Below are 72,089 nucleotides of genomic sequence, written 5' to 3'. Positions count from 1 at the left end.
GCACTTGCAAGTGTGTCCTGACCCTGTAGCATGTGGGGATGTGACGCGTCTGCCGCTTATGATGTCATAACTGGGACCGGAGGCAGCACTCAAGCTGTTAATCATCCACTGATTAAAGCTGCTGCTAATGTTTTAATTGAAGGAAAAGGCAGGGCATCAGGCCTTAGATGGTCATAATTGAATCACGTGTCCAGAAGCTCAGTTCTAGAGCAGGGATGGCGAACCTTTGTTAGGCTGGAGTGCCCATAGTCTGGTTTGTTCAATTCACTAAGTGCCAAGGGTGCCAATGATTAATTCAGGATTAAACAGCAATTTCTTTAAACAATATTTATATTTATTTTTTGTGGTAATTAAGCAAACATGCCAACAAAACAAATCACAATCTACAATACAGAATAATCCAAAACACTATGGACAGATGGAACCCCTGCATCCACCCTCCTGCCACCTGCATGCACTGCTAACCTCCCCCCACTTTGAACCCCCCATGTCCCTCTGTGGTTTGCAGGCCTAATGTAGCCCAAAGTACATCCACTTCCACCCCCCAAAAAATAAATTAAGAATAAAGTAGTATATGTATGACAACTGTTTATTTTGTATCAGTGTTACTTCTTTAATAGATTGTTGATATGAATTTATTGCATGATATTGCTATTTTATTTTTTAAATGTAGCATTTGTGGCTTGTAATTGTGGTAAAGGGGTCTTGTTGCACAGGCAGTTATTTGACACCTGGACTTGCGGCCCATTGCTTAATTTAGGTTACCCACCACTGCCATGATCAAATCAATGATAAGTGTTTTTTTTCTTTCATATATGACTTCATTGTGTATTGGATTAATTCTTGAACAAAACATGTTTACAATAAAGCTTTGCCTGATTTGCAAACATACCATCTAACATGAGACCAATTGGCTGTAAAACATCAGGTAGCAGAATTTCACACAAATTACCCTTGGATTTGCAACCCATTTCCAACATTGTCTGTAGAATTGTAGATAATGGTATAATTCTTCCTTGGATTACTAGTCTCCTGTATTTTGAAAAAAGATGGGAATATTTTCTCCCCTTTTATTTTTTCATATGAGTCAACCAACCCCTCCTGTTACTCAATCCATATGAAACATCATCACAGTCACAGCTGTACCAGTGGTTAGAACTGCTATGTCCAGGCCTGGAGCTTGATGGGACTGTGCTCTTATTGATGGCGAATGTAGATGTCACTCACTCACTGAGGTAAACAATTCCAGGACTGAGCAAACCAGAGACTCTCATACAGTATTATCATTGCTATTATTATTTATTTCTTTGCAGACATCCTTAATTCAGTTTCAGTGAAAACCAAGTGGAGAAAGATTCATTTCCATATTTGTGTGTGTGTCGCAAACCCATCCAATAAAAAATAAGATTATGATACAGTAATAATGAAAATAACAAGAAAATGTACTAAAAACGTATAGATGTATATTGTGGCAACACCAAGCCATTGACAATTTAAAATTAATTTAGATTTGAATAACTTAAAATTGCATGGAGGCACCAGTACACCAACCTTTAAATAACTTAGGCTACATTTAAATAACTTATACATCATACGAATAACATGCTGAATCACTCAAGGCAGAAGAGTAACATTATTTAGTAAGAAGCTATAGTTAATATAACAGTACTGATGTCTAAGTTTGCTAACCTTAGCTAACTAAAACTAGATTTCTCTTACTGTTTAATAAGATTGATTAATTAATCTGGTACATTTTTATACAATGTACATTATTAACTTTGACCCATCCGCTAATAGAAAACTACTGCTGTACTCAGTTGTGGCTTCATTTTCAATTAGATGCCACTTTCTTCTAATCACAAATGTAACCACTATGATGTACAGGTTTGTAGTTTGTTATTAGCGGGTGGGTCAGAGTTTTGATTTTAATTCGGCCCTTAGTCTTCTGATCTGCCAGTTAACCAGATACCTTTCAGGATAACTTGACAGAAGTCTGGCTTTTTCTGTATCTCAAAGCAAGCTTAAAGTCCAGCTGGGTAAATTAGCAACACATAGCACCTATCCAAGTAAGAGCTCCATCCCTGCGCCAACCATTACACTGCATTAACCCCTTTAAGACCCAAGAACTCGATATTTTCATTTTTATTGAATAATAATAATACATTCCTATTCAGCCATGTTATACTTTGGATTGTTAGTCTTTAAATTGCTTTTTCAAACTCTTTGCCGAGTGAAATGCAAATCTCAGTTGATCCTCAGAACAGTTAAACTAATTACAGCTTGGTTGAAACAAACCTTTTATATTCATATACACTTGTTAGCAGAAATCACAGTTTTTAAATATACATATATATGCAGGGCATGTATATAAATATATATATAAACCTCAGTGCTCACTTTAAAATTAAAAAGTATTATAATGCTTGAAAAATGACATTTAAAAAATCGCTCAATTAATTTCAATGCAGCTTCTTTTTACTGTCATATCGAAACACAAGTGGTTGTAGCAGCTGGATAATTATTCACCAAACAAACTTCTTATAATTCTCTCTTGTCTTTGCCCCAGAAGTAATGTGTTTTTTTTTTCTATTTCGGGAAGAATACAAGTAAATTAAAGAAATGTATAAGGATTGTTTAATGAACAAGATGTGGATTTTTTCTATTTACTTCAGTATCATACACTTTGGATCAATGTAGTGGTGATTAGTGTCTGGCTGTTTGTATCTATTTATTTATTTGAGGGGCAGTATAAAATCTCGATATAAATGTATATAGGAATGCACAGAATGTGTAAGCGAGTTATATTGATTGCACTCTTTTTCTTTACTTTTTAAAAAGGTTTGATTCACCTGAGCAGTTATTGGTTTAACTAGAAATGAAAATGGCAATGAACAACAATTGCGCATGTGGAGGCCTTTATTGAAAAAGTGTGCAGAAAAGATGCCTTTATAGAGAACATGATAAGTTATAGATAAAATCTAGCCTGAGGGTTATTTAATGTATTCAAACACTCACATTCTACTCTTTTAACAGTAATGTTTTTATTGTACTTACTCCAGATATCACTTTGCTATGCAACACAACATGCAGGTTAAAAGCATCTTCTGTAAAACAAAACAAACAGCATCTAACATGACACAAATTCAACAAGAATGTATTATTATCAATATTATCCAATAATAAAGAGTAGGCTTAAATAAAGTAGCTGGGTCTATAATACGTTGTGACAGGGATGCTCTTTGTAGGACTGGTGCTGTTACTGTTGGCATGCACTTTTATTATCATCACTGTAATAGGATTCACAGTGATGTCGGTGTGGTCTTTGTTTCGCAGTAATGTCATGTGACCAGGTTGACACGGGTTGAGGATGCTAGTGTGAAATGGACTCTAGATGCTAAACACTGATTGTGCGTATTTGCAGTTCTTGAATGAGCAGAACAGGCTTAGATTTTGCCCGTTATCACAGACAACTAAAGGAGAATAAATTAGGGCTGCCAAACAAGACTTGACAAGAATCCTAATTTACTTGGAGTGAGACATAGATTAATTCCCTAAGTTGAGAGATTTCCTATGGAGAAGTGTTAATTACTGTTGCTTCTTCTATCAGAGGTTCAACAGCTCTAGGAGTGGCTATTGTGGCAGTTCTCCAGCTTTCTTCAGACACACTCCAGCAGTCTGGAGGAGTACCTTACATAAAGCTTGATGTTTTCTCTTCTTGGGCCATTTCATTAGCAGTTCTTCAGATAGAGGGACTGCTACTTTCTTCTGCAGAGTAGCACAGCAAGGAAGCACTTCTTTGGGTACTATAATTGTCCTTTTTCATGAAATTCCCAGTTCACTTCTAGCTGGCTGTGGTGTCGTTGAAGATGAAGAAGGCTATTAAAGCCCTAAAGTTCTCGACTGAAATAAATGTTTGCATGAGAAAGACTTTAAATGGAATCCATGCTCTCATGAAAAACGCAGCCCTACTGAAGTATAGGCATCTCCTGTTAACATTCAGCTTGACAGGAATGTGCAGATCCTTTTCTAACTATGGCAGACTTGGGATAATTGTGAATCTGAATACTTACTTTTCTACCATTCTAATATAAAACCTGCCACCAGCACCTTAGATGAAAATATAATATACATTAACAAAATATCAAAGAACCGACTCCTAATTGGCTGATGTCTGGTCCTGGAAGGCTGCAGTCCAGCAGGTTTTATAGGTTTCCTTCAATCACCCATAATTTAATAATAAGGAAAGTGGTCAAATTTGTCCAATTAAGCCAATGATCAGTTGAACTAGGCAGTTAGGAGTTGACGTACAATGAATACCTTAAGCCAATACAGCCCTAGAGGACCAGGATCCAGCACCCTGGCTTATGCGGCTAAAATCCACACAAGGAAAGCAGGGTGAATCATATAGCCTGTAACATGTAGTCCTGAGGTCTGAGACCAATTCAATGCTCCCAGTGGGTTTTAACAATTGGTCGGTGTGCCTTTAAAGATGGCATGATAATATGGCATGATAAACTACCGCTAATCTGCCCCAAGTTCATTTTACTCTTATTGGGAGTGAAGTAATATATTACTAGTGGAGTAGTGGTCAGGGCTCCCTCCTGGGTGGAAAGTTGTGGGATCATTCCTAGGTTCGGGACACTGCCATTGTTCCCTTCAGCAAGGTACCTCACCTAGATTGTTCCAGTAAAAAAAGAACATGTTTAAATGGGAAATTGTATGTAAAACATAATGTGATATATTGTCACATTTTTTAAATTGCCCTGCCTAAGAAATAAATTGTAATTTAATAGCTCTTGCTCTATTTTTAAAGCTGTATATTTGGTGACTGTAATTCACCTTGGGAAATGGTGTCAACTAATAAATAATAACAATAATATTCACCAGGCAACTTTGAGACCGGACAGGATTGCAAAGTTCCCCTTAACCGGAAACAAACGTACAAACCGGTACTCATGATTCCTGTCACTGATCAGACAAAGTGTACATCCTTTTTTAGATTCTGGGCATTTCTTTCTAATGAATAGAAGTAGCTGCAGAAGCTTATTTTTTGGGTTGCTTTTATGTACATTTTTCTGTGTCTGAGAATCTGAAATGATTTTGTTGGCTATGTTGAGCAGATTGTATCTGTATCTGCTAGAAAGAACAATGTTGTGTTTGCTGTTTGAAAGACTGACCTTCTATTTAAATATTTAAAATAACTTTTGTGCTACATGCAATACTTACCTTTTATTTTGTCCTCTCTATATAAAACATTGTTTTTTAGAAATTCAGACTTCACCTGAATCTCCTGAATTTTTGAATCAGGATTATATTATAGTTATTGAGGTATGTTTTTGGAGGACCTCATATGTGAAGTGTTATAAATTGTGCATGGTCAGTCAACAAGGTAAGCAGCTGCACAAAGCAATTCTAATAAAATGGTTTCAGCCTCACAGCCACAATAATGTTACAGTCTGCCCTGTTTGATTATAGCAGTTTTAAATGGAGAATCATTGAAGTCCAGGATTAACTTAAACTATTTATATAGACATTTGTGTAAGAATACCTACTGGGAAGGGAGTGGGAGATGAGCATGCGTGGATATAGTTTATTTATTCATATTTCTAGTTACCTTTGCAGCAATGTTATCCTTCTGCAGTAATCAGTCATCCATTAATCTAGTCCCTGCCACACTTTAAAGAATCTGAACTGTAGAGGGGAGACGAGGATAGCTATTAGATGTCAAATACACAGGAAGATGATAAGGAACTAGTAGTCGCACTGCAATTATGCACCCTCTTCTTAGTGTCCTTGCCCTCCTCTGAAAGAAGGAGCGTTTTAATCTAGCTGACATTCTGCCCATCTTAACTTCCCTGCCCTTGAAGAAACAGTACAGGAAATGGCATTGTTATGGTTCAAGTACAATAGTCCTTTAATCTTCACTGGTAGGAATCAATAAATAACTAAAAGGAACATGTCTGACCAGTAAAGCAGTTTTTACTTTGTGTTTGTTATAATATTTATTAAGCAGTACATACAAGCTAACCTAAAAGACAGGACCAAAGCTTACCAAAGCTGTTTTTAGGATTTTAATTGCATTTTCCATCTGACCGTAACAGTTAAGTTCTACAAACAAGAGAAACCAAAACTAATCATATTTGCATTCCGATTTAAAATAAAATACCATTGAAAAGACATATGAAGATAAAGTAACTAAATAATAATGACTGCTAAAACTTTACAATGCTTTCGCAATAAATTGTTAAATAAAGAATACAAAGGTTGCAAGTCAAGTTTCCAAATGTGAAAACCTGATGCATTAATTCCAAAGAAAATAATTGACAACTGCACCAATCAGCCAGTTGAGCCTTCCAGATCTCATGGGACATCTTAGAAAAACAGCAAAGATCCCCTTGTGGCTGTAAAATGTCATTTTTGCTCCATAGTTAAGAAACTGGGGGGAATAAAATGTAGAAAATAAATAAATAAATGAGACAGGCTAATGAGTCTCCAGGGAAGCTTCCGTTGTGCATGGTAAATCAGAAAATACTTATCTAATGAGTTTGAGAGGGGATATTATTATTGTGCAATGCAATCCCACCTCACATAAGAATGAGCTACTAAGAGATTATGCAATTCGAGAACTCGGTCTTGCGTTGTTCCAAACCAAAAATGCAAAGAAGTCCCAAGAGCAAAATTATTATTGCAAGATTGTTTGGCCCATTTAATGCATTAATCACTGTCATGCACAATCAATTAAACCCTGCCACACTGTTGAGCCCGACAAGTCCATGTGCTTAAGATACACTTCAGTTTGCAAGGCTGTCCCCTCTCAGGAACTGTTAACAAGAGGCCTCATAATGGGGTGTTAAAACTGCTTGAAATGCTATTTGCAGCTTAAAGCAGGCATGTGGTGCTCATCCTGTCAGAGTAAAGACTAGCACAGGGTCTGTGTACGACAATGAAGGGAATCCCAAAGATGAATGGGCCACAGTCAGTAAGTTAAGAATCCAAAAGAATTATCCAAAAGGCCAGGCTCCTGGTTCGAGGTTGACTGCTCTTTCAAGTCTAAGGTAATACAAGCTCAGTAACAGGTTTCTGTAGCCTACATAATGAGCACTGTTCCACTACCTAAAGTGTTGTCTTTTACCTTCTGCTTGACTTGAATTGTCAGCATCTCTTGCTCAATTTATCTTTTTCTCTCTCGGCACTAGACTGAGAAGAGCCATCAGAATATATCCATGAATGAGGGAACATCTTACAAGATGCCAGAATTCTTCTTCTTTAAATGAGATCAACGGGGATAGGTCTGAAATCTTAAGGAGACAGAAAAAGGCAAGGTCCTTGCTGGCCCACCTGGAAATGGAGCGGGAGCAGGCTGAGGGTAAAAGGTAAATGCACACATGCTGGGTAAAATTGTTGTAGTAGTAGTGGTAGTAGTAGTAGTAGTATAGTAATTATTGAGCACTACAGGCAGTAGTCTGTATAGATAATACTTCAGAAGCTGGATCAAATCACAGCCCAATTGTCTGGGTAGCACAAGTCTGTCCTGTCTCATCACTGGACACACATTCCACTGTGAGCTGTCCACTACCAATCCCTGGAAAGGGATGGGATTCCAGTAAAAGGTATTTTGTGTCAAGAACACATTACAATCTTGAAGTCCAGCATTGCTGATCTCATTTACCCGATGAATAGCTGTTCTGCTGGCGTTTACTAATGGCACTGTAAAATTCTGATTTGATTTTCATCTCAAATACTGTTTATTCGAAAGAGCTGAAAATGGAATGCATTTCATGTATCTTTATAAATGTACTTTGATCTTCAAGGTGTTGTAATGCATGTTCCTTTTTCTGCCTCTGCCGCATGTTTACACAGCTGACACTTTCTCTGCATCTATTAATTGAGGATTGTATTCCATTAGGTAAAACTATTAGTTTTCTTGCAATTTCCCTCACAGAATTCATATCTGAATACCGTGATCTAAGCAGAGTTTGTGCTAGCCTTTTTTTTTTTATGGGCAACATGGCCAATAACATTCCTGAATTCCGGTCATATAGAACAATTATCGGACATATGTTTTAAATAGCCATATAATAGCTTACATTTAAACAGCAATAAAACACAAACACTATGATCCAACAAATGTATTTTATTTAGTCAGCAGAATGAACTCTTCACAAGCATATAGGCTACAACAATAAAATAAAACCAATAGCCTTGCTATTGTTAATAAAATAAAGACAATAGCCTACATTAAATGTACGTCTCTTTGCATTCCAAGCCCGTCAAATTAAATAACTTGAAAATAAGCTAAATGAAGACAAAATTAGGTCTAAAAAATAATAGGCTGGTCGGTCCGAATTCTGCGTTTGTCAAGTTCCCGTTTATTTGCGGCGCGACTTCATTGAATAGAAGTGCTCCGCTGCTTGTGCAAAGTTGAAGCCATGCAACCCCTTGTCACAACTTGCAATTCTCATCAACCTTGTCACCTTGTCACGCTCTGCAGGCACACTGGACGCAGGAATTGTGCAGGCAATCTTTCCCAGCATTGCCAGGACAGGATACATTTCCCTGAATTCCCCGATGACCGTTTCACAGGCCGTGTGGTATTTCAACCTGCTGTACCCACGCAGTGCTGTCCTCATCGGCACTGCATCTCGCTCAGTCACATGACCAAACTCTCAGTGATGTCTTACTGTGACAGCGAGCGTAGGCTTGCTGTTGTCTTGGCGCCATGTCTTATAGGTCACACAATATTAGGCTATTTAATATGCTATTAATCTATCTATCTATCGACTATCGTCTGTTGCTGTCTGTCTACCGTGGTGTCTGTCGGGAGTGTGCATGTGTGGCGGGAGTGTGGAGGAGTGCGCAGAGCTTGAGTGAGTGAGTGAGTGAGTGAGTGAGTGGGGTTTTTCCCCGTTTTTTCTTCTCTCCTTCTTGCCTTTTCTTTCTTTGTGTTGGTTTGGGTGGTACAAAAGTGTATTACTGTTTGGGTTTGTGCAGGGAAGCAGACTTTTGTCAGCGATCGCCATGGCTACACCCGAGTTGGGGAGACTGGGGTTTAGTAACCTGACTCGCCGTCACGGCATTAAACTTATTGTGGATGCGATCGTCCCAGTAGAAAGATGCGTCATTGAATTGGGGAAAGTGGTGGGGTGTGGGAATATTAAATCCGCATCTCGGATGAATAAATCTGTTGTTTTTCTTGCTAATGAAGCGTTAGTGCGGAGAGTGGTTCTGGAGGGTTTAGTTGTCGATGCAGTCCTGGTGTCTGTCTTGCCGCTTGCAGTCCCGGCTCGGAAAGTTACTATTTCCAATGTGCCGCCATATATTTCCAATGTCGTTTTGATCACGGAGCTGAGCCGACACGGGCAGATTATGTCGGATATCACTATGATACCGCTGGGTGTAAAAGTCCCGAGCTGAAACATGGTGTATCTTTTCATAGGCCGCTGTATATGTTGTTTCCTGATACCTACGGGGAGTTGAATGTTGCCTTTCGTTTTCGATTGGATGTCTGTGACCATGTTGTGTTCGCTACGTCTGATCTCATGAAGTGTTTTGTCTGCGGCCGTGAAGGTCATATTGCGAAGAACTGCAGGAGATCGAGGGAAGAAGGGGGTGGCAGTGCTGCGGTGGAGGAGGGCACGTAGAGTCTGGGTCAGGGACCGGGGACGGGCAGCGGGCCGGACCGGCGGGTGTGCAGGACGGGCAGCGGGCCGGACCGGCGGGTGTGCAGGACGGGGAGCGGGCTGGACCGTCGGGTGTCGGTGCGAAGGTTGGGATTTGTGGTGTTGGGGTGCTTTGTGGGAACGGGGTGCCGGTACAGGTAGTACATGCTGTACTGGGGTGTGTGGGACATGAGAGTGGGGAGACTGTGGCTCTGGCTGTGGTTGCTACTGTGATGCCTGAGAGTGAGATTGCTCTGCAGGAGGCAGGTTTTTCCCACGACGCTGCTCGTGAGGGGTCTATGGCAGATCCGGCGCTTGAGATTCGGCCAGCAGAGGTGGCAATGGAGGGGGAGGTGACGGCTGAGAAAGGGGAGTTTAAACTTCCTAAACGGAAACGTGAGAAGAAGGGTAGACCCATTGACAGTGATGCGAAACGCAGTTTTGTCGCAGAAAAGCAGGACGTGGAGCGCGGTGTCTGCACTGCGAGCAGGTGGGAGTTGCTGGCTGAGGCCGGGACTGCGGAGGGCAGCGGGGCCGGCGAGAGCGATGAGGAGGGGAGTGACTCTGATCTGTCTGTCTGCCAGTCCGCTGCTCAAAGGGGGCTACAGCACACAGAGTATAAGGGAGTTTTTGGAGTCGGTTAAGGGGAGACGTGGGATCAGCATTGTTGATCACTTTCCCGATTTTAAACTTTTTAAGTTCAGCGGCGTTGGTGCTGCGGGAGTCTAAAGGGCTGGGAATGGAAAAAAAAGTGTGATCGCCTGAAAAACCGGATGGCTAAAGTCCGTATGTCCCTTAAAACAGGCACCAATGTATGAGCTCATTCGTTTGTTTTCCCCTGGCGCTGTGTTGTGGTTTGTCATAGTCTGTGTTTCCACTTTGTTTTCATTTCCTCCCTCAGTGCGTGCGCCGATATTTTGCACACTGAATATAAATGGGGGGCGAGATGTCGTGAAGAGAGCTACAGTGTTTGATTATTTGGTGCAGAAACTTGTCTCTAGCATTTCTGCAAGAGACGGCACACTGATGCTTTGAATCAATCGGACTGGTCTACAGAGTGGGAGGGGGAGGCCGGAGTTGCGATTTTATTTGCTCTGGACTTTAAGCCTGAGAGAGTTACAGTGACTGAAATTGTGCCGGGGCGCGTCTTAATGGTTAAAGTGGTGATTGGTAATACGACTTTTAATTTAATTAACATTTATGCACCTAATGACGGCAACGAGAGGATTGCTCTTTTTAAACGTCTTCCTGGTGTTTTAGATCAGTGTGAGCCCGCTGACTCTTTTATTGGGTGGTGATTTTAACTGCACTGAAAACTGTAGGCTTGATAATACTGTGGAGCCCAACCCCGGGTCGGTTAGAGAGCTGAAATCAGTGTTGACAGCTTATGATGTGGTGGACGTTTGGCGAATGACACATACAACTGACAGGCAGTATATGTGGGCTAAATGCATTGTAGGAAGGGTCTCCTTGGTCAGGCTGGATAGATTGTATATTTTTAGACACCAACTAAATGGCTTCATTTAACCGAAACTCTCTCCTACTGGGTTTTCTGATCATAGTTTAGTGGCAGTAGAAGTGGTTTTTCCTTCTGCACGGGCTCAGTCCTCTCATTGGCATCTAAACATTCAGTTGTTACATGATACTAAGCTTTTGAAATGCTTTGCCTTTTTTTGGGAAAGGTGGCAGAGGCAAAAACATACCTTTCCTTCCCTGAGGGAGTGGTGGGACATGGGCAAAATTCAGATAAAACTGCTCTGTCAGCAGTACACTGAAAATATTACACGGAGGATAAGCACAGCGATGAGAGAACTGGAGGCTGATATTTCCGAGCTCCACAGAGCCTTGGAGTCTGATTTCAGCACTAGGCTGTTTGAAGACCTGACTTTGAAGAAGCAAGGGTTAGCGGATCTGTTGGGCACGCAGGTACAGGGGGCGCTGGTTCACTCCCGGTTTCTGAGTTTGTCGCAGATGGATGCACCTACGCAGTATTTCTTTGCCTTGGAGAAGAAGACGGCACAGCGTAAGATGATGCACTGTTTACAGACTGCAACTGGCCAGCTGCTGCAGGAGCCTGGGGAGATTCGTGGGCTGGCGGTCCAGTTCTAGAAAGAGCTGTTCACAGCTGAGGCTGTGGACAAGTCGGTGGAGGCTCGCCGTTTTCTCATGGACCTGCCTGTAGTTCCTGAGGTGGAGAGGCAGAAGCTTGAGGGGGAGCTGACACTGCTGGAACTTTCCGAGGCCCTCAGTGGACTGCACACTGGGAAATCACCAGGCATTGACGGCCTACCAGTGGAGTTTTATCGCACTGTATGGCCACAGATAGGAGGAGATCTGTGTGCCGTCTTTTCTGAGTGTGTGCAGGACTGTGAACTGCCTCTGAGCTGTCGGCGTGCGGTGCTGACTTTACTCCCCAAGAAAGGGGAGCTCTCTGACATCAAAAACTGGCGCCCAATCAGTCTCCTATGCTCAGACTAAGATTCTGTCCAAAGCCTTGGCCAATCGCTTGCGTACAATGCTGGTTTCTGTGGTGCAGCCGGATCAGATGTACTGTGTGCCCAATAGGTCCATTTTTTATAGCATTTTTTTAGTATGGGATATATTGGCCGCTTCCAGTCTCTTCGGTTTTAATGCTGGTCTTATATCCTTAGATCAGGAGAAGGCCTTTGATAGAGTTGATCATTCCTACCTTTTTAGTGTTTTTAGGGCTTTAGGCTTTGGTCCCAGGTTTGTGGGGAAAATTGAAGTCCTCTATCGTAATGTTTTCAGTGTGTGGTGTGCTTAGCTCTCACTTTCCGATCCAGAGGGGAATCCGTCAAGGCTGTCCCCTGTCTGGAATGCTGTACTCAATGTCTGTAGAGCCCCTCATTCACAGACTCCGCTCTTACTGACTGGCCTCTCTATTCCTGATGTGCCCATGAATCCTGTGAGAGTGGTGGCCTATGCTGATGACATCTCGGTGCTTATCACTAATGATGCTGATGTCAGGGTGCTAGGTGACTGCCAGGAGTGTTTTGAGAGAGTGACCTCTGCCAAAATTAACTGGCTTAAGTGCAATGCCTTTCTGATGGGGGACTGGGGAGGTGGAAGCCCCCCAGCTTTACCGGCAGGGCTGCAGTGAAACAGGCGGGCTTTCAGTTTTTTAGGGGTGTGGCTGGGGGAGGGCGGAGGGGCTACAGAAAATTGGGATGGGGTGCTGGAACGTGTACAGGGCAGGCTGCAGAGCTGGCGCTGGCTGGTGACTAAATTGTCCTTAAGGGTAGAGTGCTGGTAATTAATAATTTGGTCACATCTTCGGCACAGACTTCGGTGTGTGGATCCCCCAGGTTTACTTCTGAAGGCCATTCAGAAGATTTTGCTGCAGTTTTTTTGGGATGGCATGCACTGGATCAAGCAGAGTGTGCTGTTTTTGCCTGTGCAGGAAGGGGGGCAAGGGTTGATGGATGTCTGTAGTAAGGTGGTGGCTTTCAGACTCCAGTCTCTCCAGAGGCTACTTTTTTGCTCTGAGCCTCACCCTTGGAGGGATCTGGCATTTGCGTTTTTGCACAGAGTAGGGGGTTTGCACTGCGATAGGCAACTGTTTTTATTGGAGACTGAAAAGCTTAATCTCTCGGTTTTACCTGTGTTTTACCAGCGACTTGTTACTGCATTACAGATGTTTCAGGTACGCTCTGATTTTGGGTCTTTGGGGTTGAGGGGTCTTTTGGAACAGCCCCTGGTTTGTAATCGGTCCCTGAAGTGTTCACTTTTAAAGTCCGAGAGTTTTACTTCTCTGTTGGTGGCTAAGGGGTGTTTTAAAGTCGCTCACTTTATTGATATGGACCAGCGCAGGTGGAAGACCCCTGATGTCCTAGCTGCTGTGTTAGGGGTGTGGTCTCAACGAGTTATTGGTGTGTTTTTAGAACAGTTGCACTCAGCTTTTTCCAGAGAGGCTTTGTTGCTGCTGAGGGATTTTTTCTCGGGGCAGTGGACCTGCAGCCTGAGCCCCCAGTGGTGTCTTTTCTGATCACACCAGCAGTGGTGCAGTGTCTGGATACACCATGGAAGCTGCTGCAGTTTAAGGAAAACTATGACATCCAATTTCAGGGATTAGACAAAAAAGCACTTTATTTTTTATGCATCAAAATTCGGCACTACCCTGACCTTCGGAACCTGCCTGACACTCACTGGCGTGCACAGTTAGGTGTAGTGCCTTCTATCACTCCTGCTTGGTGTGGTCTCTATAGACCACCGATGCAGAAGAGAGTGGGGGACCTGCAGTGGAGAGTTCTGCACAGCATTGTTGTTACTAACGCTTTTTTATGTGTCATTTTGCCAGGCGTGTCTGACCTGTGTGTATACTGCCAGCATAGGGAAACAGTGTTCAACTGCTTTTTACATTGCTCTTGGCTGCGGCCTCTGTTTGTCGTCCTGAAGGGGTAGTTTGCTGGGCTGGGTGTCCTGTTCTCTGACAGTGTTTATTTTCAGGGTACAGCATTGCAAGAACAGGACTCGCACAGTACAACTGGCGAACTTCCTTTTGGGCCAGGCCAAGCTGGCCATCCTCAAAAGTAGGAAGAATAGGGAGAGAGGGGTTCTCACTGGGGATGCAGGGCTGCTGTTTAGAGTGCAGGTGACATCCAGGGTGAGACTGGAGTTCACCTATTATAATCTGGTCCACCGACTGGACATGTTCCTGTTGGTGTGGGGGGTGGGGGGAGTGTTGTGTGAGGTTGTGAACGGTGTCCTGCAGATGACTTTGTAAGTTGGAGGAATGTGGGGGGAGTGGGGGATGGGAGGGTTTGTTTTCTTTTTTGCTAGGTTTTGTGAATGGTGATTCGGGAGTATACTGTTATTTATTTATTTATTTATTTCCTGGATTCCTGGCATGTTGTTTTTCATTTTTATGCAACAACCAAATGAGTGCCAAATTTGACATGGAATGAACTGCTTGTTAGTTTTGTTTCTTTTGTTGAATTGTCTATAGCATAGGGGGGAGTATGTTATTTACTGTTATTGGGTTTCAATGTTTTTCATAATTTCTTGTGTGTTTCCTTTAGAACCTTTTTGTTTCTATCTATTTGTAACTATCCTTGTTTGTCGGTACCAATCTGTTGTTTTCTGTCTGTCAGTTTCTTGTCCGTTTGTGTTAGTTTTTGTATCTTTCTATCTGTCTTTTGTGGGTTGGGGAGCTTGCAGGTTTTGTGGTTTGGTGGACAGGAGTATACTGTGTATTTGTATCCTGTATTTTATGGAATAAAGTTCACTTTAAAACCCATCTATCCATCCATCCATCCATCCATCCCTCCCTCCCTCCGGACATATTGGCCGTTGATATTTTCATCTGCCGGACAACTACATGTGATGCCGAAAAGTCGGCATTTGCCGTGTTATCTAGAGCCATAAATTAATGGTTTAAGTAATATTTCTACTTAAAAGGATTTAAATTCGATTTTCAGGAGCCTCAATATTTTGACCATCTTATATACTGACAAATACATATGAGATGTACTCAATATTCTACCATAGACAGAGAAAATACACTGTTAATGCATAGCACTACAACAGCTAAGCCCCCGGGTTTGAGTGGTAACAGACTGTAAAGTATGTTCTCTGTTTCTCTTGTTTTTTCTCTCGAAGCAGTGTGGGACTTTGTATTTCTTTGTAGCCTAGGGGAAATACAATATTCTACATTAACATTATGCTTCTATGGATATTCACCCAGTATTTAGGTGGAATATTTGGATGCAAGGACCTGCCTTCTTGGTGGCATTCAGCATTCCTTAGATTCTATTGCATTTAAAATCGTTCAGCAATGATGTTCTAGTGCTTGTTTCTCAATTTAATCATCTCTAGAATCAGGCTTTCATGATGCATGCATTGATGTCCCTATATGTGCTTTACAAGGTCATAGATTTGTTGTAATCTACAGTTTTCGTCCTTGAAATTGATGTATAACTATTATGTATTTTTTTTCTTGACCTGCTTAATAATTGATACAAATGAGAACATTATTTTATTTGACCATGTAAGGGGTTTTCTCTGTATACTTCTTGCGTGCTTGATCTTCAAACCCCACTTATCTTTCAAATCGAGGATTCTGCCCAATGGGGAAGGGGCCTATGTCATTACCATGGTACCACTGTGAATGTACACGACCATTCAAAAGTTTGGGGTCACTTAGAAATGTCATTGTTTTCCATGAAAACTTTGCTTTCATCAAATAATCCTCCATTTGCAGCAATTACAGCCTTGCAGACCTTTGTCATTCTACTTGTCAATTTGTTGAGGTAATCTGAAGAGATTTCACCCCATGCTTCCTGAAGCACCTCCCACAAGTTGGATTGACGTACCATACGGTCAAGCTGCTCCCACAACCGCTCAGTAGGGTTGCGATCCAGTGACTGTGCTGGCCACTCCATTATAGACAGAATACCAGCTGACTGCTTCTTCCCTAAATAGTTCTTGCATAGTTTGGAGCTGTACTTTTGGGTCATTGTCCTGTTGCAGGAGGAAACTGGAACAGGGTATGGCATTGCGTTGCAAAATAGAGTGATGGCCTTCCTTCTTCAAGATACCTTTACCCTAGGGATGCACCAATTAATCGGCCAGCAATCGGTATTGACAGGTTACAGGCCAAAAATGTAATAATCGGTATCGGCAGACTACTTCAAAATGGCGATTACTTGTACCACCAATGCTTGTACCCCATTCATACAAATCCGAGGTAAAATAGACTACCTCTGATGCAGGAAAGAAATGTATCGGCTTTGAAGACGGGTCTCCCTTTGCGTACCTTTCATTTCTAAAAAATACACCATATGTCAAATTGGTGGCCTTTTATCCTATGTCTGAATGGGGTATAAGTCTTTTCTTATTCAAATATATGGAAGAATAACTTGTATAATTAAAATGAGCTGAAATTAGAAGCCTTATCAGAAACAACATTTTTATTTAATTTATGACAGGGTAGAAAGTTACAGAAATGTCATAACATCGGTATCGGCATCGGCCGATTATGTTATATGAACATCGGCTATCGTTATCGGCCAATAATTTTCTTATCGGTGCATCCCTACTTTACCCTGTGAAAATCTCCCACTTTACCACCACCAAAGCACCCCCAGAGCATCACATTGCCTCCACCATGCTTGACAGATGGCATCAAGCACTCCTCCAGCATCTTTTCATTTGCTCTGCATCTCACGAGTGTTCTTCTTTGTGATCCGAACACCTCAAACTTAGATTCATCTGTCCATAACACTTTTTTCCAATCTGCCTCTGTCCAGTGTCTGTGTTCTTAAATTTTTATTTTTATTCTCCAGTCTAAGACCAGCACCCCAGAGTCACCTCTTCACTGTTGACGGTGAGACTGGTGTTTTGCGGGTACTATTTAATGAAGCTGCCAGTTGGGGAACTGTGAGGCGTCCATTTAGCAAACTAGACACTCTAATGTATTTGTCCTATTGCTCAGTTGTGCACCAGGGCCTCCCACTCCTCTTTCTATTCTGGTTAGAGCCAGTTTGCACTGTTCTGTGAAGGGAGTAGTACACAGCATTGTACGAAGTTGTACTTCAGTATCTTGGCAATTTCTCTGATGGAATAGCCTTCATTTCTCAGAACAAGAATAGACTGACGAGTTTCAGAAGAAAGTTCTCTGTTTCTGGCCATTTTGAGCCTGTAATTGAACCCACAATTGCTTATGCTCCAGATACTCAACTAGTCTAAAGAAGGCCAGTTTAATTGCTTATTTAATCAGCACAACAGTTTTCAGCCGTGCTAACAATTGCAAAAGGGTTTTCTAATGATCAGTTAGCCTTTTAAAATGATAAACTTGATTAGCAAACACAACGTGCCATTGGAACACAGGACTGATTAGGGGATAAAATAAACCTTTTTTTGTCCACTAACCACGGTGTCTGGTAGAAGGAAAAAACTTACCAGCCACTTGGTATTTTTACCAGCCAAAGGCAAACATCACCAGAAATACATGAGGGTGCGTAAATGTGTGGTGAACATGTTAAAACGTGGCATTTATTCGGGTAATTAATCAATCACCATAACAAAAGCTAATTGCACACCTGTATAGACTAGACAGGTGTGTATGAGGGAAAAGGATCTGGATAGAAAAAACATGCTCCCACACAGTTTCTACTTGCAAGTGTTATAAGATCTTTGATCAAAACATTGCAGTCTATTGAATTATAACACTTCCTAGTAGAGACAGTGTGCGGGAGCATCTTCTTCAAATTAATCAATCACATATGCAATAACATGGCAGCTGATGGGGATCTGTATAAACACTAACACATGAGAAGGGGTGTTATAAGGTGACGCATTGCTCTTCATACTCGTCTTCCTCTTCACTGCTACTCCCTTCTCTGGGTTTCTGCACATCATTAAAAGTATTTAATTGGATTGGCTAGATATTCATAGAGCCATGGTCTGTGGTTGGGTAAAAAAATATCTCTAGGGATGATGACAGACAGTAACGTCCTTTCCATTGGCTATAGGCTACTATACTGTCACTCAGGCCAGCCCTCCCCTGCTTGCTTTATCTACTGTGGAAGGAAAGTTAGAAATTATTTCTCTAATACCTGTTAATCTCTCTTGTATACTTAAGAAAGATATGGTCAAGCTAGAAGGTCAGGCCAGAAGGTAGCTTGATTTCTGTTTGTTATTTATGATGAGAATCTTGCAGACAATGTCGAACAGTATGATTTAAGTTCCTGCTCCCTAATCCATGTGTTGATCTATGAACTCTGTCCTATAATGATATATGTTCTGCTTAGCTAACTTTTAAGATAACATAGTAATGACTTTCTGATTATAACCAGCTCTTTGATTTTTGTGTATAAAAGCTCTGACTGTTAAAATGAAGGCAGAGCAACTTTGGGATCTTCTTGATTCACTGTTCCTCTCCACGCTGCGTGTATTAAAGGCATTGCAACTAACGTTCCAACCTGATTTGAAGATGATTGTTCTTCCACATTATCTGGCGACGAGGATCGGGATCGTTAACCCTGACGGAGAGGACCGGAGTTGCCAGACCAGTGACCAGCAAAGCCGCACCAGCAGAATAATAAGGTAAGGGAGCCTTTTAAAATCCCTACTGCGGTGCTTTGTTTTCACTTGTCTGCTCGCCTGGCCCCCTGACGATCAGGTAACGCGATCTATATTTTAATTAAACAATGTTGCTTGCCTTACATCAAGTACTTGAGGCAGGAAATGTTTTCTTGCTTGTAAAGAAACAAAGGTTTCTTAGGGTTACCATAGACTTGACTGTGTCTTCTTGTTTATGAAGAAACAGGACTGTTTTTTCCTGCTTGGGTTCCCGCAGACTGGGGGTGCCCCAGAAAATTGACCCCCACCGCAGATTCATAGGCATAAATATGTGGTGAGGTCTCCGTCTTGATGCATCATCCGCACCTCCCGAGTGAAGTGAAGTGAAGACCTCTGCTACTGAAGAACTACAATGGCCGGAAACGGCATCACAGACTTCGGCTTGAACGAATTTTTCGGTAAGTCTTCAGATTCCATTCATTGTTACGGGATGTGTTATACACATGTTTTGTAATTAAGGCTATAACCTCTGTTTTAAGAACTGTAACTTTATTTTACAGACAGTCAACAATCTTTAATACCCAACGCGGAGGCCATAATTTGGAACGCCTCTGTGATTAACGAAGGTAAGCTTTAATTGTTTATATAGGAACTATGTTGTGTGTGTGTGTGTGTGTGTACGTTGCTGTGTTTGTGCTTTAAGTTAGCTGTTATATAATGTTTGTTAATGTTTTGAATTAATTACACAGAGGTTGCCGAAAGGATCAATGTTATCGAGATACTGAGAGAAGCTACCGTACCTATACGAGAGATCTACAGACTACGTAAGAACTAAATTATCTTTCATCACATTATCGGTACGGTAGGGTTAGACCTCGAGATGTTGTCCTGTTAGAACTGAGGGGTGATGATTTGTTTAGCAACCTGTCTGTAATGCCTTGTTACAGAGTAACGCATCCATCTTAGCCGATGAAAGTTTGACCCTGGTTCTAAATGTGGTGCGTGACCGTGAGGGAGGGGCTTGTAGAAGACAGTTGTCAAAATGTTTGAAGAATGACATAATCCGGATTAAGATCAGACAGTTAGTGGTGAGCTCCGATGGGGACAACAAAATCTGTTGCCTTTTCAGACATCTTCAAGTTTGAGGAGAAATTGTCTTTAAAAATTGTGGTGTGTGTGATAAATGACGTGTTTGTGAAATTTCAGATGCATTCTGACCCCCACGAACAGACGCTGTTTCTCTTCCTTAATGATAGTCATTACATTGGAATAAAGAGTTTGACGGCTTTTTTGGGTTGTTCGTACATTTGCCCCTTCTGTTATGCGGCATTCAACGATAAGCTTAAACACCGATGCGCCGGTTACTGCAATGTTTGTTTCAGCCCCCAGTGTCGTAAGGGGTTGTCCCCCACCATCCGCTGTAAAGATTGTTTATGGATCTGTCTCTCAGCGTTCTGTTTTTCTGAGCATAAGGTGCCGAGGGTTAACAGCGAGGGTGTTGAACTGAGCGCCTGTGATCAAACAAAATATTGCCCCAAATGTCGTTTCCAATACCGGTTTCATAAGGGCAAGACCCACAAATGTTCGAAACAGCGGTGTCGGCTGTGTAAGGCCGACCTGACCCTAGAGGCCGAACACCAATGTTTTATTCAGTCTGTTAAAAAGGAGCCACTGCATAAACTGTATGTCTTTTTTGATTTTGAATGTTGCCAGGAAAAAGGGATCCATGTGGCTAATTATATACACTGTATAGACATGATGGATCGCGAGTGGTCGGCCAGCGGTGAGGATTGTGTCAGTGCTTTCTTTATAAAATACCGTAGTCTGAAATACCTCAATTACACGTTTATTGCACACAATGCTAAGGGTTATGATTCTTACCTTTTGATGAAGTATCTGGTGGAGAACGTGGTGACCCCTAAAATTATTGCTCAGGGGAGCAAGATAATGTGTTTCACCGATGAAACTTTCAACCAAAGGTACATAGATTCGCTGAATTTCCTACCCATGAAATTGAGTGCTTTGCCTAAAGCTCTGGGTTTCGCGTCTCAGAAGAAAGGTTGGTTCTGTCACAGTGGTTGGAATACCTGACTACCCGGGATGACATCATGATCAGTCACGCTTTAAACCGCGGGGAAGTCAAAATGGGTCCCTACCACTACCCCAGGTGGCTGGGGTGCGTACCGCTTACGAGTTTGCCGGTTGTATTTTCCACGGGTGTCCGCAATGTTTTGATCCAAACACCTTTAATCCTGTAACTCAAAAACTCTGTGGTGATGTGCACTATAATTTTCAGCAACGAATTGAAACATTAAAAAAACACCTATGGTTTGAACGTGGTGGTGATTTGGGAACACTAGTGGACCACCCTGAAGCAGCAGGATGAGGGGGTGCGGGTCTTCATGGAAACCTTTGACTTTCCAGAACGTCTCCAACCCCGGGAGGCATTATTTGGGGGTTGGACCAACGCCATCTGTTTACATTATGAGGTAAAGTCAGGGGAGAGAGTAGATTACTATGACTTCACTAGCTTGTACCCATTTGTCAACAAAACCAAAAAGTATCCCTTGGGACATCCAAACATTATTTATCGCGACTTTCTCGACATCAGTCATTACTTTGGCTTGATCAAATTCACCGTATACCCGCCCCGAGGTCTATTCTTGCCCGTGTTGCCTTACAGGTGCTCGGGAAAATTGATGTTACCTCTGTGTAGAACATGTGTGGAAACAATCGTCTAAATACAACCTTGATTAAAAACCCCGAACAGTTTATAGAATTCATGTTTTCCAAAGAACACGATGTATCCCACTTTCTAATTCATAAATGACCGAGTGGCCCAGGTGCAATGGCGGACCCCAAAAGATTTCCCCACCCGCCAGGGTAACGTTAATGTGTTTATTGCAATTTTTTCCACGGCTTACGCCCAGCTTGAACTGTACAACTTAATGGACCAACTACAGGAGCGCACGCTCTATCACGATACTGACTCTGTGATCTTTGTCACCAGGCCGGGGGATTGGGTCCCGCCCCTCGGGGACTACTTTGGGGAGTTAACGAGCGAGCTAGATCCTCAGGACCACATAGTGGAGTTTGTTTCAGGGTTCCAAAGACTTACGCATACAGAACAGCTGCTGGTAAGACATGTATGAAAGTTAAGGGGATCACTCTGAACCATTGTAACAACAAAATCATTATGATGACCCTGGTCCACAGTTTTGTAACTGAAAAAGACGCGCCTTCTCGTGAGATTATTACTTCCAGAAACTGAATCTATCTGAATTAAAAGGGTTACATGTTGGAAAATAGATCACTAAACAAACGGTTCAGGGTGGTGTACAATAAAAGAGTGTTGATGCCCGACTATAACACTCTACCTTATGAATATTAGCGGTGGTTTTGATAACAGACTTCAACATCCTTTTTCATGTATTATAGCCGGTCCCTCCAACTCGGGTCAGAGCTATCTTATAAAGAATTTCATAGAAAATGTGGAAGCGACCGTGTCCCAAAATCTCGACAACATAGTGTGGTGCTACTCTTGCTGGCAGCCGCTCTACGATGCTTTGGCGGCGAAAATAAAAAATCTGAAATTTGTACAGGGAGTCCCCGACTCGCTGTGTGATGATGAGTTGTCAAAAAGTCTAACTAATCTAGTGGTCCTTGATGACCTGATGGAACTGGCCAGTGACAATAGCGAGGTGGAAAATGCCTTCACAAAGTACACTCATCATCGGAATTTAAGCATTATTTATTTAGTTCAAAATGTATTTTTGCAAGGTAAAAAAAGTCGCACTATTAATTTAAACACTAATTATATAATTATTTTTTTAAATCCCAGAGATAAACTACAGGTTACCGTCTTGGCTCGTCAAATGTACCCCAAACAGACAAAGTTCTTTTTGAAAGCTTTTGAGGACGCTACCAAAAAACCCTACGGGTACTTGCTCGCCGATTTTAAAGCACAAACCCCGGAAGACTTTCGTCTCGGAACAGGTTTGTGCCCTCCAGATTGGCCAGCCGTGTATGTGCTAAAGAAAAGGAAATAAATAAGCATGTCTGTTCGGATTAAAAGAAATCTACCACTTTTGCAGATGTTATTTGAGGGGAACCCGTGCCAGAGGAAAGCTGTGCTGGCCGCGGCCCCTTCGGATTTGATAGAGTCCCTGTGCGAAATAGCTTTAAACATCTTGCGTGGAAACATCCCCCTAACCCCTTCTCAACATTCTAAACTCAAAAAACAAAAAGCTGTTATCAAGATCATCGCTAATAAGAAGTATTCTATTAAAAGAAAAAGAAAGAAGATTAATCAAACCGGGGGTTTTATTGAACCACTCTTGAGCATAGCTGTGCCTTTCCTTGCCAGTCTTCTGGCTTCGAGCTCGGTTTAGTAATGGAACATGCTCGGAAAATGTTTTTGGTCCCTCAGGATCAGCTTGAAAAACTGAAAAAAAATGTTGCCGGTCCAGAAACCCTCCAACAAACTGTCGAAAATAACTTGGACTCTGAAATGAAAGCTATATTAGCCAGGGTTGATTTAAATCAGCATTCCAAACCCCAATTGTATAGTGCCACAATACAACAATATACAGTATCTGGTTCGGCAGGGGGAAAAAGATTACAACACTTTAACTTTAAACATGGCCTCTCGAGAAAACGGGATTGCGGATGAGGGGACTGTGGCTGATAAGGGTTTTGATGCTCAGCCCTCTGTGATAGCGGATACCGAGCCTGTTGAGGGTTTTTCCTCCTCGCCAGAGGTCGATGTTGTAACTGATGTTTTGAGAAACATGCCTTCCAGAAGCAAAACAAATGCTGAATATATCCTGCACAAAATGGTTCAGAAACCACGTGTAACGGCTTGGAATGAACAGGGTGAATTTGTTTTTAAAGGACAATTGATCAAAGGATCACATATGTTTGATCTGTTGAAGAGTGTCACTAGCACTAATAAGATCCCTGCTAGCTGCAGACCTGTAGGCTGGAATTCTTTCCTACATGCGATGGCCTGTCTGAACATCCCACAATCAACAGTGCCTAACCAGGAGACACGCCAAAAAATACACATGTGTAAAGAGGGGGGAGGCTGAATGGGAAGCTAAAACCCCAACTGCTCATTACTTACCCAGTGTTAAGCGAAGGATCTCAGGATCTAGTACACGTTGGTTTGCTTATTAATAGCCTGTTATTATTGTTTGTAAAACAGTGAATGAAGACCGACAACCGATTGTAATTATTTATTTTATGTTTTATTTTTCGAATGTTGTACAGATGTGTTCTTTATAACATGCCCCGTGTCTTCTATAATAAGTGTGTTAAATAAATGATTTGCTTCAAAGACTGATTCCTGTTTTTCTCCTTAACATACGTGACATCTTTTAAAATCCTCACAAGAGCAGCCAGTCTGTATACAAGGGTTGTTAGCACCATACGTTACAGGTATATAAGGGTCCGTATACATTGTCCTGACATACTGTCACTTTTTCATCATTCTGTTCTAAATCATCGCTGTACAGAGTCATAATGTCTGGATATGTTCGACCTTTAGCTCTATGATATAAGAAAAATGCACAATGTTGGCACAAGTGGTGGTCTGTAGACTCTGTACTTGACGCCCGTTTTAAAGGGTTTCTTGACAGTTGTTGAGCAAAAAGTTATGGATACTCCGGGGGAAAGGTCTGAAATCTGGGGGGTGACCGTAGGAATCAAAAAAATTCACCACGTTGATCCTCCCTTAGATAAATAGTGAACCAGTGTTCTCCAGGCATATTTTTAGGGTGAGTATTGATTATGTACATCGCTGGTAAATTCTTGATCTTAAATTTAGGCAGCTGGTCACAGGCATAGACCCCTTGAAACCGTTTGCGGGTACATGAGGTAGCCGTCATGATGGTGTTGAGCTCTATGGTATTCATTTTAATAATAATCATACAGAATGTTTCTTCTCTGATTCACCTCAATAATGTTGTGAAACACAGCGTACACGATCATATTTACAGTGAGGGGTAGAGGCTATTTAAAACGCATCTCCAGACGCATGTTACCCGTTTTCACCAGTGAAAAATGTTGTCCACACTCTTCGTCGGGGGTCAGGTTGAATCTGTACAGCGTGTAGCCGCTGCAGTATTCCTGGCGATTGATCATCAGCGGTTGATCCTTGAGATGACGACCCGTAGCCAATACTAGACTGTAATATTCCCGAACAGCATTGCTGTTTTCAAAGTCCGGTTGAAAAGGCTTGGACGGCACCTGCACTCCGTCAACGTACAATGCTATAAATTCTGCGTTTAATGTTTAAAGTTAAAGGGGTTCTTGTTGTATACCCTGGTAAAGGCATCATTATCCACTAGACCTATAATAACCTGTTTTGGGAGCTGCCCTAGAAAAATATTTTCTTGGTTCATCACACGTGTCCCCGTGGGGATACTGTGGACTTTCATATAGACTCTTTCTTTCGGGTACTTGGCGTTTGCCGTCATTAATGCCTGGGCGTGTCCTAGTTTAACCGCTGGGGATACGGACACTTTTCACAAACAATGAGGTCGATAATATATTCAGTTTATATTTTTCAGTATCGGGAGTCATCAGACAGAAAGCATTTTTGCTCGGGATCATTTTAATTTTAATGTCTACCCTGTTGAGCATGAGTTTTTATTGAAAAAATATGTCCACATGAATATGCCCTATTAGCTCAAAGGTCCGGCCTTCGTCTGAAAAGGCTGCTCTTTTTTGCAAGCCCTCATTGAGTCCATCTGTATCCCTGTCGTCCATAGCTTCTGGGGTGTCTTTGAAGAACAGGCCAGGACTGAACTGCTTGCTTAGAGTCTCCTCACTATAATTAAGGATACACTCCATCATGGCTCTATAGGGGTAGGTATTGCTGCTTTGACTAATGAGTCGATCACCCAGGGTCACGTCCACTTGCGAAAACATGGTGGCCATAGGGTAATTGATGACACCAACGTTGGCTGCCTTCACTGTTGCATCCCCATCCTCCTCATCCACTCTGCAGTTGATTAAAATGACAGTGTTGTTCAAATCAATATAATCTTCCCCATTTCCCGCTATGAAAAACTCCAGAGGGGCCGTTTCTGAAATTGCGAAAAGAGGTAGTATCTCTACATAGATGCTTTTATCTATACTCGTTTGGGTGTACGGGACTGTAAACAGGTCCAGTTCTGATTTAATGCATTCTTCCGATAGGCTATGGAAAAAAGACATGTTTAAAAGATGTAACCTGAAGATCTATTGGGCTTTCTTTGAGACTTTCTTTTTGCAGGTTTTCTCTTCTGTTGCTTCCTTCTCCGAGGGATTCTGTGGTGTGTTGGAGAATGAGCGAGTCTTCGTTTTTTTGTTAGCTGGGGGTCTTCGCTGCCCTGGTGGGTGTCTGCTGCTTCTTCTTTTACCCCCGCCCCTCGACATCACCATGAGTCCCGAACCCTCCTGATGCTCATGGCTAGCTGAGCGGTTCATAACATTGGCGAACACATCACTAACAATGTTTTTAGCCGCTGATTTCAAGTCGGGTCTGGCTATAGCAAAGCCTCTCTTGAGCAGGGGTACGGCCATTCTAAAAAGACCACGAAAGAGTCCACCTAGCCCGGCCCCATACATAGTGGAGGATCCTACAAACCCGGGCAAGCCATTCCCGGCTTGCATTTTGTAATAATCAACATAGGCCAGAGGATCGACAAAACCCCTCGAAAATGTAGTTTAACTATAATTTTACCGAAACGGAATGGTACGTTGATATTCTGATCTGATTTTACTTCGATCATGATGTTGTCAAAGTGTGTCTTTGAGACTGGTATGTAGTGCGACTTGTCATAAGTAATTGTGATCATGTCATTGCTTTTACCTTTAATAAGTACATTTCTCAAAAGAGGCACATAACTATCACCAACCCTCTGGTGGGCAATGATGTCCGTATAGATGTAAAGAGTGTAAAAACCACCTCTGATATCGGCCGGGAAGGGGGCCACCACGTCTGAGAATGAGTTCTCCGTGTCAGTATAGAAGCCTATTATACGTCCCAGGGCCCCGCTGGTTTGAATACTAAGGCCAGGTTTTGACACAATGTACACTCGGTTTTTAATAGGATTGTAATATAACTTGAGGCAGGGGTTCCCGTCTGAGAACTGCTTATTCATCTCATCTAATATTTTATCCACGCTGTCGTAATAGCCCCCTTCGATCGTGAATGACCATTGACTCTTTTTAACATGATCAAAAACTGAGAAGTTGGCATCTTTATCTTGTAAAATAGACCAAGTGTAAGGATACTGTATTTCCGCCAAACCCACTTCCCACGAACCCCTTAGATCTATAGATTTTCCAAATTGCACTGTGTAACTGGATATTTCATTTTTAGGATATATATCGAGAGAGGAGTTACTGGGTAGAGTCACGTAGAAGCCACCTAATTCCATCTTGAGAAACTAAAGTAATGCCCCCCACCACACCCGCGGACATCTTGTTATAAGCCTTGAATAACACAAACCTGTTGCTCCGGGACTCAACTATTGAACTTTTCAGGCCAACCTCTCCATTGCACTAACACATATTTTTTCCGGTTTTGGTTTTTTTCCGCTATAATCTTTTCAACTCTGAATACTCTATCTTTACCCACAGTAATTTTTTGTAACTTGGCAGCTTAAAACGTCCCTTCTATTTCCTCCCCGTCATAGTCTTTTAACCGGTACACGGGGGGGTCTCTAGCCAACTGTTCGGTAACTGTAAAATATTCATCAGTAAATGTTTGTTTATAACCTTTGGCAAAAGGGTTGCGCAGCTTTGAAACTCTCACCACATCCCCGACATTGAACTTATAAGTAGTTTTTTCTGTCTTAAAAAAGGGACCGTATACATTTGTATATACCTTAAAAGAATTACTCTTGTTAACATCTATAGGCTTCATTTTAATACTGGTGTGATATCCTCGGTTGTAAACTTCGATAAAATCCTGAACTTTATCAACATACTTGAACGTGTTGACAGCTGTAAAATATCTCCACATTATTGTCTTTATGGTGCGGTTAAACCTCTCCACAACCGATGCCTTAAGCTCATTACCGGTGGTGAAATGATGTATATTGTGTCTGTTCAACAGATTCTGAAATTCTCTTTTGAGAAACTCTTTTCCTTTATCAGTCTGCAGTTTTTTAGGACACCGACCCTGGGACAATATATCCTCAAAGGCCCTTGTCACCACACTACCTGTTTTATTGTGCAGAATTCGGATCCATGCGTATTTCGATAACACATCGATGCACATCAACATAAATTTGTGACCATTGTTATCTTTTGATAAATTTGACATATCGACTAGATCCATCTGCCATTGTGAGTCTATGTCAGTCACATAGACGCGATTTCTTTTAAAGTTAATTCTGAGCGGTTTATGTAGGGTATAGGCGTCTTGTGCCCTTAGCCATTCTGAAACAACCTCATCCTTAGCCTTAACCCCGGCTTCAGTTAGTCCTCTTTGAAAACCTTTCTTACCAGCCAAACCACCGGCCTTGGCCGGGTTGTAGTACAGATCCTTCATCTGGGGAGCTTGCAGAGTCATTCTGTCAGATCACACGACACAATGAGCAAAGTTTTTTATACATGTTTTTTTTATTCCATTTCAGGCGAACAAACACCTCTTTTTAGACAATTGAGAAAAGTATAACATACACAACAATTTTTTCTACGGTCCAAACAAAAAGAAATCAGATGATTGGTTACTTGTTCTATATCGACAACGACATGTTTTTTTATCACACACATCGATTACATACACAAATAAAACAACAATATGGGCTATTTTAAAAGTAAACAAAGGTTTGTTAAACATGATCAGTAAAAATTCATACAGATGATGATGAAAAGGACTAACATCCTTCTGGGCGCCCTCGACCATCTCACTCCAGTTTTCGTATCCCCCAGTCTCTGTTACGGCGGCCATGAAATTTTCCAGGTTTGAAAGTTGGTCATTATCTACGGTTAAATCTGTAGAGAAAAGGCTCGCATTGGCTACTTTTTTGTCAAGCACATGGTGTAATAGAGCTCTCAGGCTATCCACCGAGCGTTGATGGCAGATCCAGTTGCAGAAGCAGTCCAGAACATTTCCCATCTTCCAGGTCCCTCAGTTCTTTATGGAAGAAATACTCTTTTAGCTTCCTGGCGGTTTTTCACTCGGCTCATCCAGGTCATTGAACAGCTCAGTTTCTCATTTATATACTTCTCATTTTTCAACTCCAGCAAAATCTCATCTATGATTTTCTGGACTTGCCCGGAAGAGGCCCGCAGGTGGGAGTAAGATATCGCCTTGATTAGCGCCAGCTTCAGCCATGGTTTGTTCAGTCTTCTGTAAATCACATCGAAATAGTATCGGAAATAATAGGCATCTGGGTCAAACAGACAGCTGTGCCTCAACTGGCTGGGGTGATTCACTTCACAACCCTGACAGACTGATTTCAGGGTTTGGTCGATGAGAACCGGCAGAATATGTACCAGGGTGCTTTTTACAATTCTGCTTACATCGACCCGCACACCGGGCATAAAGCCATCGTCTTCATCATGCCCCTGAGGCGGTTCGCTGCTCATTGGGTCGCTTGGTTGGCTGTGGGTTGTTTCTACAGCCGCTGGAATGCCCCCTTCCTGAGACGAGTCCGCGATAGACAGTGCAGCAAACGCAGAACCGTTCAGGACCTCCTGAGCCTGTACATCCCAGAGACTAGCTTCGATGTCTATCGCAAAGCGTCCTGTTTTGTCTTGCGGAATCGGGTGTTGAGGTCCCGGAGGTTGGCCGCAGTCAGAGGTTTCAGGCATGTATACAAAATCGGGTGAATAGAACCAAGGTAGATCCCGGGATTGGAGAGGGGTGTAGAGCCTGTCGACATCCATAGCTTTCGGGTAAGACATTGTCTTTAAACATTGATCGGGGGGTGATGTATACCGTCTCTTCACTACGTCACGATAACCCGCCCTCTTAGAAGAGAGTGGCCCCTGCGGCTCCGTACCCACCACCAAAACCCTGAGCATTCATTTTAATCTCAGACTTCACGTTATGCGTTTCGTGAGAGAGAGAGAGAGAGAGAGAGAGAGAGAGAGAGGGAGAGCGAGAGAGAGCTAAAATACATTTTAAAAACTTTCCCCCTAAGCACTTTACTTAGAAGGCTAGAGTAATTTAAGGCGTTCTAAAGATTAAGAATGTAAGAAAATAATGTGGTATATCGTAACATTTGTAAGCCAGGATAAGGGACTGTTAAGAAATTGAACAATATCTTAAGTTTAAATCTTATGAACTTTTAAGACAGTTAGAAGGCCTTTACTAGAAGGTGTTTAACTAAAAAAAGAATGAATTCACTACAAGATAAAGAGAGAGAGATAGATAGATAGATAACTATTACTGAAACAATGGAGCTATTCTAACTTAATAGGGGGGGGGGGTCACAAACCCCCAAGACCTGAAACATTCACACTCTGAACATTCACACTCTCCGGCAAGAACAAAGGCCAGCAGAACTAAGCAGTGTGGGTGGAGGGAGGGGGGCTAGGGGCGAGAGAAGGACAGTTGGATAAGGGAGGTCATCGGGGTCATCAGGGTCATCGTGGGTGGTTAGGGCGCTATGGGTGTACACTTCCGTCCGGATATGACGTAGGTATAATAAACAAGTGACGTAACATGCCATAAAATATCTGGAAATGCCTATGGCGCCCCCCATTCTACTGATGTGGAATGATTAATGTACATTAAGAAATGAGAAACCAAAGCTAGCTATCTTAAAACATTTGTTAGAGAAAAGAAAGAAAAGACAAAAGCCATAATTCAATCTAACCTAAGCCGAATGCCCCGAAGAGAATTAAAAACAACAAAACATATTTTTTTCAGTATAAATGACAGTCCTCAAGATACTGAAGGAAAATTACTAGATAAGTAATAAATAAGGGTAGTTTGAGACACTGCAGGTCAATATAACATGCCAACCAAAACCATGGTATCTGAATTTACTTTGGATATAAATTAATATATATCTCTTTGTATGATTGTACGTTTACAGTTTGCGCAAGGTAAATGTCCGTATGTCATGTCATTTTCATTTACTGTATAGTCCAGAATATGACTGAGAGTCATAAGTCACAAATAGTTACAGAATGATAGCTAAAAAACACCAGTTAAATATGTTGTAATAACAGACCTACAAGAAAAGTAAGCATTTAACTGTACACAGAATGCTATTGCAAACAGAAATAATAATACAAAATTAATTTATTTAAATAGGTCTTATGAATACAGAAGTTTAAACTAACATGTTAGAAATGGAATTAGAGCCAAATTTAGAAAAGGGAATCCGAGGCAACCGCAAACATTCGGTGAAGGTTTCTTAGATATTGATAAATAGATAACCAGATACTCCAGGAAATTAAAGACGTGGTAATTTGGTAGCTATGAGTTCCACAATGAAGAGTTTTTAAATCCCTAGAAATAGATCCCAAATACAATGTGTAGGTAAGAAATTAACTATTGATCAGTTCAATCTGGTTCGGGAACAGTTCTTCTGAACCTGTACCGGTGTAGACTGGACTTCAATAGGAGAAAGCTGACACAATAAAGACATGAGCCGCGCAGGCGGACAGTCTTAGTGCCCACGCAGGTTCTTAGTTGGGGAAATAATTGACTGGACACATTTTTTGAAAATGTGTTTTCCTGAAGTACCTGGACATCATTATTGAGATCAATGAAAAGGCTTATTTTCCAAAGATTAAAAGATGTAACATAACTAATTTAATGAAACATAGTCATGGCAAGTTATAAAACTGTTTGGAAATAGTCCTTTCACAAACAGAAATACCCTATCAATTAGGAAGAGGGGGGCAGGGGGCAAGTGCCATGACACTGCTCCCCCTGTTCGCCTGAGCAGACAAGCAGCCTGAGATGACTGTGAGAGAGAGAGAGAGAGAGAGAGAGAGAGAGAGAGAGAGAGAGAGAGAGAGAGAGAGAGAGAGAGAGAGAAGGCAGAGACTGTAAGTACGTGTAAGGGTTCATAACTTACTACAAACAGAGGAAGAGTGTAATGACTGGTAATTTACACTGCTTGTATTAATAATGATAATAATATTGATGTTGATACAGACGAATACGTCACATACTAGATGACAACCGCATAAAACGAATAATAATGAAAATAGGAATAATAGGAGTTGTTCCTAATTAAACTATGTACATAATTTTAAATTATGGTTTATTGGGAAAAAGGTATTGAGAAACAAAGAGTAATAACTGCCATCATTTACACAACTACTATTAACTATGGTGTTGAAGGAACTGCTGTAATAATTATTGTAATGGTCTCAGGTATTTAAGTTAGATAAAAGGACAAAAATAAGCACATTGTTTTGACAACTCCACACAAAAGAGTATCTACACTAGGAAGTAAAGCTGATTCAGTAAACACAGGAGATATGATGCTGCTGACGACAGCTGAGTGCTGTACGTAAATAATTTGATAAATGAGATCAATTGGAATCAAGATTATTATTATTTTGAATTGTCCCTTTACTAGAAACCTTACAGATTGTGCGAATGTCAACTAATGTGATAGAGATGCCTTTTATAAGGAGGATCTCTGATGTTGTGTGACCCACACATTGTGTCTTCAGATGACTGATTTATTCCACATGGCAGATTATGAATCGTGTCCTGAAGGAACCGATGTTTGACCCATAGTGGCAGAGGTGCATATGGAGAAGACGCTGGTTTTCTCATTGAGACACAGTAGGCCGAGGGCCCGGCTTTAAAGACAGCCTTACGGCATCTTGAACAGACCGATGTTGAGGTCCACAACGCTGAAGTGATGGTTGACTGAAATAAGTTCAAATACTGAAATTAAAGGTTTTCCAGATTATAGGAATCTACAATATATTGTGAAACAGCTCAGATGATGTCCGCAGTAGCATATATTCTTGTATTGATATTTTAATTTATAATGTACTATTAGTGGAGATGTCACATTATTCAAATGAATAGAATGAAAGCCATGAAGTCAGAATCAGTCCATTGCCTCTCGTAAGATTTGTACAATGTACAATGTTTATAAATCAAAACGCAACAAATATATGTACAATACAGTTTTCAAACTGAATTTGTAAAAAATAATGTGTTGCTGACTTTTGTATTCTCTTAGTAGGAACAAAATGTATGTGTTACGTAGGTAGTAACTAGGGTTTGACTTTTATGACCTGGGGCTGGATGAAATATAATTTGAGATGCACTGTAAAAGCTCCAGGAAATTGCAACTGGCCACTGCACCTTCCATAAGAGAGCTCAAACGTTTACTAATTCATTGGTTGCCTCACAGGCACTCTTTCCCTGGTTTGCCCATCTGGCGCATGGTGTTGGCCACACAGGCAAAGGGGGGATGTGTGCATCAGTCTTTTAAATTGGTTTGCCCCAGGTTTTATAGTAACAGCTTAGCAATATTGTAGAACTTGCCACATTTATCAAGCTCATAATCCTGCAATATGCAAATAGATTGTGTTCAAAAGCTTAAATGTTGTGGATATGAATATATACTTGTAATAATGTATAGGTGTTCTAAATGGGTTGAAGCCTATCCCATAGGAAGGCTGAAGTAGTAACAGTAGCAAAAATACTGTTAAGGGATGTTATATGTAGATTTCGCATTCCAGGGAAATTTCCAGCGATAGGAACACTCACTTCACTGGGACGATAGTGCAGGAACTATGCAAAGACCTGCGAGGTAAACAACATTTTCACTGCCCCATCAGGCTCAGTCAGCTGGAGCAGTGGAGAAACAAAATGGAATGTTAAAGAATAAGCTGGTTAAAATATGCAAACAAACAGGACTCAAATGTCCAGATGCCCTTCCTATAGTCCTAATGACAATGAGATCGTCAGCAAATTGAAAAAAACAGGGCCTTTCTCCGTGTGAGATTATTATGGGATGACTTATGAGACTCTCCATCACTCCTCCATTGTCTGTAAGGGAAATGGACATTCACTTGATGGATGATGCTATGTTGTCTTTTTGTATGGGACTAACACGTGCATTCGAAGCTGTCCATTCACAGGTGAAAGCCGCCCAGACTGAACCATCCCAGCAGGATTGCAAGGTGCAAGGTGCAAGGTGACTATGTGTATATTAAAGCACAAAAGAGAAAGTCCTCCCAACAGCCCAGGTGGACAGGGCCCTACCAGGTGCTCCTGACCACCCACACAGCTGTGAAATGCCAAGGAAAGACGACATGGATCCACTCCTCCCACTGCAAACTTGCCAATCGAGGTGATCAGCACAACCCTGGTGGAGAACAGAGGGATAATGCCTTCGCCTGGATCCTCTTCCTCATCGCCTGCGGGACCATCATCTGCGCCATAGCAGCCTTGGAAAAGGGCGCCTTCACCTCCAAGTTGACAGGATCATCACTGACTGAGGAAACCCGTCCAGAAGAAGCTGACATCAGCATCACCCTCCAGCTAACGGCACATGGCCAGAGCAGTGGCCCAAAAGGAGCGGCAGGACGCATGAGTCCACAAATACCAGGTGATGTGCTAGTAACCTCTCCCCTTTTGCATATCGACACCACAAACAATAACATATACACTGATAAAATACAACTGAGGATTTGACAGCGACGAGACAGCTACCTGACCAGAGGAAACGCCTACCTCCAACTGTCTTATCAGTTTACAAAAGACTTGAATCTGTCAAGGTGCTGGGTGTGTTCACATGTGCCCCATAACACTGAGGGAGGCATTCCCATGATCCCAGTTCCCTTGACTGTGGAAGATAACTGTGCTATATGGAAACATTATAGAATAGATATGAGTATTTACAATACTGTTAATGCATCTGCCTTTACTAAGTTTACTGAACACATTCATGATCTTACGGATCACATTTGTAAAGATGTAACTAAAATCCACCAGACCTCGGAGTGGTCTCTTGGGAGCTGGATAAGTGGCTCCCTCGGAAGTATTGGTGCTATCATAGCCCAAAGTCTGCTTTTTATCCTTGGCATACTCATTCTTCTCTATATTTGTTTTGGACTGATCAAGTGTTGCTGTGCTTGCACTGCTAGAGAAATGCAGAAAAGCCATACTCGTGTTGAAATAAAGGAGTCTGCTAAAATAATGTATGTGGAAATGCTGCAAGAACACAGTGATATAATGGATCTTATGAATATAACCTTATTACACTGAATGATGTCCACTATTCCCCCTGAGGTTAAGGTTTACAACTCCAGGGTCTCATCATAGGACAAAATGGGGGGAGTGTGGAAGGAAAGTTAGAAATTCTTTCTCTAATACCTGTTTATCTCTCTTGTATACTTAAGAAAGATAAGGTCAAGCTAGAAGGTCAGGCCAGAAGGTAGCTTGATTTCTGTTTGTTATTTACAGTGAGAATCTTGGAGACAATGTCAAACAGTATGATTTAAGTGCCTGCTCCCTAATCCATGTGTTGACCTATGAACTCTGTCCTATAATGATATATATTCTGCTTAGCTAACTTTTTAACCAGCTCTTTGATGTTTGTGTATAAAAGCTCTGACTGTTAAAATGAAGGCAGAGCGACTTTGGGATCTTCTTGATTCACTGTTCCTCTCCACGCTGCGTGTATTAAAGGCATTGCAACTAACGTTCCAACCTGATTGAAGATGATTGTTCTTCCACACTACTGTGACATACAGTAACTCAATCTCTGTTTTGCAAATCACAATTGTGGATACTCCTCTCCAGATCTGTGAGCTATAAAGCACACATCATGCACATCCTGAGGACCCTGCCTCCTGGCATATTTGCGCCCACCTTGTGACCCACACCCTCCTGGACCATCTCACAACAGACCTTGTGGTCGAGCTCCCGTGCTTCGGCTCATTGGTGGCCATGGTGGTGGCGTAAAGTGAACTCTGGCTGTCCCAGGCCAACAGGGTGCCCAACATGGACATTTTACTGTTGTGCCAGTTTAACCCAGATTCACTTTTGGGCCAACCGTCAACTCTCTGCGGGCCAGAGAGCCCTTGGGCGTGCGTACCTCCTCTAAATACTGGTCACAAATTGACATCAATTCTTAGAGCATACCACAGGAACTATACTTCATTTTTTCTTTTACTTCCAATGAATTTGGAAGATATTCTATTCAACATATGTTGTTGATCAGATAAAAGATGACCACTAAGAGCCCCAAATTAATATGAATCCAGAATAGCTTATTGTTCATAAATCAACTGAATAGCCCATATAACATATAAGTATTAATGAGTGTCTCTTCAGTCTTGCTGGCATAAGATTGAGGAATTGAGATCTTCTCTTCCCTGAAAGTATGTTTAACTCTTCAGATGTTTGTTTTCTGTAGAAACGGAAATATAACACATACATATGTACTTACACAGATCTGTATTTATGCATCTGTACGTGTGTGTCTGTTATGTGCTTCAAATCCTATCTATACAGATACTGCTCTTCTTAAATCGAAGGTTGCGATCCTGCCCTATAGAATGGGAAGAAATACATTTTCCTGGACTGGAGGTGTTTACGTAATAGTTTAAGGTGGATTTCAGTTCTTGAATATCCATTCAATATATATTGTCTTTGTTTATTGCTGGGAGGAATACTGAAGGATTGAAGTGATGCGTGTCATTATCAGTCTGTCGAGGTGCCTTATAGTTATGTGCATATGTTTAAGAGCTACAAACAAAATCAATACTATAGGCTACATACCAGCACAAGTCTGAAAAGTAATTTTGCTTTGTTTTTCTCACTATAGAAAAGCTATAACTTGAGTGCCTGTTGGGGAGGGACATCTGTCTATCTGCCCCTGGTGACAACTAAATGATATTCTAGCGTTCTCCATCAGGATTTATCTCCAGACACTCTGCCGTTGGTTAAGCCAGGTCTTCAGCGAGCGAGTGAGTGAGTGATTGGTCAGAGGGAAACAGACAGACAGGCCTCAGACAACTTAATCCAGTGATATTTTATTGGAGATTACCAAATGACATTAGTGGGCTATTGCTCAAACATTTTGGAACCTAACTGATTTACAAAAGAATCACTTGGAACATTTCCCATGCTAACCTGTATGTAATATGAAAACGCACAACCTCATGATAGTTTATTAATCAATAAAGTCTTTTAAAACTTGGATTAAGGATTCGGGTGACTGAATTTCCCTCAAGATTCAGATCAAGACTCCACAGAGGATTGTGGTACCAAAGTGGCTATTTTACAGGACATTTTAAGACCAAAGAGCTGAAAACACTCTGTATCTTGTACCTATCAGACATGCACAACTACAACGCAGCCACAAGTCTGGGTTCCCCAGAGAACCCACCATTAGTCAAACATTACAAGCAAAACACATCCAGTTGAATCTATGTGTGATAGGACCATAAGTTTGTGATAATTAGATTTCATATCCTTACCATATTCCACACATACATAACAGGACAAACTGTCAGGAGAGTCAGCCTGGTAGTTTTTAAATCTTTAACTGTGTAACACCTAGAATCACTGTCAAAATATTACCTGTTTAGAACTTATTAATTCAGGCTTAAAAATACTGGTACTCACTATCCACCATGCAATCTAATTACAGGGGAACACTAATTTTGCAAGTGCGAAACAGTATGGTGTACTTATTTAACTCCGCACTTGTGTCTGCATGCGAGTGGAAACATTCCCAACATACGAAGCGAGGACTGCCACGCGAGGATCACAAACTACCGTTATCCTACGAGGAATGGATGTTTCTGATTTGGGTTGAATGACATGCATGCACTCTGAGGAAGAATGAAGGGTATTTGAATGACCTGTCTGGTTATAGGTCTTTGATTATACATCCCATTTAGGAAAATGGTAGCTGGCATCTTAATAAGAAAAAAAGTGTGTATATACACTCACCTAAAGGATTATTAGGAACACCATACTAATACTGTGTTTGACCCCCTTTCGCCTTCAGAACTGCCTTAATTCTATGTGGCATTGATTCAACAAGGTGCTGAAAGCATTCTTTAGAAATGTTGGCCCATATTGATAGGATAGCATCTTGCAGTTGATGCAGATTTGTGGGATGCACATCCAGGGCACGAAGCTCCTGTTCCACCACATCCCAAAGATGCTGTATTGGGTTGAGATCTGGTGACTGTGGGGGCCAGTTTAGTACAGTGAACACATTGTCATGTTCAAGAAACCAATTTGAAATGATTCGACCTTTGTGACATGGTGCATTATCCTGCTGGAAGTAGCCATCAGAGGATGGGTACATGGTGGTCATAAAGGGATGGACATGGTCAGAAACAATGCTCAGGTAGGCCGTGGCATTTAAACGATGCCCAATTGGCACTAAGGGGCCTAAAGTGTGCCAAGAAAACATCCCCCACACCATTACACCCCCACCACCAGCCTGCACAGTGGTAACAAGGCATGATGGATCCATGTTCTCATTCTGTTTACGCCAAATTCTGACTCTACCATCTGAATGTCTCAACAGAAATCGAGACTCATCAGACCAGGCAACATTTTTCCAGTCTTCAACTGTCCAATTTTGGTGAGCTTGTGCAAATTGTAGCCTCTTTCTCCTATTTGTAGTGGAGATGAGTGGTACCCGGTGGGATCTTCTGCTGTTGTAGCCCATCCGCCTCAAGGTTGTACGTGTTGTGGCTTCACAGATGCTTTGCTGCATACCTCGGTTGTAACGAGTGGTTATTTCAGTCAAAGTTGCTCTTCTATCAGCTTGAATCAGTCGGCCCATTCTCCTCTGACCTCTAGCATCAACAAGGCACTTTCCCCCACAGGACTGCCGCATACTGGATGTTTTTCCCTTTTCACACCATTCTTTGTAAACCCTAGAAATGGTTGTGCGTGAAAATCCCAGTAACTGAGCAGATTGTGAAATACTCAGACCAGCCTGTCTGGCACCAACAACCATGCCACGCTCAAAATTGCTTAAATCACCTTTCTTTCCCATTCAGACATTCAGTTTGGAGTTCAGGAGATTGTCTTGACCAGGACCACACCCCTAAATGCATTGAAGCAACTGCCATGTGATTGGTTGGTTAGATAATTGCATTAATGAGAAATTGAACAGGTGTTCCTAATAATCCTTTACGTGAGTGTATATATATTAAGCAGTAAGAGTAAATATTACAGGCCATTCCTTGTGTTTAGAAAGTGGTAGATCTCTCTGGGAAAGGGGAGAGTGAACAGTCATTCTCCTTTAGGAAGGGTTATTGATCTGTCTTAAAAGTATAAATATACCATATGTGCATTTCCATACTGTTACTGATCTTTGGAGTTAAAAAAAAACCAACTAAGAACACTACGGAAGCTCTGCAAGTCGATCGCTCTTTTACAGCAATGCCACCTAGTGTCGGGAAAACAAAGCTGCCTTCATATCCCCAGTAAATATGACATCTGTGCTATTCATACTGCTGCACTACATAACTCTCAGCTTGTGAGGATGCAACTTGTAAAACAGTAATTGTTTTATGTCAAGAGTTACTGGCAATGATAGATACTGCAGGCAGTCCTATGAACAGCTGGCATATTTACACTGTGAATGGTCCCAGTCTCTTAAAGTAACAGCTATTTAGTTATTGCCTGTAACTATTGAAATGATAGACAGATCTAATAGTCATTAAGTTGAACACAGTGCCAAGACATTTGTTAAACAATCTGCATATAGTACTGGACTGAAATGTAACAGGGAGTTTAGGAATTATTCTGGTTAGCTTACACAATAGCAGTCTAATAGAAAATGCTCTGCAAGTAAGTCTTGATAAGATGTTAATAGACTGGACTTTGTTTGGGACAAGAGCACTTGACTTACCTAGAATCTATAAAGAAAAAATAATAAAAAAAAACTATTGGCATACAACTTGCAGGATAAATTTTCATGTCATGCATTCAAGTTGTAACTGAAGTCAAAGGTAGGTAGACAAACATTTTTGAGAAATGCATCATTTCTAACTTGTGTCATGCCCACTGAAGAACACTTCCTGAAAGCACCAGGAGTGGAAAGTTAATACAATAATAATAATAATAATAATAATAATAATAATAATAATAATAATAATAATAATAATATTATTATTATTATTAATAATAAATGCCATGAATGAGTGTTATTTATTTTAAATCCATTTAAAAAGTGGTCTTCTTCCTTTGGAATCTCATATGCAGAAACATAACAGGGACAGAAATTCGACAGTTAAAAAAAAAATCTGATGTGAAATGTGTTCTAGTTTTAATGAATGTTTTATTCGGTGAGAGGCTGTAGAGGACAGTCAGGGATGAGGCAGGTGGAGCGAGCCCGTGTGTGCTCTGTGGATGCGAAGAGCCGACCCACTGCCGGCACTGCTGTCCTCCACTGTTCTAACATCAACTCGGTGCCGTTTCAGTGGTGTGCGCTGGTGTGATGACCCGCCCGTCACACGTCTGTCATCTCATCCTCCAGGTCGTCGCCCTCCGTCTCGCCCTCCCCTTTGCCTTCCTCCTCCTCTTCCTCAGAGGTCACATCCAGCCTGGGAGAGACACTTGGGACAGGAGCAGGCAATCAGGTAGTTCTCCCTGACAACAAAAGAGAACAGTGGGTTAGAGAGAAATCCTTAACACTTCACTGTGTTAGACTTTACTGTGCTTCCAAAAACAAAGTCCAACTGTGCCTCGACACTAATGCCTTTCAGTGAAGTAGCAGCAGACACTGTAAATGGGGCTTCAGTCTCGGTCTCTGGGCTCTCTATGTACCTGAGAATCTTGTGGCGGCTGTGCCTACTCCAGTCTCTTTGACAGCAATCTAGGTAGCTGATGGAGATTTCCTGAAAACCCCCAATTATTACACTTTGAACTTATTTTTCTATACTAGGAGAAATTATAGAACAGCACATCAATCTAGCTGTGCCTGCAGGTCCTTACAAAAGCATTGACACACACAGACATATACTTGTTTATATACAGACTATGAACTGCCCCACATACACGTGCACACACAATTATTCTGATGGCTTTACCTCCCCAGGGGCGATATCAGAGAGGGCAGTCATGTGCAACAGGTAGTTGTTGTCAGGGAATGAGGCCTCGGCATTGGGCAGGCAGCTGTGGTTGGCTAGACAAGAGAATTCACAAAAAAACATGAGGTGGGAGCAAAAGCCAAAAGGCTGAGCAGCCTTTGAGATGACTCCATGGGGGAAGAAACGAGCAGACCTCTGTTCAAGCCATTGGCTGTCGATGCAGTGTGTAGATTCTTAGCTGAAATGTGCACAACAAGGCAGGGTAAACAAAGACTATATATTTGAGGGACAACCTAAACAGGCTACAGACTTACAAGCAATGTTGTTGGCACTTGGAAAAAACTTTGGTGAGGTTCTTGGATTCACATGTTCTTCAAATCATGCAGGGTTCTTGTATAAATCTCTTGTATAGACTTTCTTACACCTATCGTACAGACTAGAAGTAATACATTGGTCAGGTCAAACCATAATGTAGTTGTGACCGGTCTGAAATGTATAGTATAGTTTTATAAACAAAAGGCCTTGGCTAAACATGACACTCCCAGAAGAACCATTTTGGACAGCACACAGCTCCAACCACCATCCTATTCTGTCTACTTTGAACAAGGCTAGGAGACAAAATTCTGTGCCTTGAAGAAGAGGTGTTGATAAGCTTTGGTAACAACCCAGTTATATAAGAGCATGTTCAAAGCAGGGACAGAGAACTTGAACTTCAAAGCAATCAGAGTTTCAGGTTTCCTACTGCCAGTTAAAATGAAGCTCCACAGAGAGGGCGAACAACCACTATGGGCCACAGGCTCCAGTGATTTAAGAACAAGCTAAAAAATAAGCAAGCAAAGTGTATTTTGAGATCTTAGAGATTTTTAAACCATATTGTGAGGATAGTATGTAATTGTAGCTTTAAAAACATGGCTATTCCTCTGTCATAGTTAGCTGAGGAACAGGGGAGTATTCTAGCTTTGTTCTGAAGAAGCCGAAGCATAAGTTTGCTAATAAGGCATAGCAAGGAAATAAATGTATATAAAGAAATGCAGTTGACAATGTGAGATGTTATAAATGCCTCCTTATCAAGAGAGTGTTGGAGTATGTCAGTTCCTGTCAAATGATAAAATGCTCTCATTAAAGAATTACGATTAAAGTAACAACAACAAGAAAAGATATTTACAAAGCTGACAAGGCTGGATTCTGCAAGTTTTGAGTTGCAAGACCATTAACAGCAACAGTGAATGCGATTATTAGACACTTTCAATTCCCAGACATGCTTGCCAAGAACTGGGCTCTTCTATGTCTGGAATGCAACCCCCAGCGATATTAAATGGCATTTCCAGGACACACTCACCTTGCTCAGACACTCGTCGTAAAGTGCTGTAGTGAACTGGTTCCACAACAATGTCAGTTGCCCCTAAAACCCGACACAGAGAAATATAGGTGACACCCGACCTACATTAACCACAGCCATTGTCTTAAGCTCCTGAGACTCAACATCTTAGCCTTAAACTGATCCCAGAGGAAGCAAGCATGAAGGCAGGCACAGGACAGAAATTGAATAGAATCTTGCATGTAATATCATTTTACAAATGAAAACAGGTCAGACAGGTCTGTCATGGTCTGATTTTGACCTGCAAGCAAAATGCATGACCTGATTTTGCTCTGTGGCCATTACTCCCGAAACAACATTACAGAGATGGTTAAGGTTAGAATTAGGGTTAGGTCCAGGTTATATTATTCCAGGGACCACAGCTACACAGTACATTCAGTTTGTGCCTGTGCTGAAACCACACAAGGAACACAGGCTCACTTTGTAACCCTGCAAGTCATTGAAGGATGCCTACCACTTTTGTGCAGATGTTTGTTCTTGTTTTTGTCTGGGAAAATTTTGATTGCAGGGTGATATCTGGTCAACCCAAAGCCAAACTTAATATCAGCAAGCCTGTGACGTCCTCTAGGACCAAAGGAAAGGATCCAAGTGCAGGCTTTTAGAGTTGAAGCAGATAATCCAATAAGGGCAAAACGAGAGAGCATAAACTGGGACAGTCCAGGTCAAACGATCAAGCGAACAGGCTAGTAGGGAGATCCGACAGGGGTAAACGAGAGAAGGAAGCAAAATGTCAAAAAAAATACACAGGAAGGCACTCAAGAAACAAGGCTTAGAAATGATCCAGGAGAGAATGCAAGACTTCACGATTAATCTAGGAAACAGAGGGGTTTAAGTACTGTGAAGGAGAGAGGGATTGAACAAGGTGAATGAAGGATTGACCAATGATAGGAGAGGAGGACAGAACAGGTGCACCTGGTAGGGAAGAATGTGGAAAGACTGGTTTGACTGGATAAAGGAAAGGAGAAGCACTAAACTAGTATTCGGGAGAGGGAGACCTCTGGTGGTGAACTAAGGTAGAAACAGGGGAGACCGTGACAAAGCCGACATAAAAAAGCAGCAATTCACAACCAGCCGTCCACACCTTCTGCACATCACCGTTAGACTCCTCAGGCAGTGCTGTTTTATTCAGAGTACTTGAAGATGAGTGGCAGTTTGTGAAAAGTAGTGTTTCCTGTGGGTTATGTTCCCATTGGAAAGGCAAAGGAATTGATACTAGAAACAGGATTATTACAAAAGAAGTCGCTCTTTGAAGTTCTTATTACGCTACGAGCATCCAGATCAGAAGATGCCTTTCAATTCCATTAGTCCAGGATACAGGCATCTATAACTACACTGAGTACCTTCTGCATCCTGGAGGAAATTTGGTGTGGTGCGACTTCTTAAGAATCTCTGAAGCCCTGAACACAGACCCTGACCTGAAACTTCTCTCCCAGGAGCTTGTGAGCGATTTCGTCCTCTTCATTAGCCGTCCTGCTGCAGAACTGAGAGAAGAGGCTCTGCCAGTGCTCTGCCTTTGTCCCAAGCCTGAGGAACAAAAGGAAACACTTTAGTACAGATCAGCTTGAATCATGGCTCTCCCCGATTCTTAGACAGTGTCTTCTTTTTGAGGGTTTTGATGCCTTGGTAATCTCATTTTCACAAGTGGATTGCAGGCAGTCTTTAAATTCTCCTTCTAGTCCAGCCTGGTTTGAATGGGAAAGGCAAAACACAGAAGTGTGCAGTACTGCCCTGATGATTGCAGAATGATTGTGTACTGAACAATCTAAATTTTTGTTTCGTTATACAAAATAAAATAAATAAATCTCACAAGATAACATTTAACAGAAACCACTACTTAACTTGATGTAGCGTAAGGTACACTTATAAATTTCAATTAAAGAAGTGAATGTATAGTATCACCTTATCACGGATCCTGGAATCTTGTAGAACTCAATTTCTGTAACAATTGGACGCAGACACCAATTTCAAAGATATAAATTGTCAAATTTATTAAAAACAAAGACTAAATGTAGCACTACACTAATTATACAAAAAGGGAAAAACTAATAAAAATTCAACTCTAGATCAACAAATCAAAGACAAATCACTTCCTTGACCAAATCAAAGACCATGGAATGGCATATGATAACACACAAATCGTTAAACAAAAAAGGTTATAAATACATTGACTACAATACCGGTTAGTAAGACGAAGGTGAGTCTCATTAGTATTGTTAGTCGAACATCAAATAACTATGCAGGTTAGTATTTAAGTCAAATAACTTCTCGTTATATATATATATCAGTCTCATTTATATTTGGGTGCCGAGAAAGATTCTATCATTTCTTGTTACCACAATTCTCCCTAATTGATTACTGTTCAATGATTAAGGATAGGCAGGTCCACCTATAATCTAGTGTCTATTAACTTGTGTCAATTTCAGACTAAACAATTAAACAGGAATGAGAATATATTTCTCGGCGTTGACAGATTCTTATTTCTAAAATTGTCAAACAAAACAGTTTAATACAGCACTCATTTATATTTAAGAAAATACTAGTTTATGACTCACAGAATAACATATCTAATGGATTTCTCAAATGTCATGAATAATAAACTCCAAACTGTTAAACTTATCTGAACTTCGTCGCAGAGAGGCCTCTCTGCCTTCGGGCTCAGATAACAGCACACGGCACGAGGTCCGTGTGATTTGGAACAAAGGCAGTCCGGTTCGGCTTTGTCCAAGAACTTCCACTCAGTCGATGCACCTGGAAGTTGGGGTTTCGCGATAGTAGAGTCTTTTCCAAACTGATTTTCCACTGGTTTGAAGGCTCCAAGAATGTGCACAGGATCTTCTTTGCAAGGAGGGTTTCCACCATAGTTACTTGAAGACAAAGTCTTTGTGGAAAGCAAGGCCCTGTTTGTTTCCAAGGGTCAAGTTTCTTAAGACTCAATAGCTATTTAAATGACTGAACACTTTCGTATTGCAGTCGACTTAGTCAATTGTCCAGCTGTATTCACTCCACTGATCAGATGGGTACAGGCGGGCAGGCGCAGTTTCTAAAGTTCTTTAACTGAATAAAGATCTTTACAGATTTCTTCGTACAGCTCAATCTCCTTCTCCCAGTTTAACTCTTCTGTTCCCGGCAAAGACTTGGTTGGTTTCTGGTACAGGTTGAGCTGTGGCAGCGAGTTACTGGTTCAGGTGAGAGAGAGAGATGCCGTGCGCTACCCTTTACACTCACCTAAAGGATTATTAGGAACACCATACTAATACTGTGTTTGACCCCCTTTTGCCTTCAGAACTGCCTTAATTCTATGTGGCATTGATTCAACAAGGTGCTGAAAGCATTCTTCAGAAATGTTGGCCCATATTGATAGGATAGCATCTTGCAGTTGATGGAGATTTGTGGGATGCACATCCAGGGCACGAAGCTCCCGTTCCACCACATCCCAAAGATGCTCTATTGGGTTGAGATCTGGTGACTGTGGGGGCCAGTTTAGTACAGTGAACTCATTGTCAGGTTCAAGAAACCAATTTGAAATGTTTCGACCTTTGTGACATGGTGCATTATCCTGCTGGAAGTAGCCATCAGAGGATGGGTACATGGTGGTCATAAAGGCATGGACATGGTCAGAAACAATGCTCAGGTAGGCCGTGGCATTTAAACGATGCCCAATTGGCACTAAGGGGCATAAAGTGTGCCAAGAAAACATCCCCCACACCATTACACCACCACCACCAGCCTGCACAGTGGTAACAAGGCATGATGGATCCATGTTCTCATTCTGTTTACGCCAAATTCTGACTCTACCATCTGAATGTCTCAACAGAAATCGAGACTCATCAGACCAGGCAAAATTTTTCCAGTCTTCAACTGTCCAATTTTGGTGAGCTTGTGCAAATTGTAGCCTCTTTTTCCTATTTGTAGTGGAGATGAGTGGTACCCGGTGGGGTCTTTTGCTGTTGTAGCCCATCCGCCTCAAGGTTGTATGTGTTGTGGCTTCACAAATGCTTTGCTGCATACCTCGGTTGTAATGAGTGGTTATTTCAGTCAAAGTTGCTCTTCTATCAGCTTGAATCAGTCGGCCCATTCTCCTCTGACCTCTAGCATCAACAAGGCATTTTCGCCCACAGGACTGCCGCATACTGGATGTTTTTCCCTTTTCACACCATTCTTTGTAAACCCTAGAAATAATTGTGCGTGAAAATCCCAGTAACTGAGCAGATTGTGAAATACTCAGACCGGCCCGTCTGGCACCAACAACCATGCCACGCTCAAAATGGCTTAAATCACCTTTCTTTCCCATTCAGACATTCAGTTTGGAGTTCAGGAGATTGTCTTGACCAGGACCACACCCCTAAATGCATTGAAGCAACTGCCATGTGATTGGTTGGTTAGATAATTGCATTAATGAGAAATTGAACAGGTGTTCCTAATAATCCTTTAGGTGAGTGTATACGCCTGTCAGATCAATAGATGATTGGTTCTTGAGTTTGTGAGATTGGATTTCGGTTTCAGCCCCCAGTGTTCTATTGGATGGAGGGCTTGATTTATGACTGATGTCAATCTATGTCATCTTTTGGAAATGCTGGTTGGCCTGTGTTCCTAGCTCTGTGTCGGGATTTTGGCTCTCGTCCACTTCAAAGCTTTTTTATTTCCTCCATGCCATATTCCCCAGACATTTCACAGCAGGGATTCCAAGCTATTTGGCCCATTCTCGGTGCCATCCTCCCAAGACTGCCACTTTGATGTAAACCAGTTCACACGCTGATGAGCTTAGGAAATCTGATAACTTTGGGGGAGAGGTCTTCTTCAGCTCAGAGCTAAAATGCTCTTATCAAAATATACCCCCCCACTTAATGCTACATTGATAACAGATTTTCTGTGAAATAGTTCCCAAAGGACAAAAAATATATAAACATCAGCAGTTGGTTCAAGTGTACAATTTAACACGGGATAACACATTCTTGAAAGTTAAAGGCTTTGAAATAAGAACACAGTGGAACACACATCTGAAGAATTTAAAGAATTGCAGTCATTTATGTGAAATAATTAAGTAATTAATTCAAAACACTGTAGACAAAGCTAGAATTCTTTACCTTATGTAATTCAGAATCCATCCTCAACTTAAGGCTTAAGATTGTTCCCCTGCATGTTGATTTAATGTAATACAGTCAATAAATAAATGCATTTTAATGTCTTTAATTAAGGGAAGTCAAACATAAAACTGTAGGGGAAAATGTTAGAATTGAAAACACTACCTGCTTAACTGTCGCAACCATCCTTGCCATTAACGTAATGCTGGAGGTCTCTGGTGGGTAATGCATGTTTCTGGGAAATGGGGAGACAGACTTGGGTGGAGAGCACACTGTGCAGTGTTGCTGAAAATCACTTGCAAATGAAATGCATCACAATCTATTGAAATGCTAGAAGAAGATGTGAAAAGGGGAAATGTTCCTTAGCATGTCAGGAAATTGCTGAAATACTTTAATTTCTGGATGGCTGCTTTCTAGCCAAACAAACACCTGATGTGTCATCGCTGTTGGAGGCTGTGTGTTAAAAGCCTCACTATGCAAACTAAATCCAACAGCGGTGCAAATACACAATAGCTTCTCCTGCAGGTCTGAAGGTCATGTGCAGAAATAACACAATCCCAGAGAAATGTCATTGTCTGTTTAAATGAATACAAGTTGCCTTTGCACATGTTTTGTATTCACACACTTCCTTTGGTATTGACATCATGCAATTAACAACATACAACAAAAAAAGGGTCTCAAAGACCAACCGCGCCACCGGGGTGCCTGACGCGTGGTAGTCGTGGCCGAGTTGTTAAGGTGATGGACTAGCAATCCTTTGGGGTCTCCCTGCGCAGGTTCGAATCCTGCCGGCTATGATGCTGAAGAGCAGCGCCGACCCCTCTCTGCCTTGCAGGCCCCCCTTCTTGAGCTGTGCTTCTGTCACAGACCCTTTTGCAATCTCTCTCTATCTATCTATCTGTCTGTCTGTCTGTCTGTCTGTGACTTAAAAAAATATAGATCAACATATAGAGATCTGTATATAAGGACAGAAAGATGTCCATACGAACACGCAGAGGCGCGTCGGAACCCTGGTATAATTCCTTGCTCTTGCTGGGGTGACATCAGTTCACACACCTCTTTCTTTCATTCTGTTCCCAAGTCCTTTGTGCAGCCTTCCCACCCTAGGCGGGGGCAGCAAAACCACACAAGGAACCTCCCCGTCGGGGAATCGAACCCCAGTCTCCGCGTGACAGGCGGGGATACTCACCACTATACTAACGAGGAGCCGGGCTTGCCGCATCCCACCTTCTCCGCCCCCACATCTTTCGCCACGCCCCTTTCCGATTCTGAATGTCTCAGGGCAAGGCGAGGGCAGCATCGCTGCCTCCCCTGCCTGCTTTATTCCACCTTGTTAGTGTCCTTCGGTCAGCTCAGGCTCCGGAAAGCAGTCCTGGACTGCGACCTGCTGCGCTAGGGGCCCGCCAGGCAATCAGGATGGCCGAGCGGTCTAAGGCGCTGCGTTCAGGTCGCAGTCTCCCCTGGAGGCGTGGGTTCGAATCCCACTTCTGACAACAGCGAGTGCTCCTTTTTGCCCTGTTTGAAACGGGTCAAGGATAGCGCCCTCCCTGGTCCTTTCAGCACGTGAGCCAAAAAAAGGGTCTCAAAGACCATCAGCAGCATCAGCTGCAGATTTGGCGCCGTGGCTCAGTTGGTTAAAGCGCCTGTCTAGTAAACAGGAGGTCGTGGGTTCAAATCCCAGCGGTGCCTTAGGCGGTCTTTGTGAGCTCCTTGCGAAGCTTGTGCTTCCGCTTTGTCGACCATCAGTTTTAGCAAGATAGGCTTATCGTAAAGCCATCAGAGGATGTAATGAACCGGAAAGCCAACTGGACAGACGCCGTTTTGTAAAGAAGAACCAGAACCCAAAGGACACGCGCTACGGCCAACGTCCAATTCCCATTGCCGCCCCTGGACAGTCGCAACAGGGAGCTTGTTACTCCCGTCAACCTTACGTTTTCACCTCTGTGTGCTTCCTTTGTTGCAGCCTGCATCCAGATTTTGTTTTGTTTTGTTTTGTTTTGTTTTGTTTTGTTTTGTTTTGTTTTGTTTTGTTTTGTTTTGTTTTGTTTTGTTTTGTTTTGTGCCTTACGCCTGAGTGTAGGCACTGGGGAATGGGAGAGTCCTGGCACCGTGGCTTAGTTGGTCAAAGCGCCTGTCTTGTAAACAGGAAACCCTGGGTTTGACTCCCAGCAGTGCTTTGGTTTATGTTGGCCTAGGCAATGGAAAGGAAGTTTCTAAACGCTCAATACATTTTTGCAAGATGGCCGCCCGCAGCAAGCAGCTTAAGGTTACTGTAGCCGCAGTCTGGCAAGCTGACCGCCAGAAGTAGAAACAATAACAAGGGGCGGGGGGAAAAATGGGCCGTCCCTGGGTGGATTCGAACCACCATCCTTTCAGTTAACAGCCAAACGCACTGACCGATTGCGCCACAGAGACAGACAGAGGTGTTGTGGTTGCTGCAGTCATGCAGTTCCTTCACAGTTGCCAGAAATCATTTCCAGCACACGATTTTCTTTGTCGTTGAATGCAACATACGTGACCATTGGGGGAGCGATAGCAAGCAAGAGAGTTAGATATCGAGAATCATAGATAGATAGATAGATAGATGGATGGATGGATGGATGGATGGACTGCAAGGCAAGCATCTGATTGACAGTGGTCCGTGATCTGCTGTTATGCTACTATGCTACTGACCATTGGGGGAGCGATAGCAAGCAAGAGATTTAGATATCAAGAGTCATAGATAGATATATAGATGAATGGACGGCAAGGCAAGCATCTGAATGACAGTGGTCCGTGATCTGCTGTTATGCTACTATGCTACTGGCATTGGGGGAGCGATAGCAAGCAAGAGAGTTAGATATCAAGTCATAGATAGATAGATTGATAGATGGATGGATGGACGGCAAGGCAAGCATCTGATTGACAGTGGTCCCTGATCTTTTGTTATGCTACTATGCTCCTGACCATTGGGGGAGCGATAGGAAGCAAGAGAGTTAGATATCGAGAGTCATAGATAGATAGATAGATAGATGGATGGATGGATGGCAAGGCAAGCATCTGATTGACAGTGGTCCGTGATCTGCAGTTATGCTACTATGCTATTGAACATTGGGGGAGCGATAGCAAGCAAGAGAGTTAGATATTGAGAGTCATAGATAGATAGATAGATAGATGGATGGATGGATGGACTGCAAGGCAAGCATCTGATTGACAGTGGTCCGTGATCTGCTGTTATGCTACTATGCTACTGACCATTGGGGGAGCGATAGCAAGCAAGAGAGTTAGATATCGAGAGTCATAGATAGATAGATAGATAGATATATAGATGGATGGACGGCAAGGCAAGCATCTGAATGACAGTGGTCCGTGATCTGCTGTTATGCTACTATGCTACTGACCATTGGGGGAGCGATAGCAAGTAAGAGAGTTAGATATCGAGAGTCATAGATAGATAGATTGATAGATGGATGGATGGACGGCAAGGCAAGCATCTGATTGACTTTGGTCCATGATCTGCTGTTTTGCTACTATGCTACTGACCATTGGGGGAGCGATAGCAAGCAAGAGAGTTAGATTTTGAGAGTCATAGATAGATAGATAGATAGATGGATGGATGGACGGCAAGGCAAGCATCTGATTGACAGTGGTCCGTGATCTGCTGTTATGCTACTATGCTACTGACCATTGGGGGAGCGATAGCAAGCAAGAGAGTTAGATATCGAGAGTCATAGATAGATAGATAGATAGATAGATGGATGGATGGATGGACGGCAAGGCAAGCATCTGATTGACAGTGGTCCGTGATCTGCTGTTATGCTACTATGCTACTGACCATTGGGGGAGCGATAGCAAGCAAGAGAGTTAGATATCGAGAGAAATAGATAGATAGATAGATGGATGGATGGATGGACGGCAAGGCAAGCATCTGATTGACAGTGGTCCGTGATCTGCAGTTATGCTACTATGCTACTGGCATTGGGGGAGCGATAGCAAGCAAGAGAGTTAGATATCGAGAGTCATAGATAGATAGATAGATAGATGGATGAATGGACGGCAAGGCAAGCATCTGATTGACAGTGGTCCGTGATCTGCTGTTATGCTACTATGCTACTGACCATTGGGGGAGCGATAGCAAGAGAGTTAGATATCGAGAGTCATAGATAGATAGATAGATAGATAGATGGATGGATGGACGGCAAGGCAAGCATCTGATTGACAGTGGTCCGTGATCTGCTGTTATGCTACTATGCTACTGACCATTGGGGGAGTGATAGCAAGCAAGAGAGTTAGATATCGAGAGTCATTGATAGATAGATAGATAGATGGATGGATGGATGGACGGCAAGGCAAGCATCTGATTAACAGTGGTCCGTGATCTGCTGTTATGCTACTATGCTACTGGCATTGGGGGAGCGATAGCAAGCAATAGAGTTAGATATCAAGAGTCATAGATAGATAGACAGATAGATGGATGGATGGACGGCAAGGCAAGCATCTGATTGACAGTGGTCCATGATCTGCTGTTATGCTACTATGCTACTGACCATTGGGGGAGCGATAGCAAGCAAGAGAGTTAGATAACAAGAGTCATCGATAGATAGATAGATAGATGGATGGATGGACGGCAAGGCAAACATCTGATTGACAGTGGTCCGTGATCTGCTGTTATGCTACTATGCTACTGACCATTGGGGTAGCGATAGCATGCAAGAGAGTTAGATATCGAGAGTCATTGATAGATAGATAGATAGATAGATAGATGGATGGATGGATGGACGGCAAGGCAAGCATCTGATTGACAGTGGTCCGTGATCTGCTGTTATGCTACTATGCTACTGACCATTGGGGGAGCGATAGCAAGCAAGAGAGTTAGATATCGAGAGTCATAGATAGATAGATAGATAGATAGATGGATGGATGGACGGCAAGGCAAGCATCTGATTGACAGTGGTCTGTGATCTGCTGTTATGCTACTATGCTACTGACCATTTGGAGAGCGATAACAAGCAAGAGAGTTAGATATCGAGAGTCATTGATAGATAGATAGATAGATGGATGCATGGATGGACGGCAAGGCAAGCATCTGATTGACAGTGGTCCGTGATCTGCTGTTATGCTACTATGCTACTGACCATTGGGGGAGCGATAGCAAGCAAGAGAGTTAGATATCGATAGTCATTGATAGATAGATAGATAGATGGATGGATGGACGGCAAGGCAAGCATCTGATTGACAGTGGTCCATGATCTGCTGTTATGCTACTATGCTACTGACCATTGGGGAACGATAGCAAGCAAGAGAGTGAGATATCAAGAGTCATAGATAGATAGATAGATAGATGGATGGATGGATGGCAAGGCAAGCATCTGATTGACAGTGGTCCGTGATCTGCTGTTATGCTTCTATGCTACTGACCTTTGGGGGAGCGATAGCAAGCGAGTTAGATATCGAGAGACATAGATAGATAGATAGATAGATAGATAGATAGATAGATGGATGAATGGATGGGCGGCAAGGCAAGCATCTGATTGACATTGGTCCATGATCTGATGTTATGCTACTATGCTACTGACCATTGGGGGAGCGATAGCAAGCAAGAGAGTTAGATATTGAGAGTCATAGATCGATAGCTAGCTATATAGCTAGCTAGATAGCTATATAGATAGATAGATAGATGGATGGATGGACGACAAGGCAAGCATCTGATTGACAGTGGTCCCTGATCTTTTGTTATGCTACTATACTACTGACCATTGGGGGAGCGATAGGAAGCAAGAGAGTTAGATATCGAGAGTCATAGATAGATAGATAGATAGATGGATGGATGGACGACAAGGCAAGCATCTGATTGACAGTGGTCCATGATCTGCTGTTTTGCTACTATGCTACTGACCATTGGGGGAGCGATAGCAAGCAAGAGAGTTAGATATCGAGAGTCATAGATAGATAGATAGATAGATGGATGGATGGATGGACGGCAAGGCAAGAATCTGATTTACAGTGGTCCGTGATCAGCTGTTATGCTACTATGCTACTGACCATTGGGGGAGCGATAGGAAGCAAGAGAGTTAGATATCGAGAGTCATAGATAGATAGATAGATAGATGGATGGATGGACGACAAGGCAAGCATCTGATTGACAGTGGTCCCTGATCTTTTGTTATGCTACTATGCTACTGACCATTGGGGGAGCGATAGCAAGCAAGAGAGTTAGATATCGAGAGTCATAGATAGATAGATAGATAGATATATAGATGGATGGACGGCAAGGCAAGCATCTGATTGACAGTGGTCCGTGATCTGCTGTTATGCTACTATGCTACTGACCATTGGGGGAGCGATAGCAAGCAAGAGAGTTAGATATCGAGAGTCATAGATAGATAGATAGATAGATGGATGGATGGACGGCAAGGCAAGCATCTGATTGACAGTGGTCCGTGATCTGCTGTTATGCTACAATGCGACTGACAATTGGGGGAGCGATAGCAAGCAAGACAGTTAGATATCAAGAGTCATAGATAGATAGATAGATAGATGGATGGACGGCAAGGCAAGCATCTGATTGACAGTATTCCGTGATCTGCTGTTATGCTACTATGCTACTGACCATTGGGGGAGCGATAGCAAGCAAGAGAGTGAGATATCGATAGTCATTGATAGATAGATAGATAGATGGATGGATAGATAGATGGATGGATGGATTGACGGCAAGGCAAGCATCTGATTGACATTGGTCCGTGATCTGATGTTATGCTACTATGCTACTGACCATTGGGGGAACGATAGCAAGCAAGAGAGTTAGATATTGAGAGTCATAGATAGATAGATAGATAGATAGATGGATGGATGGACGACAAGGCAAGCATCTGATTGACAGTGGTCCCTGATCCTTTGTTATGCTACTATGCTACTGACCATTGGGGGAGTGATAGCAAGCAAGAGAGTTAGATATCGAGAGTCATAGATAGATAGATAGATAGATGGATGGATGGATGGATGGACGGCAAGGCAAGAATCTGATTTACAGTGGTCCGTGATCAGCTGTTATGCTACTATGCTACTGACCATTGGGGGAGCGATAGCAAGCAAGAGAGTTAGATATCGAGAGTCATAGATAGATAGATAGATAGATGAATGGATGGACGACAAGGCAAGCATCTGATTGACAGTGGTCCCTGATCTTTTGTTATGCTACTATGCTACTGACCATTGGGGGAGCGATAGGAAGCAAGAGAGTTAGATATCGAGAGTCATAGATAGATAGATAGATAGATGGATGGATGGATGGCAAGGCAAGCATCTGATTGACAGTGGTCCGTGATCTGCAGTTATGCTACTATGCTATTGAACATTGGGGGAGCGATAGCAAGCGAGTTAGATATCGAGAGTCATAGATAGATAGATAGATAGATAGATAGATAGATAGATAGATAGATGGATGGATGGATGGACGGCAAGGCAAGCATCTGATTGACATTGGTCCGTGATCTGATGTTATGCTACTATGCTACTGACCATTGGGGGAACGATAGCAAGCAAGAGAGTTAGATATTGAGAGTCATAGATCGATAGCTAGCTATATAGCTAGATAGATAGCTATATAGATAGATAGATAGATGGATGGATGGACGACAAGGCAAGCATCTGTTTGACAGTGGTCCCTGATCTTTTGTTATGCTACTATGCTACTGACCATTGGGGGAGCGATAGCAAGCAAGAGAGTGAGATATCAAGAGTCATAGATAGATAGATAGATGGATGGATGGATGGACGGCAAGGCAAGCATCTGATTGACAGTGGTCCGTGATCTGCTGTTATGCTACTATGCTACTGACCATTGGGGGAGCGATAGGAAGCAAGAGAGTTAGATATCGAGAGTCATAGATAGATAGATAGATAGATGGATGGATGGATGGCAAGGCAAGCATCTGATTGACAGTGGTCCGTGATCTGCAGTTATGCTACTATGCTATTGAACATTGGGGGAGCGATAGCAAGCAAGAGAGTTAGATATTGAGAGTCATAGATAGATAGATAGATAGATGGATGGATGGATGGACTGCAAGGCAAGCATCTGATTGACAGTGGTCCGTGATCTGCTGTTATGCTACTATGCTACTGACCATTGGGGGAGCGATAGCAAGCAAGAGAGTTAGATATCGAGAGTCATAGATAGATAGATAGATAGATATATAGATGGATGGACGGCAAGGCAAGCATCTGAATGACAGTGGTCCGTGATCTGCTGTTATGCTACTATGCTACTGACCATTGGGGGAGCGATAGCAAGTAAGAGAGTTAGATATCGAGAGTCATAGATAGAGAGATTGATAGATGGATGGATGGACTGCAAGGCAAGCATCTGATTGACAGTGGTCCGTGATCTGCTGTTATGCTACTATGCTACTGACCATTGGGGGAGCGATAGCAAGCAACAGAGTTAGATATCGAGAGTCATAGATAGATAGATAGATAGATATATAGATGGATGGACGGCAAGGCAAGCATCTGATTGACAGTGGTCCGTGATCTGCTGTTATGCTACTATGCTACTGACCATTGGGGGAGCGATAGCAAGCAAGAGAGTTAGATATCGAGAGTCATAGATAGATAGATAGATAGATGGATGGATGGACGGCAAGGCAAGCATCTGATTGACAGTGGTCCGTGATCTGCTGTTATGCTTCTATGCTACTGACCTTTGGGGGAGCGATAGCAAGCGAGTTAGATATCGAGAGTCATAGATAGATAGATAGATAGATAGATAGATAGATAGATAGATAGATAGATAGATAGATAGATAGATAGATAGATAGATGGATGGATGGATGGACGACAAGGCAAGCATCTGATTGACAGTGGTCCCTGATCTTTTGTTATGCTACTATGCTACTGACCATTGGGGGAGCGATAGGAAGCAAGAGAGTTAGATATCGAGAGTCATAGATAGATAGATAGATAGATGGATGGATGGATGGCAAGGCAAGCATCTGATTGACAGTGGTCCGTGATCTGCAGTTATGCTACTATGCTTTTGAACATTGGGGGAGCGATAGCAAGCAAGAGAGTTAGATATTGAGAGTCATAGATAGATAGATAGATAGATGGATGGATGGATGGACTGCAAGGCAAGCATCTGATTGACAGTGGTCCGTGATCTGCTGTTTGCTACTATGCTACTGACCATTGGGGGAGCGATAGCAAGCAAGAGAGTTAGATATCGAGAGTCATAGATAGATAGATAGATAGATATATAGATGGATGGACGGCAAGGCAAGCATCTGAATGACAGTGGTCCGTGATCTGCTGTTATGCTACTATGCTACTGACCATTGGGGGAGCGATAGCAAGCAAGAGAGTTAAATATCGAGAGTCATAGATAGATAGATAGATAGATGGATGGATGGATGGCAAGGCAAGCATCTGATTGACAGTGGTCCGTGATCTGCTGTTATGCTACTATGCTACTGAACATTGGGGGAGCGATAGCAAGCAAGAGAGTTAGATATTGAGAGTCATAGATAGATAGATAGATAGATGGATGGATGGACGACAAGGCAAGCATCTGATTGACAGTGGTCCCAGATCTTTTGTTATGCTACTATGCTACTGACCATTGGGGGAGCGATAGCAAGCAAGAGAGTTAGATATCGAGAGTCATAGATAGATAGATAGATAGATATATAGATGGATGGACGGCAAGGCAAGCATCTGATTGACAGTGGTCCCTGATCTTTTGTTATGCTACTATGCTACTGACCATTGGGGGAGCGATAGTTAGCAAGAGAGTTAGATATCGAGAGTCATAGATAGATAGATAGATGGATGGATGGATGGACGACAAGGCAAGCATCTGATTGACAGTGGTCCCTGATCTTTTGTTACGCTACTATGCTACTGACCATTGGGGGAGCGATAGCAAGCAAGAGAGTTAGATATTGAGAGTCATAGATAGATAGATAGATAGATGGATGGATGGATGGACTGCAAGGCAAGCATCTGATTGACAGTGGTCCGTGATCTGCTGTTATGCTACTATGCTACTGACCATTGGGGGAGCGATAGCAAGCAAGAGAGTTAGATATCGAGAGTCATAGATAGATAGATAGATAGATATATAGATGGATGGACGGCAAGGCAAGCATCTGATTGACAGTGGTCCGTGATCTGCTGTTATGCTACTATGCTACTGACCATTGTGGGAGCGATAGCAAGCAAGAGAGTTAGATATCGAGAGTCATAGATAGATAGATAGATAGATGGATGGATGGACGGCAAGGCAAGCATCTGATTGACAGTGGTCCGTGATCTGCTGTTATGCTACAATGCGACTGACCATTGGGGGAGCGATAGCAAGCAAGACAGTTAGATATCAAGAGTCATAGATAGATAGATAGATAGATGGATGGACGGCAAGGCAAGCATCTGATTGACAGTGGTCCGTGATCTGCTGTTATGCTACTATGCTACTGACCATTGGGGGAGCGATAGCAAGCAAGAGAGTTAGATATCGATAGTCATTGATAGATAGATAGATAGATGGATGGATGGACGGCAAGGCAAGCATCTGATTGACAGTGGTCCGTGATCTGCTGTTATGCTACTATGCTACTGACCATTGGGGGAGCGATAGCAAGCGAGTTAGATATCGAGAGTCATAGATAGATAGATAGATAGATAGATAGATAGATAGATAGATGGATGGATGGATGGACGGCAAGGCAAGCATCTGATTGACATTGGTCCATGATCTGATGTTATGCTACTATGCTACTGACCATTGGGGGAACGATAGCAAGCAAGAGAGTTAGATATTGAGAGTCATAGATCGATAGCTAGCTATATAGCTAGATAGATAGCTATATAGATAGATAGATAGATGGATGGATGGACGACAAGGCAAGCATCTGATTGACAGTGGTCCCTGATCTTTTGTTATGCTACTATGCTACTGACCATTGGGGGAGCGATAGGAAGCAAGAGAGTTAGATATCGAGAGTCATAGATAGATAGATAGATAGATGGATGGATGGATGGCAAGGCAAGCATCTGATTGACAGTGGTCCATGATCTGCTGTTATGCTACTATGCTACTGGCATTGGGGGAGCGATAGAAAGCAATAGAGTTAGATATCAAGAGTCATAGATAGATAGATAGATAGATGGATGGATGGACGGCAAGGCAAGCATCTGATTGACAGTGGTCCGTGATCTGCTGTTATGCTACTATGCTACTGACCATTGGGGGAGCGATAGCAAGCAAGAGAGTTAGATATCGAGAGTCATAGATAGATAGATAGATAGATGGATGGATGGATGGCAAGGCAAGCATCTGATTGACAGTGGTCCGTGATCTGATGTTATGCTACTATGCTACTGACCATTGGGGGAGCGATAGCAAGCAAGAGAGTTAGATATTGAGAGTCATAGATCGATAGCTAGCTATATAGCTAGATAGATAGCTATATAGATATATAGATAGATGGATGGATGGACGGCAAGGCAAGCATCTGATTGACAGTGGTCCGTGATCTGCTGTTATGCTACTATGCTACTGACCATTGGGGGAGCGATAGCAAGCAAGATAGTAAGATATCGAGAGTCATAGACAGATAGATAGATAGATGGATGGATAGATGGACGGCAAGGCAAGCATCTGATGGACAGTGGTCCGTGATCTGATGTTATGCTACAATGCTACTGACCATTGGGGGAGCGATAGCAAGCAAGAGAGTTAGATATCGAGAGTCATAGATAGATAGATAGATAGATAGATGGATGGATGGACGGCAAGGCAAGCATCTGATTGACAGTGGTCCGTGATCTGCTGTTATGCTACTATGCTACTGACCATTGGGGGAGCGATAGCAAGCAAGAGAGTTAGATATCGAGAGTCATAGATAGATAGATAGATAGATGGATGGATGGATGGACGGCAATGCAAGCATCTGATTGACAGTGGTCCGTGATCTGCTGTTTTGCTACTATGCTACTGAACATTGGGGAAGCGATTGCAAGCAAGAGAGTTAGATATCGAGAGTCATAGACAGATAGATAGATAGATAGATGGATGGATGGACGGCAAGGCAAGCATCTGATTGACAGTGGTCCGTGATCTGCTGTTATGCTACTATGCTACTGACCATTGGGGGAGCGATAGCAAGCTAGAGAGTTAGATATCGAGAGTCATAGATAGATAGATAGATAGATAGATAGATGGATGGATGGACGGCAAGGCAAGCATCTGATTGACAGTGGTCCGTGATCTGCTGTTATGCTACAATGCTACTGACCATTGGGGGAGCGAAAGCAAGCAAGAGAGTTAGATATCAAGAGTCATAGATAGATAGATAGATGGATGGATGGATGGACGGCAAGGCAAGCACCTGATTGACAGTGGTCCGTGATCTGCTGTTATGCTACTATGCTATTGACCATTGGGGGAGCGATAGCAAGCAAGAGAGTTAGATATCGAGAGTCATAGATAGATAGATAGATGGATGGATGGATGGACGGCAAGGCAAGCACCTGATTGACAGTGGTCCGTGATCTGCTGTTATGCTACTATCAGCAGCAGCAGCGGCAGATTTGGCGCCGTGGCTTAGTTGGTTAAAGCGCCTGTCTAGTAAACAGGAAACCCTGGGTTCGAGTCCCAGCAGTGCCTTGGTTTATGTTGGCCTAGGCAATGGAAAGGAAGTTTCTAAACGCTCAATACATTTTTGCAAGATGGCCGTCCGCAGCAAGCAGCTTAAGGTTACTGTAGCCGCAGTCTGGCAAGCTGACCGCCAGAAGTAGAAACAATAACAAGGGGCGGGGGGAAAACTGGGTCGTCCCTGGGTGGATTTGAAGCAACATCCTTTCGGTTAACAGCCAAACGCGCTGACCAATTGCGCCACAGAGATGTTGTGGTTGCTGCAGTCGTGCAGTTCCTTCACAGTTGCCAGAAATCATTTCCAGCACACGATTTTCTTTGTCGTTGAATGCAACATACGTAACCATTGGGGGATCGATAGCAAGCAAGAGAGTTAGATATCGAGAGTCATAGATAGATAGCTAGCTAGATAGATAGATAGATGGATGGATGGATGGCAAGGCAAGCACCTGATTGACAGTGGTCCGTGATCTGCTGTTATGCTACTATGCTACTGACCATTGGGGGAGCGATAGCAAGCTAGAGAGTTAGATATCGAGAGTCATAGATAGATAGATAGATAGATAGATAGATGGATGGATGGACGGACGGCAAGGCAAGCATCTGATTGACAGTGGTCCGTGATCTGCTGTTTTGCTACTATGCTACTGACCATTGGGGGAGCGATAGCAAGCAAGAGAGTTAGATATCGAGAGTCATGGATAGATAGATAGATGGATGGATGGATGGATGGACAGCAAGGCAAGCACCTGATTGACAGTGGGCCGTGATCTGGTGTTATGCTACTATCAGCAGCAGCAACGGCAGATTTGGCGCCGTGGCTTAGTTGGTTAAAGCGCCTGTCTAGTAAACAGGAGATCCTGGGTTCAAATCCCAGCGGTGCCTTAGGCGGGCTTTGTGTGCTCCTTGCGAAGCTTGTGCTTCCGCTTTGTCGACCATCAGTTTTAGCAAGATAGGCTTATCGTAAAGCCATCAGAGGACGTAATGAACCGGAAAGACAACTGGACAGACGCCGGTTTGTAAAGAAGAACCAGAACCCAAAGGACTCGCGCTACGCGCACCTAATGGCCAACATCCAATTCCCATTGCCGCCCCTGGACAGTCGCAACAGGGAGCTTGTTGCTCCCGTCAACCTTACGTTTTCACCTCTGTGTGCTTCCTTTGTTGCAGCCTGCATCCAGATTTTGTTTTGTTTTGTTTTGTTTTGTTTTGTTTTGTTTTGTTTTGTTTTGTTTTGTTTTGTTTTGTTTTGTTTTGTTTTGTTTTGTTTTGTTTTGTTTTGTTTTGTGCCTTACGCCTGAGTGTAGGCACTGGGGAATGGGAGAGTCCTGGCACCGTGGCTTAGTTGGTCAAAGCGCCTGTCTTGTAAACAGGAAACCCTGGGTTCGACTCCCAGGGTTTCAAGGTCATAGTTGCCAGAAATCATTTCCAGCACACGTTTTTCTTTGTCGTTGAATGCAACATACGTGACCATTGGGGGAGAGATAGCAAGCAAGAGAGTTAGATATCGAGAGTCATAGATAGATAGCTAGCTAGATAGATAGATAGATGGATGGATGGACGTCAAGGCAAGCATCTGATTGACAGTGGTCCGTGATCTGCTGTTATGCTACAATGCTACTGACCATTGGCGGAGCGATAGCAAGCAAGAGAGTTAGATATCGAGAGTCATAGATAGATAGATAGATGGATAGATGGATGGACGGCAAGGCAAGCATCTGATTGACAGTGGTCTGTGATCTGCTGTTTTGAAACTATGATACTGACCATTGGGGGAGCGATAGCAAGCAAGAGAGTTAGATATCGAGAGACAAAGATACATAGATAGATAGATGGATGGATGGATGGACGGCAAGGCAAGCATCTGATTGACAGTGGTCCGTGATCTGCTGTTATGCTACTATGCTACTGACCATTGGGGGAGCGATACCAAGCAAGAGAGTTAGATATCGAGAGTCATAGATAGATAGATAGATAGATAGATGGATGGATGGATGGACGGCAAGGCAAGAATCTGATTGACAGTGGTCCGTGATCTGCTGTTATGCTACAATGCTACTGACCATTGGGGGAGCGATAGCAAGCAAGAGAGTTAGATATCGAGAGTCATAGATTGATAGATAGATAGATTGATGGATGGATGGACGGCAAGGCAAGCACCTGATTGACAGTGGTCCGTGATCTGCTGTTATGCTACTATGCTACTGACCATTGAGGGAGCGATAGCAAGCAAGAGAGTTAGATATCGAGAGTCATAGATAGATAGATAGATAGATAGATGGATGGATGGATGGACGACAAGGCAAGCATCTGATTGACAGTGGTCCGTGATCTGCTGTTATGCTACTATGCTACTGACCATTGGGGGAGCGATAGCAAGCAAGAGAGTCAGATATCTAGAGTCAAAGATAGATCGATAGATAGATAGATGGATGGATGGACGGCAAGGCAAGCATCTGATTGACAGTGGTCCGTGATCTGCTGTTATGCTACTATGCTACTGACCATTGGGGGAGCGATAGCAAGCAAGAGAGTTAGATATCGAGAGTCATAGATAGATAGATAGATAGATGGATGGATGGATGGACGGCAAGGCAAGCATCTGATTGACAGTGGTCCGTGATCTGCTGTTATGCTACTATGCTACTGACCATTGGGGGAGCGATAGCAAGCAAGAGAGTTAGATATCGAGAGTCATAGATAGATAGATAGATGGATGGATGGATGGACGGCAAGGCAAGCATCTGATTGACAGTGGTCCGTGATCTGCTGTTATGCTACTATACTACTGACCATTGGGGAAGCAATAGCATGCAAAAAAGTTAGATATCAAGAGTCATAGATAGATAGATAGATAGATAGATGGATGGATGGATGGACGGCAAGGCAAGCATATGATTGACAGTGGTCCGTGATCTGCTGTTATGCTACTATGCTACTGACCATTGGGGGAGCGATAGCAAGCAAGAGAGTTAGATATCGAGAGACATAGATACATAGAAAGATAGATGGATGGATGGATGGACGGCAAGGCAAGATCTGATTGACAGTGGTCTGTGATCTGCTGTTATGCAACTATGCTACTGACCATTGGGGGAGCGTTAGCAAGCAAGAGAGTTAGATATCGAGAGTCATAGATAGATGGATGGATGGATGGACGGCAAGGCAAGCATCTGATTGACAGTGGTCAGTGATCTGCTGTTATGCTACTATGCTACTGACCATTGGGGGAGCGATAGCAAGCAAGAGAGTTAGATATTGAGAGTCATAGATAGATAGATAGATAGATGGATGGATGGATGGACGGCAAGGCAAGCATCTGATTGACAGTGGTCTGTGATCTGCTGTTATGCTACTATGCTACTGACCATTGGGGGAGCGATAGCAAGCAAGAGAGTTAGATATCGAGAGTCATAGATAGATAGATAGATAGATGGATGGATGGATGGACGGCAAGGCAAGCATCTGATTGACAGTGGTCCGTGATCAGCTGTTATGCTACTATGCTACTGACCATTGGGGGAGCGATAGCAAGCAAGAGAGTTAGATATCGAGAGTCATAGATAGATAGATAGATAGATGGATGGATGGACGGCAAGGCAAGCATCTGATTGACAGTGGTCCATGATCTGCTGATATGCTACTATTCTACTGACCATTGTGGTAGCGATATCAAGCAAGAGAGTTAGATATTGAGAGTCATAGATAGATAGATAGATGGATGGATGGATGGATGGACGGCAAGGCAAGCATCTGATTGACAGTGGTCCGTGATCTGCTGTTATGCTACTATGCTACTGACCATTGGGGGAGCGATAGCAAGCAAGAGAGTTAGATATCGAGAGTCATAGATAGATAGATAGATAGATGGATGGATGGACGGAAAGGCAAGCATCTGATTGACAGTGGTCCCTGATCTGCTGATATGCTACTATTCTACTGACCATTGTGGTAGCGATAGCAAGCAAGAGAGTTAGATATTGAGAGTCATAGATAGATAGATAGATAGATGGATGGATGGATGGACGGCAAGGCAAGCATCTGATTGACAGTGGTCCGTGATCTGCTGTTATGCTACTATGCTACTGACCATTGGGGGAGCGATAGCAAGCAAGAGAGTTAGATATCGAGAGTCATAGATAGATAGATAGATAGATAGATAGATGGATGGATGGATGGACGGCAAGGCAAGCATCTGATTGACAGTGGTCCGTGATCTGCTGTTATGCTTCTATGCTACTGACCATTGGGGGAGCGATAGCAAGCAAGAGAGTTCGATATCGAGAGTCATAGATAGATAGATAGATAGATGGATGGATGGATGGACGGCAAGGCAAGCATCTGATTGACAGTGGTCCGTGATCAGCTGTTATGCTACTATGCTACTGACCATTGGGGGAGCGATAGCAAGCAAGAGAGTTAGATATCGAGAGTCATAGATAGATAGATAGATAGATGGATGGATGGACGGAAAGGCAAGCATCTGATTGACAGTGGTCCATGATCTGCTGATATGCTACTATTCTACTGACCATTGTGGTAGCGATAGCAAGCAAGAGAGTTAGATATTGAGAGTCATAGATAGATAGATAGATAGATGGATGGATGGATGGACGGCAAGGCAAGCATCTGATTGACAGTGGTCCGTGATCTGCTGTTATGCTACTATGCTACTGACCATTGGGGGAGCGATAGCAAGCAAGAGAGTTAGATATCGAGAGTCATAGATAGATAGATAGATAGATAGATGGATGGATGGATGGACGGCAAGGCAAGCATCTGATTGACAGTGGTCCGTGATCTGCTGTTATGCTTCTATGCTACTGACCATTGGGGGAGCGATAGCAAGCAAGAGAGTTCGATATCGAGAGTCATAGATAGATAGATAGATAGATGGATGGATGGATGGACGGCAAGGCAAGCATCTGATTGACAGTGGTCCGTGATCAGCTGTTATGCTACTATGCTACTGACCATTGGGGGAGCGATAGCAAGCAAGAGAGTTAGATATCGAGAGTCATAGATAGATAGATAGATAGATGGATGGATGGACGGCAAGGCAAGCATCTGATTGACAGTGGTCCGTGATCTGCTGTTATGCTACTATGCTACTGACCATTGGGGTAGCGATAGCAAGCAAGAGAGTTAGATATCAAGAGTCATAGATAGATAGATAGATAGATGGATGGATGGATGGATGGACGGCAAGGCAAGCATCTGATTGACAGTGGTCCGTGATCTGCTGTTATGCTACTATGCTACTGACCATTGGGGGAGCGATAGCAAGCAAGAGAGTTAGATATCGAGAGTCATAGATAGATAGATAGATAGATGGATGGATGGACGGAAAGGCAAGCATCTGATTGACAGTGGTCCGTGATCTGCTGTTATGCTACTATACTACTGACCATTGGGGAAGCAATAGCATGCAAAAAAGTTAGATATCAAGATTCATAGATAGATAGATAGATAGATAGATGGATGGATGGATGGACGGCAAGGCAAGCATATGATTGACAGTGGTCCGTGATCTGCTGTTATGCTACTATGCTACTGACCATTGGGGGAGCGATAGCAAGCAAGAGAGTTAGATATCGAGAGACATAGATACATAGAAAGATAGATGGATGGATGGATGGACGGCAAGGCAAGATCTGATTGACAGTGGTCTGTGATCTGCTGTTATGCAACTATGCTACTGACCATTGGGGGAGCGTTAGCAAGCAAGAGAGTTAGATATCGAGAGTCATAGATAGATGGATGGATGGATGGACGGCAAGGCAAGCATCTGATTGACAGTGGTCAGTGATCTGCTGTTATGCTACTATGCTACTGACCATTGGGGGAGCGATAGCAAGCAAGAGAGTTAGATATTGAGAGTCATAGATAGATAGATAGATAGATGGATGGATGGATGGACGGCAAGGCAAGCATCTGATTGACAGTGGTCTGTGATCTGCTGTTATGCTACTATGCTACTGACCATTGGGGGAGCGATAGCAAGCAAGAGAGTTAGATATCGAGAGTCATAGATAGATAGATAGATAGATGGATGGATGGATGGACGGCAAGGCAAGCATCTGATTGACAGTGGTCCGTGATCAGCTGTTATGCTACTATGCTACTGACCATTGGGGGAGCGATAGCAAGCAAGAGAGTTAGATATCGAGAGTCATAGATAGATAGATAGATAGATGGATGGATGGACGGCAAGGCAAGCATCTGATTGACAGTGGTCCATGATCTGCTGATATGCTACTATTCTACTGACCATTGTGGTAGCGATAGCAAGCAAGAGAGTTAGATATTGAGAGTCATAGATAGATAGATAGATGGATGGATGGATGGATGGACGGCAAGGCAAGCATCTGATTGACAGTGGTCCGTGATCTGCTGTTATGCTACTATGCTACTGACCATTGGGGGAGCGATAGCAAGCAAGAGAGTTAGATATCGAGAGTCATAGATAGATAGATAGATAGATGGATGGATGGACGGAAAGGCAAGCATCTGATTGACAGTGGTCCCTGATCTGCTGATATGCTACTATTCTACTGACCATTGTGGTAGCGATAGCAAGCAAGAGAGTTAGATATTGAGAGTCATAGATAGATAGATAGATAGATGGATGGATGGATGGACGGCAAGGCAAGCATCTGATTGACAGTGGTCCGTGATCTGCTGTTATGCTACTATGCTACTGACCATTGGGGGAGCGATAGCAAGCAAGAGAGTTAGATATCGAGAGTCATAGATAGATAGATAGATAGATAGATGGATGGATGGATGGACGGCAAGGCAAGCATCTGATTGACAGTGGTCCGTGATCTGCTGTTATGCTTCTATGCTACTGACCATTGGGGGAGCGATAGCAAGCAAGAGAGTTCGATATCGAGAGTCATAGATAGATAGATAGATAGATGGATGGATGGATGGACGGCAAGGCAAGCATCTGATTGACAGTGGTCCGTGATCAGCTGTTATTCTACTATGCTACTGACCATTGGGGGAGCGATAGCAAGCAAGAGAGTTAGATATCGAGAGTCATAGATAGATAGATAGATAGATGGATGGATGGACGGCAAGGCAAGCATCTGATTGACAGTGGTCCGTGATCTGCTGTTATGCTACTATGCTACTGACCATTGGGGTAGCGATAGCAAGCAAGAGAGTTAGATATCAAGAGTCATAGATAGATAGATAGATAGATGGATGGATGGATGGATGGACGGCAAGGCAAGCATCTGATTGACAGTGGTCCGTGATCTGCTGTTATGCTACTATGCTACTGACCATTGGGGGAGCGATAGCAAGCAAGAGAGTTAGATATCGAGAGTCATAGATAGATAGATAGATAGATGGATGGATGGATGGACGGCAAGGCAAGCATCTGATTGACAGTGGTCCGTGATCTGCTGTTATGCTACCATGCTACTGACCATTGGGGGAGCGATAGCAAGCAAGAGAGTTAGATATCGAGAGTCATAGATAGATAGATAGATAGATGGATGGATGGACGGAAAGGCAAGCATCTGATTGACAGTGGTCCGTGATCTGCTGTTATGCTACTATACTACTGACCATTGGGGAAGCAATAGCATGCAAAAAAGTTAGATATCAAGAGTCATAGATAGATAGATAGATAGATAGATGGATGGATGGATGGACGGCAAGGCAAGCATATGATTGACAGTGGTCCGTGATCTGCTGTTATGCTACTATGCTACTGACCATTGGGGGAGCGATAGCAAGCAAGAGAGTTAGATATCGAGAAACATAGATAGATAGATGGACGGCAAGGCAAGCATCTGATTGACAGTGGTCCGTGATCTGCTGTTATGCTACTATGCTACTGACCATTGGGGGAGCGATAGCAAGCAAGAGAGTTAGATATCGAGAGACATAGATACATAGAAAGATAGATGGATAGATGGATGGACGGCAAGGCAAGATCTGATTGACAGTGGTCTGTGATCTGCTGTTATGCAACTATGCTACTGACCATTGGGGGAGCGATAGCAAGCAAGAGAGTTAGATATCGAGAGTCATAGATAGATGGATGGATGGATGGACGGCAAGGCAAGCATCTGATTGACAGTGGTCAGTGATCTGCTGTTATGCTACTATGCTACTGACCATTGGGGGAGCGATAGCAAGCAAGAGAGTTAGATATTGAGAGTCATAGATAGATAGATAGATAGATGGATGGATGGATGGACGGCAAGGCAAGCATCTGATTGACAGTGGTCTGTGATCTGCTGTTATGCTACTATGCTACTGACCATTGGGGGAGCGATAGCAAGCAAGAGAGTTAGATATCGAGAGTCATAGATAGATAGATAGATAGATAGATAGATAGATAGATGGATGGATGGATGGACGGCAAGGCAAGCATCTGATTGACAGTGGTCCGTGATCTGCTGTTATGCTACTATGCTACTGACCATTGGGGGACCGATAGCAAGTAAGAGAGTTAGATATCGAGAGTTATAGATAGATAGATAGATAGATAGATAGATGGATGGATGGATGGACGGCAAGGCAAGCATCTGATTGACAGTGGTCCGTGATCTGCTGTTATGCTACTATGCTACTGACCATTGGGGGAGCGATAGCAAGCAAGAGAGTTAGATATCGAGAGTCACAGTTAGATAGATAGATAGATAGATAGATAGATAGATGGATGGATGGATGGACGGCAAGGCAAGCATCTGAATGACAGTGGTCTGTGATCTGCTGTTATGCAACTATGCTACTGACCATTGGGGGAGCGATAGCAAGGAAGAGAGTTAGATATCGAGAGTCATAGATAGATGGATGGATGGATGGACGGCAAGGCAAGCATCTGATTGACAGTGGTCCATGATCTGCTGTTATGCTACAATTCTACTGACCATTGGGGGAGCGATAGCAAGCAAGAGAGTTAGATATCAAGAGTCATAGATAGATAGATAGATAGATGGATGGACGGCAAGGCAAGCATCTGATTGACAGTGGTCCGTGATCTGCTGTTATGCTACTATGCTACTGACCATTGTAGGAGCGTTAGCAAGCAAGAGAGTTAGATATCGAGAGACATAGATACATAGAAAGATAGATGGATGGATGGATGGACGGCAAGGCAAGCATCTGATTGACAGTGGTCTGTGATCTGCTGTTATGCAACTATGCTACTGAACATTGGGGGAGCGATAGCAAGCAAGAGAGTTAGATATCGAGAGTCATAGATAGATGGATGGATGGGTGGACGGCAAGGCAAGCATCTGATTGACAGTGGTTCTTGATCTGCTGTTATGCTACTATGCTACTGACCATTGGGGGAGCGATAGCAAGCAAGAGAGTTAGATATCGAGAGTCATAGATAGATAGATAGATGGATGGATGGATGGACGGCAAGGCAAGCATATGATTGACAGTGGTCCGTGATCTGCTGTTATGCTACTATGCTATTGACCATTGGGGGAGCGATAGCAAGCAAGAGAGTTAGATATCGAGAGTCATAGATAGATAGATTGATAGATAGATAGATGGATGGATGGATGGACGGCAAGGCAAGCATCTGATTGATAGTGGTCCGTGATCTGCTGTTATGCTACTATGCTACTGACCATTGGGGGAGCGATAGCAAGCAAGAGAGTTAGATATCGAGAGTCATAGATAGATAGATAGATAGATAGATAGATAGATGGATGGATGGATGGACGGCAAGGCAAGGCAAGCATCTGATTGACAGTGGTCCGTGATCTGCTGTTGTGCTACTATGCTACTGACCATTGGGAGAGCGATAGCAAGCAAGAGAGTTAGATATCGAGAGTCATAGATAGATAGATAGATTGATAGATAGATAGATGGATGGATGGATGGACGGCAAGGCAAGCATCTGATTGATAGTGGTCCGTGATCTGCTGTTATGCTACTATGCTACTGACCATTGGGGGAGCGATAGCAAGCAAGAGTTAGATATCGAGAGTCATAGATAGATATAGATAGATAGATAGATGGATGGATGGATGGACGGCAAGGCAAGCATCTGATTGACAGTGGTCCGTGATCTGCTGTTATGCTACTATACTACTGACCATTGGGGAAGCAATAGCATGCAAGAGAGTTAGATATCGAGAGTCATAGATAGATAGATAGATAGATAGATGGATGGATGGATGGACGGCAAGGCAAGCATATGATTGACAGTGGTCCGTGATCTGCTGTTATGCTACTATGCTACTGACCATTGGGGGAGCGATAGCAAGCAAGAGAGTTAGATATCGAGAGTCATAGATAGATAGATTGATAGATAGATAGATGGATGGATGGATGGACGGCAAGGCAAGCATCTGATTGATAGTGGTCCGTGATCTGCTGTTATGCTACTATGCTACTGACCATTGGGGGAGCGATAGCAAGCAAGAGAGTTAGATATCGAGAGTCATAGATAGATAGATGGACGGCAAGGCAAGCATCTGATTGACAGTGGTCCGTGATCTGCTGTTATGCTACTATGCTACTGACCATTGGGGGAGCGATAGCAAGCAAGAGAGTTAGATATCGAGAGACATAGATACATAGAAAGATAGATGGATGGATGGATGGACGGCAAGGCAAGCATCTGATTGACAGTGGTCTGTGATCTGCTGTTATGCTACTATGCTACTGACCATTGGGGGAGCGATAGCAAGCAAGAGAGTTAGATATCGAGAGTCATAGATAGATGGATGGATGGATGGACGGCAAGGCAAGCATCTGATTGACAGTGGTCCATGATCTGCTGTTATGCTACAATTCTACTGACCATTGGGGGAGCGATAGCAAGCAAGAGAGTTAGATATCGAGAGTCATAGATAGATAGATAGATAGATGGATGGATGGACGGCAAGGCAAGCATCTGATTGACAGTGGTCCGTGATCTGCTGTTATGCTACTATGCTACTGACCATTGGGGGAGTGATAGCAAGCAAGAGAGTTAGATATCGAGAAACATAGACAGAAAGATAGATAGATGGATGGATGGATGGACGGCAAGGCAAGCATCTGATTGACAGTGGTCCGTGATCTGCTGTTATGCTACTATGCTATTGACCATTGGGGGAGCGATAGCAAGCAAGAGAGTTAGATATCGAGAGTCATAGATAGATAGATAGATAGATGGATGGATGGACGGCAAGGCAAGCATCTGATTGACAGTGGTCCGTGATCTGCTGTTATGCTACTATGCTACTGACCATTGGGGGAGCGATAGCAAGCAAGAGAGTTAGATATCAAGAGTCATAGATAGATAGATAGATAGATGGATGGACGGCAAGGCAAGCATCTGATTGACAGTGGTCCGTGATCTGCTGTTATGCTACTATGCTACTGACCATTGGGGGAGCGATAGCAAGCAAGAGAGTTAGATATCAAGAGTCATAGATAGATAAATAGATAGATGGATGGATGGACGGCAAGGCAAGCATCTGATTGACAGTGGTCCGTGATCTGCTGTTATGCTACTATGCTACTGACCATTGGGGGAGCGTTAGCAAGCAAGAGAGTTAGATATCGAGAGACATAGATACATAGAAAGATAGATGGATGGATGGATGGACGGCAAGGCAAGCATCTGATTGACAGTGGTCTGTGATCTGCTGTTATGCAACTATGCTACTGACCATTGGGGGAGCGATAGCAAGCAAGAGAGTAAGATATCGAGAGTCATAGATAGATGGATGGATGGATGGACGGCAAGGCAAGCATCCTATTGACAGTGGTTCTTGATCTGCTGTTATGCTACTATGCTACTGACCATTGGGGGAGCGATAGCAAGCAAGAGAGTTAGATATCGAGAGTCATAGATAGATAGATAGATGGATGGATGGAAGGACGGCAAGGCAAGCATCTGATTGACAGTGGTCCGTGATCTGCTGTTATGCTACAATGCTACTGACCATTGGGGGAGCGATAGCAAGCAAGAGAGTTAGATATCGAGAGTCATAGATAGATAGATAGATAGATGGATGGATGGACGGCAAGGCAAGCATCTGATTGACAGTGGTCCGTGATCTTCTGTTATGCTACTATGCTACTGACCATTGGGGGAGCGATAGCAAGCAAGAGAGTTAGATATCGAGAGTCATAGATAGATAGATAGATAGATGGATGGATGGACGGCAAGGCAAGCATCTGATTGACAGTGGTCTGTGATCTGCTGTTATGCAACTATGCTACTGACCATTGGGGGAGCGATAGCAAGCAAGAGAGTTAGATATCGAGAGTCATAGATAGATGGATGGATGGATGGACGGCAAGGC

At 42.8% G+C, this 72,089-nt stretch overlaps 1 long non-coding RNA gene, 7 other non-coding genes and 1 pseudogene across 10 annotated transcripts; 6 read left to right on the top strand and 3 right to left on the bottom strand.

Annotated features, from left to right (window-relative positions):
- The window catches only part of LOC136713266 (ADP-ribosylation factor-like protein 13B pseudogene), a 10,805-nt pseudogene extending 979 nt beyond the window's left edge, over window positions 1–9,826 (bottom strand).
- Window positions 9,827–39,941: 30,115 nt separating this feature from the next.
- Window positions 39,942–42,819, bottom strand: LOC136711585 (uncharacterized). Of its 3 annotated transcripts, XR_010804754.1 has the most exons (4): window positions 42,545–42,819; window positions 42,052–42,114; window positions 40,713–40,807; window positions 39,942–40,272 (listed from the first exon to the last, which is right to left on the bottom strand). It is a non-coding gene; the product is annotated as an uncharacterized LOC136711585 (long non-coding RNA). The 3 variants fall into 3 exon arrangements; XR_010804755.1 differs by lacking the exon at window positions 42,052–42,114; XR_010804753.1 differs by lacking the exon at window positions 42,545–42,819 and having other exon boundaries at window positions 42,052–42,270.
- A 5,067-nt stretch (window positions 42,820–47,886) lies between these two features.
- Window positions 47,887–47,968, top strand: trnaa-agc (transfer RNA alanine (anticodon AGC)). The gene has a single exon. It is a non-coding gene; the product is annotated as a tRNA-Ala (tRNA).
- Window positions 47,969–48,581: 613 nt separating this feature from the next.
- Window positions 48,582–48,664, top strand: trnal-cag (transfer RNA leucine (anticodon CAG)). The gene has a single exon. It is a non-coding gene; the product is annotated as a tRNA-Leu (tRNA).
- Window positions 48,665–48,786: 122 nt separating this feature from the next.
- Window positions 48,787–48,860, top strand: trnat-agu (transfer RNA threonine (anticodon AGU)). Its single transcript has one exon. It is a non-coding gene; the product is annotated as a tRNA-Thr (tRNA).
- Window positions 48,861–49,274: 414 nt separating this feature from the next.
- trnat-ugu (transfer RNA threonine (anticodon UGU)) lies at window positions 49,275–49,348 on the top strand. Its single transcript has one exon. It is a non-coding gene; the product is annotated as a tRNA-Thr (tRNA).
- A 164-nt stretch (window positions 49,349–49,512) lies between these two features.
- trnan-guu (transfer RNA asparagine (anticodon GUU)) lies at window positions 49,513–49,586 on the bottom strand. The gene has a single exon. It is a non-coding gene; the product is annotated as a tRNA-Asn (tRNA).
- Window positions 49,587–59,743: 10,157 nt separating this feature from the next.
- On the top strand, window positions 59,744–59,817 carry trnat-agu (transfer RNA threonine (anticodon AGU)). The gene has a single exon. It is a non-coding gene; the product is annotated as a tRNA-Thr (tRNA).
- Window positions 59,818–60,616: 799 nt separating this feature from the next.
- On the top strand, window positions 60,617–60,690 carry trnat-agu (transfer RNA threonine (anticodon AGU)). The gene has a single exon. It is a non-coding gene; the product is annotated as a tRNA-Thr (tRNA).
- The last annotated feature ends 11,399 nt before the right edge of the window (window positions 60,691–72,089 follow it).

Source organism: Amia ocellicauda, chromosome 2 (genome assembly GCF_036373705.1).
Source record: "Amia ocellicauda isolate fAmiCal2 chromosome 2, fAmiCal2.hap1, whole genome shotgun sequence".
Lineage (NCBI taxonomy): Eukaryota > Metazoa > Chordata > Actinopteri > Amiiformes > Amiidae > Amia > Amia ocellicauda.
This window is presented reverse-complemented; position numbering and strand designations above follow the sequence as displayed.